This window comes from Euleptes europaea, chromosome 1 (genome assembly GCF_029931775.1).
Source record: "Euleptes europaea isolate rEulEur1 chromosome 1, rEulEur1.hap1, whole genome shotgun sequence".
Lineage (NCBI taxonomy): Eukaryota > Metazoa > Chordata > Lepidosauria > Squamata > Sphaerodactylidae > Euleptes > Euleptes europaea.
In genome coordinates this window covers 148,284,641-148,345,082 of record NC_079312.1, presented here as the reverse complement: position 1 = coordinate 148,345,082, position 60,442 = coordinate 148,284,641, and the positions used below count along the sequence as shown (strand labels likewise).

Below are 60,442 nucleotides of genomic sequence, written 5' to 3'. Positions count from 1 at the left end.
AGATAAAAGCTAAAGCTTTGCCTTCTGTGAATTTTGAATCTGGGGATGCTCTAGAATCTGGCAAGAGCTAAGGAGGCTGGATCAGTCCAGTTCGCAGTGGTCTAAGGCAAGGATTGGTGAATTGCAGGAGCACCTTCCTCAGAGGGTTGATGCAGTCACTCCACCCTGACCTCAGGGATTCCTAGTGCAAATTCCTCTGCTTGCCCTAAGTGCAAATTCCCATGGTGATCTATGGTCTGGTTCCTTGTCTTCTTTGGAGGATGGCAGTGGCAAAAATCCCACCTCTTCCTTGTTGGGACAAGTCTAGAGGCCAATCACAGATGTTCAGGGTGGTTTTGCAGGCACTTGATGAAATCAGAGACGGGTTTGCCTTCGTAGCAAATCTGATAAACAGCAGTGAAGAGTGGGAACCTGTGGAGAAGGATACCAACAGAGAGTGAGTAGCCCCCAACCTAGAAGGAGGGCTTGCCAGCCAGTCTGAAGATGAGAGTCAGTTTGAAACCTGCTATAGCATAGGGAAGTGGAGAGGAAGGCCTATAGAGCAGTCATAAAAACATGCATAAGTGTAGTGGAGCTTCAAAAAAGTTGAATCTGCAAATAGGTAGAGCTGCAAGCTTTAACCAGAAATTAATCAGTATAGGGGCAGAGGCGATGTTCTTTTTGGAGATAAAAGGCAACTTGTTTACTTTAGACAATTCTGATTGGGGAATAAAACATAAAATGAAGATAGCCTTTACTTCAAACTCATGAATGACTGCTTTCAATAAGTTCTTGCTTCAGAAGAGACCTATATGTCGAATGTTTGTCGAATTTTTGGTTTTAAAAAATAGCAATGGATAACAATTGATCAAGCAAGCAATCAGATGCCTTTTAACTGATTAATTAACTAAAAGTTCTTGCATCAGTTGCTGAAAGGAAAAACAATGGAAGAAGTTCAAAGGAAATGGAAATGTTATTTTGAGTATGCTAACTGGAAGCTATAAGAACAGATGAGGGTGTAGAGAATATATAGAGTTAAAATAAAAGATGAAGTTAGAATAAAACAGAAATATTAGATATACGTTTATAATGTTAGTAAAAAAACCTTGTAATTAAGAATTGGAAGTAATTAGAGGATGCATTAATCAGTATTAATTAGTACTAGCATTGTTAAGCATATATGTTAGGCATTGACTAATCATGGTATTATTTAAAAATGTTAACTGATTGCCCTGGAAGAAGCCCAATTTGTAAACGAATGCGCGAGAGTGTGTGTATGTGTAGCTGTAATATATATATATAAATAAATAAAAGTTCTTGCATCAATTGACAATCCTACAAATAAACCATCTATGTTTGACCATCCTAGAGGTAAACTGGGTACCAGCACAGCACAGCTACTGGCAAAGGTGCAAAAGAAGCACCGGACAAAATGGAAGAAGGAAAAAGGACTCACTTGTCCACCAGATTCTTGTGCTTGAAGATGTGTTGAAGCTCTGCTGACGTCTGAGGGCCCTGCAGCTTCTGCCCATTGAGCATCTCCTTCTCCAGCTGCTCAATAGACTGAAAGATGCAAAAGTGCCCAGTATGAATGCTACATAGCACCTTTTTCATTGTCCCCGCTCTCCAAACTAAGTGGGCCCAGAATAGGTAAGGTGACTGGTCTTTCAACAATCCAGGGGAAGATTTCTTCCTCATAGCTTTTAGCTATCCACATGCAGGGAAACCCTGAAAACTGTGCAGTGGATTGACCTGTGCCTTAAGCATCCCAAACCATGCAGTGAGCTCAGTTCTATAGCATCTTTTCGTAGGAGAGAGATGCCATTTCCCTTGGCCATACCATAGGCCCTGTGGAGAAAGGAACAGCAATAGCCTAGCATAATGAAAAGAAGGACTAACCATGATACCCCTTCCCTAGTGCCGCCCTCTTCTGGCATTACAGCAGAATTGAGAATAATTCTCTTTTTATTATAAGCCGCTTTAGGAGCAGTTATGGCTGAAAGATTGCTTGTAAATGTAGGGAATAAATAATAAAGCTCACTCCTTAAGATGGTGGAGTGGGGGGAGCACTAGAGATCTCTGACAGAGAGTTCATACATCCTCACCAATTACAGTTCCCAAAATTCCTTGAGGGAAACCATGACACTTAAATGGCATACAAACATCACAGTTTAAGCAGATTATACCACAATAAATTGGTCACTCTTGAAGGTACCTCAACTGTTAGGGCATATCTATTCAAAGTTTTACATTTTTTGCCTGGGACACAAAGTGGTGTTCATGCACTTGCCCAATAGTTCCCCCTCCGGGTACTACCAAAGCCCAGGTGGTCTGGGAAGTCTCAGGGGTCTTTCATTCACAGCTGGCATCACAGGGGGCTTAGGTGGTCCCTTGCCAACCAATGAGAGATGATGTAGGGCCAACTCAGTGGCTGCTTCTTGTTAGTGAAGGAGACAGTCTGGAGGAATCAGCTGAGGGTGGGGGGAAGGATCGCCTCTTTCCCAGCTCCCCTCTACCCCTCCCTGCCTCCCTCCTTTCTCATCTCTCCCCAGCTTTCCCCTCAGTCTGCTTTCTACGGCATTTGCTCCTGCGCACTTGGGAGGATTTGGTGTATTTGCTGTGGGATGTGCTAAAACAGGACAGGATTGCCCTTTGGGAACAATGGAAGAGGCTTGAAGGCCCATCTATATATCTAATTCCAAAGTGTGCCCCCCTGCCTGCTGATAGCTAAATCTGCAGATAGGGGGCACACTCACCCCAAACATGTTTCTGCAGACTTGGGGGACCCCCCAGGTCTGCAGAAAAATCTTAAAAGTAATAAATAAACAGGGGGTTTAAAGTCCCCCCCAAATAAAATAGCGTTATCTGGGCAAGCGCAGAGATCGCCCTTACTTCAGGCTGTTGGTGGCAGCGGCAGCTCAGCCCAGGAGTCGTGCTGGGCCTGGCGGTGGCGGCTCCCACCAAGAGAGAGTTTACTTACAGCATGTACTATACTGGGATTAAAAACTGATTAGTAAGAACCAGTTGATGATAGTGCTAGACATGGACCTTTGAGGCTGGCTTTTAAAATTTATCACTCAGCCTTAATCTAAACTCACTGTGTCACTATAGTTTTTTCCAACCTACTTTTCAAGGTTCTCTTGCGATATTTATTTGCTTCATTTGTAACCCTGTCTTTCTTCCCAATAGGGACTCAAAATGAGAAAGGGGACCTGGTTATAGTCTGTTGCCCAGGACCAACAAAAACCTAGAACTGGCCATGCTTTCATTAGAGTGTTGCAGAGGATGGCTTGACTGCACAATCTTCTGCAAAATCTGACTGCAGGGGACTCTGATGTATACTTTTTTGGATTATCTGCTTCACGGTTTTCTTGAAAAAATCCACTTGGGTTCCTTGCACAGTTAAGCTGCTCCTGATGTCAGGCTGTTTTAGGCTATACTCCCTGGCCTTACTACCTCCTTTTGTTCCTTAACCTCTGCCACGCCAAGTCTCTGCCAAACCCCCAAATTCTGTGAAATCTCCAGTGTTGCAATCAGAACAAACATTGCAAAATGTTATAGACTATTCTGAAGAAAGAAGCTGTATGCCCTTGACAAAGGATGTCTCACATTTGGTACAGTGTAAACTGAGCTGTGTAAAAATAGGCCCCTTTGAGAACTATGCCCATTTGTAGACTGCAAGGCATGGAGTACCCATTACACCCTTAGCTGGGATTGCTCCTTCAGGCAAAGCATAGGCTTCATCTGCTAGCATTTGCTCTCAGCTGCTACTTTGTGCCCTGCCCTCTTCCCATGTAAAAAATAGCTTTAATGCCAATACTTTCTTCCTAGGAACTCTGACAATTTCTCTGTGCCAAGCTGAACACATCAAACCCTTTTCACCTCTCCTTGCGTGTGCCTTAACCTACAGATAATTCCAGCTCTTCTCTGCATACATTTTAAAAAGAAGTACTGTCTTTGGAACTGAAGGGTTATAGACCATATCCTGTTTGAAGTTTAAAAACTTGTTTGGGAAGGGTCAGAGAGATTCAGTGGTGTCGAATCAAACCATTGCCACTCTAATATACTATGCCAACATAGTATCTGATTCTGCTTTCTGAAGTACGATCAGTTTCCTGATCCCTCTGACAATTCATGCCTCAGCCCCAGTTTAGCAAGTGTGCCCAGCACCTCTCCCATTTCTGTTGGTTCCTGCCACACTGTACATCCATGCAACGTGAACCCACATTTGGTTCAGATGCTCCTGCCCATTGCTCAACACTGTTGAAACCAGTTTAGAGGAAGTTGGAGAGTCAATAAAAGGAACAGACTGCTTCCCTTCAAGTACAACTTGTTACTATAGTTACCAGATTACAATTAGGGAAGTAAAAGATGCTGAAAAACTTGACAGCTAGTGCAGCATATTAGCTAAGAAACTGTTCTATTAACCAGTAAGTTTTCATTCCAAATATTGCCTCTGCCATAAATTCACGCAGATTGCTTCCATGTGAAGATTTTACTCTTGCTTGGCATCCAAATAGCCATGGGTTTTCTGTGTTGCCATATACACGGTATTCATAAAATCATAGAGTTGGAAGGGACTACCAAGGTCATCTAGTCCACCAGGGTCATCTAGTCCAACCCCCTGCACAATGAAGGAAATTCACAACTACCTCCCCCCCTCCCCCAGTGACCCCTACTAGAATCTGCATTGCTGACAGATGGCCATCTAGCCTCTGCTTAAAAACCTCCAGGGAAGGAGAGCTGACCACCTCCCGAGGAAGCCATGCTGTCTCTTAGTAATCAGATCCATCCTTTCTAAATGCTCAAGGACTGACTTTTTGATGATTTCTTTGAAAAAGTTTCCCGGTATAGACGTCAAGCTGATGGGTTGGTAGTTACCAAGATCCTCCTTTTTCCCCTTCTTGAAGATGGGGACAACATTTGCCTGCCTCCAATCTTCTGGCACCTCACCTATTTTCCAAGAATTCTCAAAAATAATGGACTGAGGCTTAGAAATTACATCTGCAAGTTCTTTACCCTTGGATGTAATTTATCTGCCCCTGAGGACTTTGTTTCATTTAAAGAAACTAGGTATTTGTGCACTACCCCAATGCCAATCCTAGGCAGCAACTCCCTTCCCTCATCATGTGTTCTGTTTATGCCATATTGAGAACCGTGTCCCTTTCAAGAAAAGACTGGTGAAAAGTAGGAATTGAGCAGTTCTGCCCTCTCTTCATCTCCTGTTACAATTTCACTTTCCAGTCCCTGCAATGGGCTTATCATGTCCTTGTTCTTATTCTTACTCTGTAAGAACCCTTTTTTGTTGTGTTTAGCATTGTCCTCTAATCGTCCACTTCCCAGATTTCCCCCTGCTTTGCTCCAATCTTTCCAAAACCCAGTTTGATAAGATCCTTCATCAAAAACTGCAACACAAATGTGTATTTTCTGCACATTTTTGAAGGCCATATCAGTGCCATTTCCTTGTCTCAGCCCCCCCCCCCATGGTTGCCATCCCCTCCCATGCCACTAGAGGGATTTAAAAAAGAAAACCTGAGAATTGCTAAATTTGTTGACACATTGGGAAAATGCGATTTAGATCCTGTTACTGTTAGGTGGATCTGTAATTGGTTGACAGATCACACCCAAAGAGTGCTTGTTAATGGTTCCTCATCCACTTGGAGAGGAGTGACTAATGGAGTGCCTCAGGGATTTGTCCTCGGCCCTGTGTTGTTCAATATCTTTATAAATAATTTGGATGAAGGAATAGATGGGATGCTTATTAAATTTGCAGATGATACTAAATTAGGAGGGGTAGCAAATATGGTAGAAGACAGAGACAGGATACAGGATGATCTTGACAGGCTGGAGAATTGGGCTAAAACCAATAAAATGCATTTCAACAGAGATAAATGTAAAGTTCTGCATTTAGGTAGGAAAAATCAAATGCATAATTATAGGATGGGAGAGACTTAGCAGTAGTGTATGTGAAAAGGATCTTGGGGTCTTAGTAGACCAAACACTTAACATGAGTCAGCAGTGTGATGTGGTAGCTAAAAAGGCAAATGCGATCTTGGGCTGTATCAACAGAAGTATAGTATCCAGATCACGTGAAGTGATGGTATGGCTTTACTCTGCTCTGGTTAGACCTCACCTAGAGTATTGTGTTCAGATTTGGGCACCACAATTTAAGAAAGATGTAGACAAGCTGGAACGCATCCTGAGGAGGCCAACAAAGATGGTGAGGGGTCTGGAGACCAAGTCCTATGAGGAAAGATTGAAGGAGCTGGGTATGTTTAGCCTGAAGAGGAGACGACTGAGAGGGGATATGATAACCATGTTCAAGTAGAAGGGCTGTCATACAGAGGATGGTGCCGAGTTGTTTTCTGTTGCCCCAGAAGGTCGGACCAGAACCAACAGGTTAGAATTAAATCAAAAGAGTTTCCATCTAGACATTAGGAAGAATTTTCTAACAGAGCAGTTCCTCAGTGGAACAGGCTTCCTTGGGAGGTGGTAAGTGCTCCTTCCCTGGAGGTTTTTAAGCAGAGGCTAGATGGCCATCTGTCAGCAATACTGATTCTATGACCTTGGGCAGTTCATGAGAGGGTGGGCATCTTGGCCATCTTCTGGGCATGGAGTAGGGGTCACTGGGGGTGAGGGGGGGAGGTGGTTGTGAGGTTCCTGCATTGTGCAGGGGGTTGGACTAGATGACTCTGGTGGTCCCTTCCAACTCTATGATTCTATGATTCTAGCAATTTTTAAAGCGCCCGAAGGCCCTCTGGTGGCTTCGGTGAGAATGGTGGCTGCAGGCAGCTCAGGCAGGGGCGGAGCACAGAAAACAGCCATGTGGACTTTCCATTACCACTTCTAATACCTCTGCATTTGGAGTGGCAATTAAAACTATGCTGAGAATCTCGGCCATGTGGAAGCAATCTAGGTAGCCTCAGGCCAGCCATTCGTTCTCTTCTGCAGTATGGGGAATACCCTTTTTTGTAAAGATATGTGAAACAATGCCCTGACTTGGATGGCTAAGGCTAGCCTAACTTTATCAGATCTAGGAAGCTAAACAGGGTTGGTCCCGGTGAGTATTTCAGTGGGAGACCACCAAAGACTACCAGGGTTGCTATGCAGAGGTAGGCAATGGAAAACCTCCTCTGAACGTCTCTCTCCTTTTTTTATGGTTTCTTTTTTGAAACATGCACAGTTTATATGCCCTTTATATCTTAACATTCTCATTCCAAATAATACGTAGACTTCACTTTACGTTTTACTCCCCCGTGATAACCGCCACCCCCCTGGAACTTCTCAAAAAACAATCTTTATACATGAGCATAGCTTTTTAAGTTGTTGCCTTGAAACCCCTACAGTGTTGCCATAAGTCTGCAGCAAGTTGAATGCGCTTTATGCACACATACATGTGAAATGTTTGCAACACTACAGTACTTTGCAAATGCTAAGTATTAACTGAGGCAGGGAAAAAGCCAATTCTGTTTTAGAGTGTTGCAATAAATCCTCTATCATAACAGTATACCTCAAGGGACCTTTGGCAACCCTTCAATATTCTTCTGCATGCTAGACTACATTGACTTACTCACCTTGCCAGTCTTGGCAAAAGCCTCCGCTACTTTGCGATTCCGGCCCCCATAGCAAGTCGTGATGAGGTCAGCAATCCCACAGCTCTCCAGGAAGGTGGCAGAAGTAACAGGGCCCTTGCAGAAGAGTTTGGCAAAAGCAATCATCTCCATCAAGCCCAGTCGGATCACAGCTGCCTTGGTATTATCACCAAAGCCCAGCCCATCACAGAAACCAGCACCAACAGCCACCACATTCTGAGGGAGAGGATGGAGATGGAGTGTTCATTGCCAGCAAGGCTTTGCCCTATTCTAGCTCTGTAGTGTTCTTAAAATAGACATGCAGTGGTGGACAGTGGTGGATAGTCTAGCTTTTGGTGTTCCAAGCAGGGCTACAAACAATGGACCTCATGGGAAGGTTGCAGAGATGGGCATCTTTCCAAAGGACTCAGTAGTGCTGGACAAGCCCATGTTTTCCCCCAGCATGCCTTGACTTCAGTAACCACCATATGAGTTTTGGGTGAATGAAAGACAAAATTATTCTGTGCAACACTAATGTAGTATGCCACCATAGGCCTTCCCTTGGTAACAGGCCACAACCATTACCTCAAGAAGCCAATCCCTCAGGACTGTGACTAGTCCCATACCTTGAGGGCCCCACAGATCTCTACAGTATCTGCCTCCTGCACCACTGTGACTCGGAAATTGGGTGTTTGCAGCAAGTCTTTGAGGATCTGTCCACGCTCTACATTCCTGCAGCCTGCAAAGATGCAAAAGACAGACATCAGTAGAAAAATTATCGCTCCTTTCACAAGGTGACATATAAAGCTGTGTTATATTCAAGTCAGGCCATTGGTCCATGTAGCCTAGTGCTTTCTACTCTGACTGGTAATGATTCTCCAAGGGATCAGGCAGAGGTCTTCCTCAGCCTTTTACTGATACTATCAGGGATTGAGGCTGGAGCCTTGTGAATGCAAGGCATGTAGTCTATTATTGAGCAATTGACCCCTAAGAAATTGACAACTTGTCCCATGTTATTACTAGTGTGAAGGTTACTTCAGTAGAAGCGGTGTAAAAGGATGAATGGAAAGTGGTTGTGGGCACTGCTTTTGGATCTCTAGGATGCAGGGTGGAAGGAGGACAGATACAGGCAGAGAAAAGGACATCTTGGTGAATGGAGACTCCATTCTGATGTAATTTGTTGGCCTCTACTCAGACATGGGTGAAACTTGCCACAGAGACAGTGAAATCCTCAGTGGGATTTACCTTCCGAACAGCTTGCCTGATTATTGAAACATCACACTACTTCTAGTCCTGCAGTCAGGGATGTATCTTTAACCAGTGGATTTGTACTGATTTTTACCCCGATAAAAGGTCCTCAGAATCAAAAAGCAAAGGTCGTCTAAAAGGAATAGGAAAAAGGCCTCTAACTGAAGACAACAGTTTTATACAGAGTGAGGCATTTGTTCTGTAAAGCTGTATGGCTCTTTGTAAAAACAACAAGTCTTTCATAAGTCTGGGAGACTCTGGAGATTTCTGTGGAGGTGAATAGAGTTTGGTGGGGTGTGCAGTAGAGGGAAAATTCTCAGTGGGCTGCTGCCCTGGAGAGCTGTTGGCAACCACGAGCAAGCCAGCAGCTCTGCCGGCACCACAGCAGCCAGATGTCTTGGACGCTTCAGCAGCAGCAGTGACTGGCAGCTCACTCAGCATTGTGGGAGGAGCCAGTGGGTGAAATGGCTCCCATCATTGGTGCCAGTGGCGGAGTCTGAGCTGAGCAGCTCCTCTGCAGTGCTGGCTGGTTGCACAACAGGGGCTGCTCAGCTTAGTGCTCAACAGTGGTGCTCCTAGAAGCCTTGGCAGCAGCACCCCCAGCTGCACAACACTGCCCAGCACCGTCAGGCTAATAGTATGCAAGCAGCGAGAGCAGTGGTGAATGCAGGTGGTGGGAAGGCTCATGAGCACAAGCAGGTGGGCAGAAAGGATATGTGTGGAAAGGGAGATGCTAGCGGGGAGGGCTGGTGTTAGGCAGAGTAGGCGATTGGGTACTCTCTGCCCTGAGGCCCCCAAAGCCTGGAACTGCTACCTCTTAGCCTTGAGATCATACCCAGACCTTTAGTTCTCCTGATGCTGCAGGAACACCTCATTCCCTCTTTGGTTCTGCCATTCACCTTTCATCTGCTGTGACACACACCTAGATTGTCATAGCAGGTAGGGAAGGAAGGTAGATGACAGGATCAGGAAGGAAAGAGGCTGTACATGGTCCAGTATAAGACATCATCCAAACATCAACAATGTATGTCCCAGTGTATCCATAGTATACACAATCACTACATGGAGCTGTTAACAGAACTGCAGTAGACCCAAAAACACATGGTGAGGGGAAGGACAGAGGAGGAACTTCTCAAGAACTTGGGGTACAGTACATATCAGAAGCCTCCATATCAGCCTTCCCCCTCTTTCAAGAACTGTTAAACTTATTACCAATTGTGGTCTCACAGAATTTCTCTTCTGCCACCTCATTGGCAATATTGGCTCCCATTAGAACACTCATCTCAATGCCCAGCTGTTCATGGATAATGTCTGATATCAGCTTCAGCCCATCTGGGCCTTCATCGACACCCTGTGAATCAACCGAGCACATGAGTCATGGTGGGTCAATAGGATATCCTAAGAGTAGTGTGGTAGCCCCTGGTCTTCAACCCTGTGGCCTGACCATGCTAAGCCCAACTTTGGCTCAAGAGGTCAATGCCAGGCCTCTCATAAGTACTCCCTGTGAAGATATCCTGTAGTCCCCCACCCAGTTCAAACTCCAAACATGTATTTACAAGTATTGGCCAACAATCCAAGAAATACTCTGTTATTAAACAAGAGACAGTGTATCTGAAATTACATTAATTTCATAACTGCTGTTTGTGTGCCCTCTGGAGACCATCTATGGAAGATTGCAAAGAAGCCATTTTCCAGTCTCCTAGCTCTCTCACCCAGAGTATTGCCTCCTTTGAAATCTTCAATATCTGTTCTGCCTCCCCTACCAGTGACACATTTACATGATCTTGTAATGTGTATAAACAATTCTAGAATAAGTATTTCCCCCATTTTCTACCACCACAGTTTAGAATGCAGAAGTCAGCCGCATGCACATGGATTAGAAAAGTGGGAAAATTTGAAACAGAACGCAGTATGGTTAAAGAGTATTAAGCTGTAACAAATCTATATTAACTAAGCTCCAGCATACAACTTCAACTATTGGCTGCCTTCTATCCCAGATCTTTTAAAATGTTCTTGGCACACCCAAACAAACCCTTTTAAACCTGGTTTAAACTAACCTTGCTTTTACAATTCTTGCAGCAGCAAAACTATATTGACAATTGCCCCTATCATTACTATCCATTTTTTCTTGTGGAATTCCCAATAAACAAAATGCAGGTTTTCTTTTAACTCTCATATTAATCAAATTATTAGTTTCTATAATAACTTTTTTCCAAAAACTTTTAATTTTTTTACATGTCCACCATGCATGCATAAATGTTCCTCTTTCTTTTCCACATTTCCAGCATAAGCCCATATCTCTTTTTTTCATTTTAGATATCATCATGGGAGTTACATACCATCTGTAAAACATTTTGTATAAATTTTCTCTAATTTCACTGGTTATTGTAAATTTAAATTCTTTCTTCCATAAATTTCCCCATGTTTCCAAATCAATATTGAATCCTAATTCCTTCATCCATTTCACCATTACTGGTTTAATTCTTTCTTATTCTAAATTTATTTCAATTAATAATCTATATATCCTTCCTATCAATCCTTTATTTCCTTTTACTAATATATCTTCCAATTTAGATTTTTATTAAATCCAACCTGAATATCTTTATTAAATATATCTTTTAATACAAAAACCAGTCCTTGATATTAAGTTCTTCTCTAGTTTTTAAAGCCCATTCTCCTTCCTTACATTCAATGATTTCATTTCTAAATTTCTAAATTTAGATATATCCCTCTCTTCATGAATGCTTCAACTGGATTGATCCATCCCGGAGCCTTATTTTCCAAAATCCTTTTGTATTTTTTCCAAATTTGTAGTAAACTGAATTTAATAATATGGATATTAAAATCTTTGTTTACCTTCTCCTTATCATACCATAAGTATGCATGCCATCCAAAACGTAGGCTAAAACCTTCTAATTCCAATAATTTGGGATTCTCTAACAAAATCCAGGTCTTTAACCAAACAAAACATGATGCTTCATAGTACATTCTTAAATCTGGTAGCCCCAAACCTCCTGTTTCTTTTAATTCAATTAAATTATTATATGCTATTCTATGTCTTTCCTTACCCCATAAATAATTTAATATATCTTTTTTCCAAATTTTAAATATTTTAGCCCCTTTTATAATTGGTAAATTTTGAAATAAAAAGAGCATTTTTGGCAATACCATCATTTTAATTACGGAAATTCTACCCCATAATGATAGTGGTATTTTTTCCCAGGTTTTCAAATCTGTAGTTATTTGCTGCCATAACTTAATATCATTGTTTTTAAATAAATTGAGATTGTTTGAAGTTAACCAAATACCCAAATATTTTATTTTATGTTCAATAGAAAAGCCTGACCGTTTTGATAGTTCTTGCTGCTGCAATAGTGTCATATTCTTAACCAATATTTTATTTTTATTTATTTTAAAAGCTGCCAGCTTTCCATAAACCTCCACCATTTTATTCCAATTTTCAATTTGACTAATAGGATTAGTTTAAAAACAAACTAAATCATCTGCATAAGCTTTGACCTTGAAATGATTTCTCCCAAGTTGACAACCTATCATATCTGTATTATTTCTGATCTTCTTCAATAAAACTTCTAACGTTAAAATAAACAATAAAGGTGAGAGAGAACAACCTTGTCTTGTGCCTTTTTGAATTTCAAATTGTGTTGTCAAACTTCCATTAATCAACAATCTAGCCATTTGATAAGTATAAATTTTTCCAATAACTGACTGAAATTTCCCCCCCAAATCCATATACTCTAATATTTTTTTCATAAATTTCCAGTTTACATTATCAAACGCTTTTTCTGCATCTAAAAATATCATAGCTATAGGTGTAGTAACTGATTCTGCATATTCTAAAAGATCCAACACTATTCTAACATTTTGACTAATCAGTCTACCTGGCAAAAATCCAGCTTGATCCTCATATATAACCTGATTCAGTACTACTTTCAATCTATTTGCTAGTATAGCTACAAAAAGTTTATAATAATTGTTCAGTAGAGAAATTGGTCTATAGTTTTTGACCTCCAATAAATCCGAATTTGGTTTTGGTATTAATACTATATTTGCTTGTTTCCAGGTATGCGGGATGGATCCATTCTGCAAGCAATGATTCATTACTCTTAATAAATGTGGAGATAATTGTTCTATAAAAATTTTATAATAAAATGCTTTAAATCCATCTTCGCCTGGAGATTTATTTAATTTACTTTTACCTATAACAATTTTTAATTCCTCCATAGTTATTTTAGAATCCAATAAATCTTTGTGTTCTTGTGAAAATCCATCCCAATCAAATTGATTTAAATATGTCTCCATTTCCCTAAAGTTTGGAAGCAAGTGAATAAACCTTCAGTTTGTGACTGGAGAAATTATGGATGTATATGAGGATGGCCAAATTAACAGAATTCCTACATGGAAATTATATGGAAGAATTCAAAAAAACTTGGGCAAAGGCCATCACATATTGGGATAAACTGGCAAAAATGGATTTTACTATTTTAGTTAGTGAGTTATAGGAACAAGTTTATTAACTTTTCTATTATTACTATCAATAACTTTCAAAACTGTTTCGACACTTCTGCGGAAGTCAGGTGATGGGTCACTTTTTAAGGTGGGTGGAGGGTCAAAAGAGTATTTTTGCTTTGTTGAATTTTGTTGAAGTTTATAACTTTGTATAATTATAATTGATACTCTTTTTGTATTTTTTAATGTTTTTTGTTATTACTGTATTTGTTTGTTTTGTTTCATATTATAAAAATAATTTTGTTATATATAAAAAAAAAAAAACGAACCTTGCTTAGTTCCTAGAATAGTTCCAGACCTAGCTATCAATACCCTGTAGCTGGCCAGAGCCCCCTGCTCATGTTCAGACTGGGACCCACCCCTTTTCCCCACTCGCACCTTGATGAGTGAAACCCCTACTGCTTCTTTCTTGACATGGCCCTTCAGCTGCTCACAGAGCTTCCCAATGAATTGATGTGGTACTATGAAGAGAAGGATGTCAGCATCAGCCGAAGCCTTCAGCACATCTGGCACTGCCACCTGCAGCAAATGGGGAGGGGAGGAAGTCAGCCCAAAGACAAAGCAAATCCTTATTAACAGAAAGAAGGGTTGGCTCGCTGCTCTGATGGATCCTTGACCACAGCCAGGCCTGTTTGTATGCCCCAAGAACCCTTCTGTCAACACAAATCCTCCAACACATGCTGGATTGTTGTCATGGATAAATTATGCAAACCAAACCTATTTTGAAAAGTTTTACAAACTTTGTATCCTTCATAGTGGCTCTCTGCTAGCCACAAGAAGGGCAAGGAAATATGCAATGGCATTGGAAGGCCCGTCTCCTGTAGACACCCACTGAACCTCAATCCAGCTATGAAGATTTAACACACTTTCATGCTAATCTTTGTATTCATGAGGGCTAGGAACTTACATTTAAAAAACAAGAGCTAAGATGAAGAAATCTGAACCCAATAGCAAAGTGCTTGCTTTATCTGCACTTGTGTAGAATATGTTCAGCACTGATCAAAATGCATCCAGATGGGATCCTAATTTCAACAACAGGCAGCAGAATGAATCAGACTGATGAACAGACAGGAAGTGATGCTTGTGGAAGGTGCTGGGTTGTGATGGGGGTAGAGTCTGTCACAGCCTCCCTTTAGGGAAGCTCTGACATAAACTTGACATCATCTCTACCGTAGGCTGTCAAGCTGGAGAGGGAATCCAGAAGAGAGTTGTTACCAAGGAAATAAAAAAGAAGTCAGGAAAGCAAACCCTCTGAGTACAGCTTGAAGGAACTGGGTACCTGTACCCTAAAGTAGGGACAGACATGACCTGGCCCTGGAAGCAGCTTAATTTGTGCTCCCCCTTTCAAAGACTCATAGAATTGTAAGGGGCCATACAGGTCATCCCTCGCTCAATGCAGGATCAACCTAAAGCATCCCTGACAAGTGTTCATCATAGAATCATAGAGCTGGAAGGGGCCATACAGGCCAACTAGTCCAATCCCCTGCTCAAAGCAGGATCAGTCTAGAGCAGTGGTTTCCAACGTGGGGCACACGCCCCACAGGAGGGCAATTTGATTTTTAAGGGGGGCAATTTGAGAATGAGTTATTAACAGTGCATGTTTTGCATTTCTTATGGTTCTAGGGGCCTCATATACCGTATATATATATTGTGACATACACATTTTTAAAATTAAAATCAGAATGTACACGGTGGTCAGCTGGTGACAATGGAGAGGGGGAAAGCCCGCTAAGAATTATATGTCACAGGGGGGAACATCAGGATTTTAGAGATGCTTAGGTGGGGCATGACCAAAAAAAGGTTGGGAACCACTGGTCTAGAGCATCCCTGACGAGTGTTTGTCCAGCCTCTGCTTAAAGACTGCCAACGAGGGGGAGCTCACCACCTCCCTAGGTAGCTGATTCCACTGACGAACAACTCTTACTGTAAACATCCCCCCTAATATCAAGCCAGTACCTTTCTGCCCCCAATTTAAACCCATTATTGCGAGTCCTATCTTCTGCTGCCAACAGGATCAGCTCCCTTCCCTCCTCTAAGTGACAGCCCTTCAAATACTTAAAGAGAGCAATCATGTCCCCCCTCAGCCTCCTCTTCTCCAGACTAAACATTCCTCAGCCTTTCCTCATAGGGCTTGGTCTCCAGGCCCCAGAATATCCTCGTTGCCCTCCTCTGCACCCGTTCGATTCTGTCCACATCTTTTTTGAATTGAGGCCTCCAGAACTGCACACAGTACTCCAGGTATGGCCTGACCAATGCAGTATATGGCAGAACTATGACATCTTGTGATTTGGATGTCATGCCTCTGATGATGCACCCCAATATCACATTAGCCTTTTTGTTGCTGCATAAACTGGCTGCTCATCTTTAACTTATGGTCCACCCATATCCCATGATCTTGTTCACACACACTGCTACCCAGAACCAGAAGTGTATCCCCCATCCAGTATGTGTGTCCCTCATTTTTGTTACCCAGATGTAGAACTTGGCACTTATCCTTGTTGAATTGCATCTTGTTCACATCCACCCACTTTTCCAGTGAGTTCAGATCTCGTTGAATTCTATCAGTATCTTCTGGTGTGTTTGCTGCTCCTCCCAATTTGGTGTCATTTGCAAATTTAATTAGTAATCCCTCCACACCCTCATCCAGATCATTTATAAAAATATTAAAAAGTACCGGACCCAGAACCGAACCCTGTGGCACCCCACTGGACACCTCTCTCCATTCAGATGAAATGCCATTGACAACCACTCTTTGAGTACGATTCTCCAACCAGTTCCCTATCCACCTAACTATCCTGGCAGGACCTGTTGGGCACAAATCCATGCTGACTTCCCCGAATCACCAAGTTGTCCTTCAGATGTTCGTAGATTGATCTCTTTAATATCTGCTCCAATATCTTCCCTGGGATAGAGGTCAAACTGACTGGCCTGTAGTTTGCTGGGTCGTCCCTCTTCCCTTTTTTGAAAATAGGGGTAACATTTGCCCTCCTCCAGTCCTGTGGCACATCTCCCGTCCTCCAAGAGGTCTGGAAGTTCTTTGAGCACTCTCGGGTGCACACTGTCAGGCCCAGGGGATTTGTACTCATCTAATGCAGCCAGGTGCTTCTCAACTACCTCTCTGTTCATGTCAACCAGCAGCCTGGACGTCGTGCCTTGCCTACTGTTATCTCTAGGTGAGCCTGTTCTCTTTTTCAGGGAAAAAACTGAGGCAAAATAGGCATCGAGCCTTTCTGCTTTCTCTCTGTCCTCTGTCAGAGTTTCTCCATTTTCACCCAACAGTGGGCCTATGGCCTCTTTTCCCTTGCGTTTGCTCCTCATATATCTAAAGAAAGTTTTCTTGTAGAGAGCCTCCCGGGCCAGCCTCAGCTCACTTTGAGCTTTGGCCTCTCTGATGTCTGACCTACAGTGCCTAGCAACCCGCAGATACTCTTCTTTAGAGTTGTCTTGAAGACTGCCAATGAGGGGGAGCTCACCACATCCCTAGGGATTCGATTCCACTGCTGAACTACTCTTACTGTAAAAAAAAAATTCCCTACTATCCAGCCGTACCTTTCCGCCCATAATTTATGCCCATTATTGTGAGTCCTCTGCTGCCAACAGGAACAGCTCCCTACCATCCTCTAAATTACAGACCTTCAAATACTTAAAGAGAGCAATCGTGTCCCCCCTCAACCTCCTCTTCTCCAGACTGAACAGTCCCAAGTCCCTCAGTCTTTCCTTGTAGGGCTTGGTCTCCAGGCCTCTGATCATCCTCATTGTTCTCCTCTGCACCTGCTCCATTCTGTCTACATTTTTTTTTTGAAGTGAAGCCTCCAGAATGGCACACAGTACTCCAAGTGTGGCCTGAACAATGCAGTATACAGCAGGACTATGTCATCTTGTGATTTGGATGTTATGCCACCCCGAGACTGCATTCGCTTTTTTTGCTGCTGCATCAAACTGATTGCTCATATTTATCTTACAGTCCACCCATACCCCAAGATCTTGTCACACACACTGCTACCTAGAAGGGTATCCCACATCCAGTATGCGTGCTTCTCATTTTTGTTGCCCAAACGTAGAACTCTGCACTTATCCTTGTAGAACTGTATCTTGTTCACATCCACCCACTTTCCCAGAGTGTTTAGATCTCGTTGGATTCTATCTGTATCTTCCAGGCTGTTCATTACTCCTCCCCAGGGCTGGTGCTACCATTAGGCGAACTAGGTGGTCACCTAGGGTGCAGACCTCAGAGATACTGTTTCATATTCAATTTTTTTGGTATTGTGATCTCACGTTCTGGAGAAACAAGAGGACTCCTGCCCATCTGCCTCTTGAAGGAGCCTTCAATAAACATATTGACTCCTCAACACTGCCTCACCACAGCTGGATGGCCTCATATTAGGGTTGTCAGGTCCCTCTTCTCCACCGGTGGGAGATTTTTGGGGCGGAGCCTGGGAGGGCGGGGTTTGGGGAGGGGAGGGACTTCAATGCCATAGAGTCCCATTGCCAAAGCAGCCATTTTCTCCAGGTGAACTGATCTCTATCGGCTGGAGATGAGTTGTAATAGCGGGAGATCTCCAGCTAGTACCTGGCAGTTGGCAACCCTACCTCGTATCATCGAGGACTGTGTTATTACTGGTTGGCGATGCTGACTTTATTATAAAGCCTGAACATTTCTGAGGAGACTGGGTTGTTCCAGTGTCTTGGGAAGAGAGTGCTGCCCCCTGGTATAAAAGTTGACTCCCCCGTCCTAAACAAAGGAAGGTGTGAAAGTGGGTGCTCTGTAGTTTCAGCATAGCTAAAGAGCTTTCTGACAAAACCCAACATGAAAGGAGGGAGAACAATTATCCAGCCAGTACGCTGAAGCCAAGACATGCTACTGGTGTTTAAACAACAGGGAACTCAGTTTAGATTTAATTATTGACATCCTCGCCACAATTACTGATCAGCACTTAAGCAGCAGACACTTCCAAGATGTTCCTGAGCATTCGTTGGGAGGTAGCCACTTTTTATTCTGGTCATGCTCCAGTGCTTTAACCACAAGAAGTTATACACAGCAATTAAGCAGGCACAGCCTCCCACCAGCCTTCATCCCCATGCCAAGAAAACTGTTGCTTTAATTCCTGAGTGTCAGGCAACTGTATTACTAAAGGAGGTCCAATGAAAAATGATGGCTACCATATTTGTCAAAGATTCTCTAAGACAGGAAATTTACAAAAAGGAGTCCAGTGGCACTTTAAAGCCTAACAGATTTTATGCCAGCATAGATTGATGCGAGTCAGTGCTCACTACATCAGATGCATTGAAGTGTACTTCTGTTTGGTCGATCCATTTATATGCACAACAGAACTGAGCAAGAAATCATTTCATGCAGTAGGCACTGGCCACTCCCAACTTTTGTTAGATATGCAAAATGGGATTTACATAAAACTGTGGAATGAAACAAGGTAAGCTAGAACAGTATGTAGTTAGAGAAATATAGCTGACTCTAGAGGGGCAATATGTGAGGTATTTGCACCTTTGAGCTAGATCCACTGGCCATCATCCATCCTTATTTATCTACCCAATAGCAGTGAAACAAAATCTCAGGGCCAGCCTTATTTTCAGAGCCCGTTTTATTATTCCAGCATAAATCTGACTGCCCCCCAGAATGTTCTTCCCAGACCTGATTCTTGTTTCAGCTGTAATCAGATGTCTAGAAAGACTTGCTCAAAGAGCTCTAAATCCAGGATCCATTTCTGGATGCAAGACAAACAAGCACAAGGGTGAGGTGGAAGTTGGAAATTGCACACAACTGCTTTCTGTATTCCAAACACAAGAATTGAAACTAAGCTTGTGTAATGTCTCATCTCACTCCTAGCATTTGTTACCCAGCTGGGCTCCCTGACACTCTGCTAGCACTAGGAAACCAGATCAGTTAGCAAGCAGAGAGAAGGTTATTTATTACTTTGGTTACCAAAGCAACTTGTTCCTTGATCTTCTTTCTGCTGGCTGATGCACAAACCAGCCCTTCTGTGTTCCAGGACAGTGAACACATAATGCTGCCTTATACTCAAGCAGACTCTTGGTTCATCAAAGTCAGTACTGCCTAATCAGACTGGCTCTCCAGGGTCTCACACCATGTTTTTTCACATCACCTACTGCCAGATTCTTTAATTGGAGATGCCAGGGATTGAACCTGGTACCTTCTGCATGTCCAACTGACGGTCTACCACTGAGCCACAGCCCCTTCCCATGGGAAGGGAAAGAAACTGGGAAATCTGCTCCAATAGACCTTACAAGCCCTTCTCCAGCTGAAGCTCTCTCAACTGTATCATCTTATCACTGTGTCCTTCTTAGGAATCTGTTGCTTGTCTTTACTTGCAAAGCCAAGTATTCCAGGAATGGGATGAGGATGTCATTAGACTATGCACATTAGTCAATGCACAGCTGGCATTTCCAAGGGAATACACTACAGGTAGAATACAGTCTCTGGCACAGATATTGGTAATTTTTTGGCCCCAAAGCAAGTTTCTATTATTGATTAAATGAAGATCTGTAGCTCTACCAACGCCTAGGGTTCAGGCAATATATTTTTTAAAAACAACAACAATACACAAAAAAGTATCTTTGAGAGGTACTGCAAGACCTCTTTATTTTCCAATTCTTCCAATGGGGTATAAAATACTGACATCTTTTGAGGGGTGGTATCTTCCAGTTTAAACTATTAGTTTTAAAATTGCAATGTTTTAACTGTAACATGAAAGCTGCTTTCAGCCTCAAGGAAAGGATGGATGCAAATGTTTTAATAAAGAAAGGCAGAAAAAATAAATAAAACTACAGCCTTTTCCAATTCAAATCTTAGCCCCAGGAAGCCAAAGTGAAAGATCTAGCTCAAACATGCAGAAACAACATGTGGTACATGTACCACACTGCAAGTTCTGGATCACTTATCCCAGGCATAAAACACTCCCTCTCCCTCCAAGCTTCTAAGGGGGAAAAGGTTTTAAGCCTAGCCTTGGAGGCTCTAACCTTTACAGATTCCAGACCCACCTTTAATCCCACCCTCCTTTTTCATTATCCCTGCCTTTCTCCTTTTTCTCTAGGAAAACCAGGGGCAAGGTAGAACAAGATTCCTGTATATTTAATAATGGTATAGAAGAAGGCATTCTGGCATGTTCAGCCACTCCTGCTGAAATGACCTTTTCACAACTGTTAAAACATAAAGGGGCCTCTAGCCTCCTTTGCACATAGCTACCCCCTTGCTGCATTTTCATCTGTTTCTCTCCCATTTCTTCTACATAGAAAATAAAAGGGTAATGAAGACTCTTGGGATGGCCTGGAGAAGAGCTGTGGCTCAGTGGCAGAGCACATGCCTTACATGCAGAAGGCCCCAGGTTCTTTCCTTGGTGTCTCTGGAGGGAGCAGATGTTGGGAAGCACTCCAGCCCTGGACAGCTGCCACCAAATACTGAGCTAGATGGACTGACTTGATATAAGGAAATTCCATATAGATGTAACCCATTTGTGGTTCCTGATCCAACAAATGAAGGCCAATGATAGTTAAAGGACCCCCTTCTCCCATACGAGCCTGCCTTTTGGCTAATATCTGGGACCTAGACCCTGGTGAACATAGTACCATTTTCTGCTGTAGGCACTAGAGGCCATGGTAGCACTCCAGTTGTGGAATGACCTCCCCCACAGTTTTCTTAGGTGCCAGGTAAGAAGAAGAATTGGTTTTTATAAGCCGACTTTCTCTACCATTTAAGGCAGAATCAAACCGGCTCACAATCACCTTCCCTTCCCTTCCCCACAACAGACACCATGTGAGGTAGGTGAGGCTGAGAGAACTCTTAAGAGAACTGTGACTAGCCCAAGGTCACCCAGCTGGCTTCATGTGTAGGACTGGGGAAACCAACCCGGTTCACCAGATTAGTGTCTCCTGCTCATGTGGAGGAGTGAGGAATCGAACCTGGTCCTCCAGATCAGAGTCCACCACTCCAACCACCACTCTTAACCACTATGATTGATTGATTGACTGACTGATTGAAGGATTGATTGAACCGCTACACATGCAGTAACAACAGTAAAACATTTGAAATACCAGAAAGCAGTTTGCAAATGATATGGATTTTGGTTGCTTCACAGAAGAATTTTGGGCCCTATGATTTTATGCAGGGCCAGTCCTACTGTTAGAAATGGTAAGATGGCTCACCTTCAAGATCAGATGTTGGATGCTATTAAAGAGCAGCAAATAGAGTTGATGCCATTTATTAGATTTACTGGTCTCCATTTGGATTTCCTGCCTCTGGCACCCAAATGTCTTGTGGTGTGTCCCCAGCAGCAGAGTAGGCAGGCAGAGAGAGGAGCCTCAGCCTGGGACATGATATGCTTTCTCCTGACCCCTTTCCTCCCTTAGCTTCCCTTCTCTACCCAGCTTAGAAACGCACCACATTGGGTGGTAGCTTGTGCCCCGGCAAATACTTGACATTCTCGTGCTGCGTATTGATGATCTCCGTGAGCTTCTTGCTTCCAATTTCCTCTTCAAACACCCACATGTTGACTGTGCTGTCGAATTTGTCCAGCTGGGCTGCATTGCTGCCCACTATCTTGGCAATAGCCGAGCCCCTGTGGGAGGAGGAGAGATATGAAATGTCAGGAATGAAAAGTCAGGAATGAAAGGTCCAACCTCTGGGGGGGTTACAGTGGATTCTTTCTTCTACTGGGGGCATCAAAACTCCAGCTCAGGGTACTGGCATAGGACTGCATGAAAAAGGCAACTGCATGCCTGCTTTCAAAAGATGAAGAGGCTTAATTTTTGTTCTAAAAGTAGCTGAGAGAGGCATGGTGCCCCCCCCCCCAATGTAAATGAATGATAACACTACAGAAAACAACTGTACCTTGAAATATCAAACATTACCAGTCACCTAAGAATAATATTAACAAACTCAAGGAGAGAATTTGGAGCATGCAATGTCTACTGGCATGGAGGAATAATCTTTTTCAGGGGGACCTGCAATTATAATGGCACTTTTGCATTTAGAATCTCTGATAGGGACTTCAAGGAATTTTCTGAGTTTCTGAATGAATGAGAATAAGAATGAAAAGATGATCAATACGTATAGTTAAAATAGTCTGAGGTGGGGGCAGACTCCCAAGCACCAGAGGTAGCAGGATTGCCATTAATCGGTAAGAGGCAGGAAGGAAACTGATTTGTAGACAAAGTCACCTCACAAGCAGGGAAACAATAGCTCCTACCAGTAGTCAGAGGATATGGGCTAAAATTGATGGCAGAGAATAGCCATTTCCCACATCATTTTACACACACCTGTTTCTACAATGTGGGGACTTCAGCTCTCTGACCTAGGAACCTTGTGCCACATATCAGGTTTTAATGTAGTTAATCAGTGGTGTGAAGAAGGCACTTTGCACATGCTCAGTACACCCTGATTGGTATGCAGCATAGCCCAACCCTGGCACTGAAAACCACTTGCAGATCTGGCAAATCCTGGATGAAGCTGAGCACGGTGTGGCTGGAAAACATTAAAGGTACACACCCAAAAAAATGAAATTGAACAAATGAGTTCCCATCAGCTACCAAACTAGAAGTGGTGCTAGAAAGGGTCCTGCCAACCACAGTATGACATGTGGGCACTGTAGCTTTGAGTGGCGGGATGTTTCTTTCACAGGGCTAGAAAGGGAACATGGGCACCCAGCATTCACACAGAGGAAAAGCTCAACCTAGTAAGAAATCACCAGGTCTGGAAGGGTTCCAAACCAGATTAGGCAAACGTCTCAGGAGAGAAAGAGTCTTGGGGCCCATTCCCACTACACTGCCTATTAGTTGTCTCCCTCGATTGATTGCATCAATTTACACTGCATAATCCACCCTGGGTCTTGGTGAGAAAGGCAGACTATAAATAACATAAACAATAAAAATTCCCACAAGCACAACTCATCCTGGGAGAAGGAAGCAACTCCTTTGTGGCAACCCCTCATAATTTTGGGTTCAGGTACAGTAGAAACCACAGGGAGACCTGTTGAGAGTCACAGCGTATCCTCTTTTGCACGCACCCCTGACACCCTTCCCCCAATTGCCAAAGACAGGGGCGCCCCCCTTGACTCCATGCTAGGAAGCTGGAGCAGTTGAGGGACGGGGGCATCGGGCCTTCGCTTTAAAGAAGAAGAAATACATGGCTTTTACGGTGACCGTTGACCAGGCTGCACCCACATTTCATTGGATTATCATTCACCTCCAGGATTCTCCTGCCCACGGCCAACGGCAAAGGACTGCTATAGCCCCCACTGCTAAATTCTGCGCCATTGCAATTAAAATACGCAAAAATAGGGTGGAAAAAAACTGTTAAACTCTTTTATACTTTTATATTTTTAGTAATCTTAAATTAGCAAGCCACTTTTGTGCCATGCACTAATTTTGTATATCTTATTAATACCAGATTTTTTAAAATCAATTTGTGTAACTTGTAACAGTTTTTTTTACAGTTTTATCAAGTTGGACAATATGATACACTAACTTCTGGCTGGTCAAATAGACCGTACTGATAAACTTGACTTAACGGCTATAGCGCACCCACGGCGCCCTATCCAACCAGCTCTGCCTGCAGGGTTGGCTACGGCAGACTGCCGCTCCCCACCCCCCACCCACCCCCAACGCACCAGTTGCCGGAGCCCACGATGCAAACTTTCTTGCCACCCATCGGGACCGGCTGTCAGGCTGCCACTCCGCCTCCCGCCGGTCTCCAGCCGCCTTTTCACTCTTCGGCTCGGCCACGCCCCCCCTCGCCCTTCCCCCCCCCCCGGTCCCTCCAGCCCTTTCCTCGCCGAGATCTCCGGAGGCGGGAGGACTCTCAGATCTATGCTGAGCAGGAGGAGCAAGGCGGTGTCCGGGGCAGTAGCTGCCCCCACCAGAAAAGGAAGGAGGCGGCGGGAGACGCACATTGAATTAAAGGCAACTTTCTTGATACCTCAAATCCCACGCACTTCGGGCTTTTCATAAATCCGAGAAAACGTCTGAAAATGGTCATCCTGCTAAAGCAGCTCCTTCCCTCGCAATCCTCTCCAACCAGGCTGGATTTGAATACAGATCCTCTGCACGTTTCTCTGTAAACGCTGGGAGTAAAGGGGGCTTAGGATCCAGACAATGATTTCCACAAACATTCAAGTTTAATTGGGTTGGGGATTTTGTAGCATTTAACCCACCCACCCCCATCACTCTCCCCCATCATATTGCAGTGTGTATGTTTAACACAGAGCAGCTGCCCAGGCTACTGTGCATCCTGGGCTCATGCCAAAGTTACTCACCTTTATAGCCTACAGGGGCCCTGGCCCAGGTAGCAAAGGTCAAGGGAGAAACTCAGGAGCAAAGTACATCTCTTAATCGCCACCTGATAACTAGTGTGTGGGACAAACTCAAGCACGAGCAGATGCCCTTTAGAACCAGAGACACTAGCAAGCCAGAGTTTTGAGAGGAAACAGGCATGAGCTGATGCCATCTAGATACAGCCCCCCTCCCCCAGCTTGTGGTATGGAACCGTGCCTGGGGAAACTCTAGATTCAATTCAAAACCACATTTAACTACCTTTAGCAAGATGCATGCTGAAAAAGACTCCCTGCATGGAGACATTGGCCTGTTTTAGTTCCATAGACCATCCGGTGACATCTGAATGATGCTTGCCAAAGGTTCATTTCCAACTCCAAACAAGGGAGTAATTGAGAAAGGGGATTGCCATTCAAAGGTTGTGCAACATGATCTGAAGCGCAGGGCTTTCTGAACTAGGACATCTCTCCAAACTGGAAGTCCAGCATCCAGGACTATGTGAAGAATGCCTTAAAAATTAGCAGAATGCATTTTCTCCATACTCATAGCACTTATATTCATGTGCTATATTTGCTTTTCTCCTCAATGGCGTCCAGATGTGGCATACATAATTCTCCCCTCCTCCATTTTACCCTCACAGCAGCCGCCCTGTAAGGTAGGTGAGGCTGGGGGAGAGTGACTGGCCCAGGGTCACCCGGTCAGCTTCTATGGCAAAGTGGGGATTTAAAGCTGGATGGCCCAGATCCTAGTCAGACATTCTTAACCACTACAACTGCACTTGCACGATGATGCTTAAGCAGACAATATGTCATCAGTTTCAATGGGTACTTTAATTGCTTGCTCGGACTGGTAACTCCACCCCACCCCCAAAACATTAACTAAAATATCACCCACTCAATCCAACAGCCTGGCTACATGCAAACAGCACCTTTCTGCTACGCGACTATATATTCCTACTTGAGCAAACTCTGCAGTGTAAGAGTCAGTACCTTTCCTGTAAAGAGAGGATATGAGCCATTCTAGCCTTCCTCCTTCCACAGCCTGCATTTGAATGTCATTGATGGTCTGTGGCTCAGTTTCCCAGAGGATAAAAAAAGGTATGAGGAAGACCTAGTTAGGTGTGTTGCCTAAGTAACAATGAGCAAATGTTTAAGCCAATTAACTTGTGTGAGAATGTTAACATTCAAAGCCCTTTATCATCCTAATTCACCTTGAGAATACTCATCTGTCTGGTAGGTAAAGGTGCAAGCACCAGATCAGTATTGACCCATGGGGTGACACATCACAACGTTTACTAAGCAGACTAAGTTTACGGGGTGGTTTGCCATTGCCTTCCTGTTTTCTACACGTTACCCCCAGCAAACTGGGTACTCATTTTACTGGCCTTGGACGAATTGAAGACTGAGTCAACCATGAGCCAGCCACTTGAACCTGACTTCCATCGGGATCAAACTCAGGTTGTGAGCAGAGCTTTGACTGCAGGACTGCAGCTTGCCACACTGTGCCATGTTACAGAGAGCAAAAGAGGTGACAGTGTCCGGTCTTGTCCTGAATTCACAGATTGGCTCTGAATCCATGTCACAGCCCCAAGTTCCCAGCCATCTGCCGGCTGCAAAGTTTCACTCTATTTAGTGCCTTTAGAGCTTGGTAACACACTAAGCATGCTACAGCCCCTGAAGTGTTATGCCATTCTAATGCAAGTCAGGCTTTCCTGACCATACACAAGTCAGCTATCTGCTTCTCCAAAAGGAACAGAGCAGAGCCAGTGTTTTAGAAGGGAAGGATACAGCAAGTGGAAGATAGAAAAATTATCTAGGACTTGAAAAGGACTTCAGCTCAGCTTATTTAGTTAAGACTACGCAGGGTAAAACATGTAGGCAAAAGGATCCCTTCTGTGCAAAAGGCATGTCACAAAATCCTTCTCAGTGAAACATCTGTGTGTGATCTTACCCAGCAAACCCACCCCCCTCCACACACACACAGCAAGTGAACCAGTATGATGGAGCACTGTGGTGTAATTGAGTCTGGGTACAAATACCTGCACGTGATCAAAGATCACTTTTGAGTACATCCTTCAGCTTAATTTACCTCCTAAACACTGTGTAAGCATAAAATAAAACAACCTCCTTATATGCATCCTTGGGAAGAGTGAGAGATAAATGTAATCACAGAACAAAGCTCTGGATCACTGATCTGAGGGAAATGAGCAGACAAGAGAACCCATCCATGAAAGTGAGAATGCACATCTATTGCTACATCAGCAACAGGAGCCTATGCAGCCTCCCTCTTGGCAGACAGTAAGTTAGTTGCATAGGAAAATAGTTTTGCTTTAGTTCATTTTCTCCCTGCCCCCAACACAAACTGCACTACAACATAGAATAGCTAGTACAGGCTACAGCTGGGGAATACTACTTGAGTGCTCCTTCATATGTCCCCCACTTCTAGAACATTAAGAACAAAGGTTGCTGCCCAACTCTTTCTGTTCAGTCATTTTAGATTTGCAGGGAGTTTTCAAGATAGGGAAGATTTTTTTAAAAATCTTCTCTGACTGCACTCTGTCTGAAGGAACAGAGAGGATCCCACTTTATTTTAAAGGTCTGGAGAGGGTGACCTCAAGCCACCTTACAAGTCTACATTCCCAGGCCCTTTAAATCCAAGAGATTCATTGGCCCTTACCCTATAGAATGATAGACCTCCAATAAGATTTAGTTTTTAAAATGCTGTGAGCCACAAGGAGAAACAAATGCAAAGGCAATCAGTTAGATTGTAGAAGAGCCCTTTTGGTGGCACAGGGAGAGCTAGCCCCATCAGCCCAGAAGGGTGCTAGATGGGGGCCTTATTATTTATTTTAAAAACAGTCAGGGTCCCCAAATAAATTAAGCCAGATAAATAGGGGAAGGGAGGCCAGCTATGATGTAAACTGTTGCTGCCTCAACCATGGGCCTGGTGGAACATCTGTCTTACAGGCCCTGCGGAACAGTCCCGCAGAGCCCGGAGTCTCACTTGACAGTGAGTTCCACCAGGCCAGGGCCAAAAACACCCTGGCCCTGTTTGAGGACAGCTGGATACTTCTCAGGCTGGGGATTAACAGCAGGTTATTTGCTGAGCATAGCACTCTTTTGGGGGGGGGCATACCAGGAGAGGCGGTCCTGCAGACATGATGGTCCCAGTTCGTTTCGGGCTTTCAAGGTTAGTACCAATGCCTTGAACCTGATCTGGTGCTCCACCTACAGCCAGTGCAGTTGCTGGAGCACAGATGTGTGCTCTCAGTGGGCTCCCCGTAAGGACCCTAGCTGCTGCATTCTGAACCAGCTGGAGCTTCTGGAATTAGTCTAGCCTGGAGGTGACCGTCACATGGATCACTGTGGCTAGGTCAGGGCAGAAGAGGTATGGCATCATATAGCCTGGTGGAGATGGTAAAAAGCTGCGTTGGCTACTGCTGTGACCTGTGCCTCCATTGACAAGGAGGCATCCAGGATCACACCCAGGCTCTTGATGGTAGATGGAGGTGTCAATTGCACACCATCAAGAGCCAGGAGCCAGCACACCACCGCTGACCCTCCCCGGCCCATTTACAAGACCTCTGTCTTTGATGGATTTAGTTTCAGTCGATTCTGTTTTAGCCATTTTGTCACAGCTTCCAAACACCTTGCCAGTGTGTCTGGGGCAGTATCTGGCTAGCCATCCATCAACAGGTAAAGCTTATTACATGTTACACACTCGTCAGGTCATACAAGAGTACACCAAGAGGCCTTTTAATCAGATGAGTGCTGCAAATTCCCCACAGAGAACTTAATTCCCCAGGCATGCAGGGACCCAATTTGGATGGAGGACCACAGTGTGGTGGGAGATGATCTAAGCCCCCCATCTCCCAAATGCGGTTTTCCCTGCCTGAAACATCCCAGGAGTACTGTTTGCCCTGTGCCGGGGTACACAATGGAGTCGTTTCAGGTGGGGTAAATGGTAGGGATGAGAAGACTTTAGCTACCCCTTCATGTGCAACATGATCTCACTCTGAACTGAGTTTGTGGAGAACCTGTAGTACATGTCTGATGGAAAGGCCTCGTGGAGGACCTGGAAACAACCCAAGGAGTGTGCAACATGTAGTCAAGCCCTCAGAACTTCATCTGCATGATAAACCCAGCTGTACCTAGCCAAGGTCCTCCTTGGCTCAGGACAGATTTTCTTGCATAGATCAGCACATGAAAAATCCACCATGTAGTCATGCCAACTATGAACAAGTCAAGCTGCTTAAGTAGGCAAAGAAGTAACTTTGTGTAGATTCTTTTTCTCCCCAAGATCACAATATTCCTTGAAGAAATCCAGTTTTTAACTGCTGTACATGTATGGGGTGAATTTTTTGGAGGGGGGAAGATGACTAAAGGATGATAAACAGAAACCATGATTCCCAACACCATTCCTACCCCACAACCTTCCCCAGAGCATGACTTTCTTGCCAAGCATCCATTTGGACACAAGTAGCTCCCCCCACAACCTCTCTACAAAGACTATGTTTGCTACTTGGACAGCAAGGACTACCTGCCCTTCCTATGGGCTAGGAAACGGCTACCATTCACCCTCCAATCTCATCAACAATGAAAGGGAAGTAGGGCCTTGTGAAGGAAGAGATGGAGACTGCTATACAGCTGCTCAGCAGAAGCTGTGCTGCCCCTTTCTGGCTTCTATTAAGGGTTACACTCCCCTCCCCTCAGTATTTTCAGTGGAATGCTCGTGCATGCGTGAAGCAATCGAAAGGGTTCTCATACAGATTCTTCTGCTAGGCAACTGATTAAAAGGTGAATCTTGTTATTGGGCAGAAAAAAATCAACCACCATAGGAAAACCTGAAGGAGAATCTAATCAAATATTTTTATTTTGCCACATATATAAGCATGCAGATCTTCCCTTTTTACCCTGACATCTAACAAAAAGTCAGTAATAAAGCACACAGGGATGGGTAACACTGTCATTTAGAGGCAGCTTTTATTTAAAACTGGGTGACATCTAAAAGGATACAGTACAAAAAAAATTTGGTCCAAGGGAAATGGGAAGGAGGGGGGAGAACCACAAACACAAAGCATAATAAGGGAGCACTTAAAACAACTACTCTTTGCCAGCCAGCCACTCTCTGAGCTTCCTTCATCTATACTTGCCCTGAGAGACTGTGGCAGCTACAGAGGGGGCACCTGGGTCCTATCCCCCAGTACCACAAAGCAGGGGAAGAAGGGGATAATAGGGCATGGTGGTCTTTCATATGGCAAAGACAAGACAGAAAGGGTTGACAGTCCCCAACTCTTAACATGGACGCACACACAGAGGCTTAGGGCCACCCGGACTCCTGAATTCACAGCAGTCCCCAGCCTCACTCCAGAGGTGGTGGAGGGGTGTGTGTGTGTGTCTGTGGGGGGGAAGGTTGTCAGTAACTGGATTTTTGCAGCTAGTGTCAGAATACAAGTAGCTGGGACCTGTCCAGCTGCATTACAGTCCCAGAAATCAGTTCAGCAGAAAGATCCTCCCCCTTCCCAACCGTGCCAAAAACCAGCAGGTGCCCAAGGCCAAGAAATACAAGCGAGAAGTGAGCCCTGTTCATTTTACAGATCGCCACCTGTGCTGTGCTTCCCTCAGGTCAAGGGCCCCTGCCTGTGCACCCCCATCCTCCACCTTAATGTTTGCCCCAGAAACCTGCTCTGTGCTAGTCAGCTGAGGAAGGCAGAACGAGAGCAAGTGCTGCTTGGAGGAGCCCTTCAACAAGCTTCGGAACTGAGGGAGAGGAAAAGATATAAGGAGATATAAGATATAAGCCACGGAACTGAGGGAGAGGAAAAGATATAAGGAGCTGGGGTGGAGGTGTGTTTTCCTTTAAAAGGCAGTGACCTGGAGTCACCAGTGCAGCCCAAGGATAGGCCCAGAGCCTTCTCTGACAACTCCACCGGCCCAGACCTCCCCCAAATAAAATCAGGCAAGACAGGTAGGCTTGCCATGACTTGCAGACTTTGTGCCATCTTTGCTGCGTTCAGGTTCCTGGCAAGAAAGCCATGTATAAAGAGGGGATTCCATCCTCTCCTAATAGAGGCACCAGCACAGCATTCCCCACCCCTTAACGACCAGAGGGCATACAAAACTCCCTGCAGTGGTGCCTGCCTGCTGCCCCCATGCTCCAGATCTGCGAGGGAACTGAACAGACCCAGACTTGTGTGCGCTCACCTGCCACATTCAGAGCTGATGTGCAGAAGAGCTGTCCAGTCGCATTGCTTTGGGGGAGGTAGGGCTGGGGAGGGATTGGTAAGGGGGTCCTGAGCTTGCAAGGCTCTGAACTGAAGCTGTCCTAAGTGCAGAAGAGCTTCAACTAGAGCCAAGGCAGGAGAGCCCTGGGGCTCTGAAGGCAACGATCTAAGGAAGGAGGCCAGCAAGACCTTTGGCCTGCCTGCTGACTACATTCCTTCCCAAGGGAGGTAAGACAGCCGCAGATGATGGTGGATGGGATGGGAATGCAGTAGTAGGTTCTGTGCTGGAGTGGGAATGGCATAGGCCTGAGCAGTGGATCCCTGCAGTGTTTGTTCAGCCACGAGACCTGCTGGCTAGGGAAAGGCAGGCTCGTCTATGTGTTGCGGATTCCCAGCGCCTGTTCTAGCTCCTGCCGTCTCTGTTGAACCTGCAAGAGAAGGCAAAATGACAGCTTTAGTGCAGATATAGTGAGAACAACGGCTCCTTGGAATCCTGGATGTCTCCCAGACAGCAGCCAGTATTAAAAAGTGCAAACCCAGCTGCAGCCGCAGCTGCACCAGGAGGTGCCTCTGATAATACAGGGCTCTCTTACTTACAAGCATTTGTTGTATTAAATATTCCTTAAGCCCTAAAGCTTCGCCTTATTTAAAGTATTTCTGTTAATCAGAACTTGCTAATATGCAAAATTTGTTTACTGAAAAAGGCAAAATACAAAATGGAGAATTATGGAAGTTCTCCGGTGGCTCCATTTTATTATAATATCTTCATACCAACAGTTCCTTCAGAAGAGACACCTCTGTGGGCAACCAGGATGGAGATGCCCTTACAGAGCCGAAGGACTGGCATTCTATGACCCCAGCTTGAGGAGAGAGTTGCCTGCACCTCCTTGACTACAGGAAAATCACAAGGGACCATGTGATTTTACCTTAGAGTAGAAGTATCTGCACACAGCCTCCTGAGCCCATGGCTGGAAATAGAATTCAGCTCGGCGCTCCTCTTCTGGGTTTCCAACAACATCTGTCATAGTCTAGAGGGAAAAGGAAAAACGTGTATTCAGTTACTCATCTGCCCAACCAGAGAAGAACCTCCCTGAAGCACTCCCGATGTAGCAGCAGATGCCGGTCTTTTGACCGTAGGCTCAACAAAAGCCAGGCGATCTGTTCCTAGGTTCTCGCTCTCAGGCTTCTCACTTTCAGATCCCGGCACTGGGACTGCAGCCAGTCGTTGATGAATCCTTGGGGGTCTCTGGCAAAGCTCAGCATGAATTCCCGCTGGGTCTTTAGCTGGTTGATGGTTTCTATGGTCTCATGGATCTGTGATGTAGAGATGCAACAAACATTAGAAAAGAGGTATACCTATACGCTACAGGAGAATTTTGAAGTCCAGAGTGCCTGGTTTTCAGACCATCTGCTAAGGGGTCTCATACAAAGAACAGGGAGCAGTCCAAATCACATCCAGGAGTTAGTGTTTTGTCCTACTGCCTTTTTCCCCTTGCAAAAATCTTCTGCCTCTTAGTCCAGGAAAAAAAAACTTTATGCCATTAGTCTGGAGTTTCGCACTGAAATGAAATTAACAGTACAATACCATGCAGAACCACTCTTGTTTAAGCCCACTAAGATCAATGGGCTTAAGAGTAGTGTAATTCTCCATAGGGTTTCACTGCAATCCAAAGAATAGGTATTAAGAGATAATTAAACTGAATACAGCAATTCTAAGTAAAAGCATGTATAGATGTAGTCAGTTTGCTACTCTGAGTGGACTTTTGTATTACAACAAAAGCAGCAAGGAGGGAACTCTTTATGGCTGACCCAGATGTGTCACAATTTCCTCCGAGTGTCTTCCCTCCAAGTCCATTCCGTCCTGTATAAAGTGGTGGATCCTTCAACTGTTGCCCCAGAGTCTGAATCTTGCTAACTAAGAATCTGTTTTGTTTGAAGCTCTTTAGGACTATGACTCGGCAACATTCCCAGTCTTTAAAGCCTGTTGGCAGGCCAGGAGTCTTGGAAATTCAGATTAAGTTTTCAGGACTGCCATAGACACCCTGAATGGCTGTGGGGAGGGGAATGAAGTCTCCCTGGTTATCACTTGCTAACCCTTTAGTAGCCAACATCAAAGTTCTGCCACTTAGAGACCTCATACTCATGAACGCCTAAAGCTGCCTTATATTGAACTGTAGAAAAGGGCAAGAGTCCAGTAGCACCTTAAAGACTAACAAAAATATTTTCTGGCAGGGTATGAGCTGTGGCTCACGAAAGCTCATACCCTGCCAGAAAATATTTTTGTTAGTCTTTAAGGTGCTACTGGACTCTTGCCCTTTTCTACTACTGCAGACAGACTAACACGGCTATCCACTGTGAATTATATTGAACTGGTCCATTGGTCCATCAACTGGGCCGGGTGGGTAAAGCACTTTACTATTACAGGGTGCAATGGAAAAACAATTGACCCCTTTGAAGACTGATGGGCTCTTCATTACATGAAAGCAGAGCTCTGGAAGCATCCAGAACTCCCAGTTCTCTAAATCACTAAACATTACAGTTAGTTTGCCATGACCAGGGAAAACAGGATGACAGAATTCCCCCCTCCCTTCCCCCCTCCTCATGTTTCATCTGGTTCAGTGATGTTTTTCCCATCAGGAATAACGCAGTTAGTGTTTTTTAGCTGCAGTTGTCTTTCCAAAACAGGTCTCTTTTCAGGTTTTATTTTTCCTCCATTCACAACTACCTCTGGATAATTTAAATTTCATTCTCTTAAACATGGAGTTGCTGCTGTTGCTGCTGTACTGGTTACAAAGTTTTATTATTCTAACAGGTTCTGTCTGGGGTTTTTTCCCTCTGGAACTGACAAATTGTACACTATAGATAATTTAATTTGAGTTGACTTTTAAAAATTGTGCTATTAAAAAGGGATAAAAGCTAAAAAAAATAAATAAACATTATAGTTAGAACCTAGGTTTCTCCTCTTCTTGAAATTGGCTTGCCTGATGGTGTAATGTGCTGTTTTAATGGCTTGTTATTACCGTATATACCCGTGTATAAGCCGACCCGCGTATAAGCCGAGGTGCCTAATTTCTCCCCAAAAATGGGGAAAAATTAGGCACCCGCGTATAAGCCGAGGGTCGGCTTATAACTCCTCCCCCCCCCCCGCAGGCTTACCTGACCGGCTCCTGGCGGCGAAAAGCGGCGCGGGCCCGGTGGGGGCGGCTTTCCTGCAGCCGCTGGAGGCCGCCCCCAGGCCGCTCCGGGCGGCGGAAAGCGGCACGGGCCCGGCAGCCTCCCAGGTAGGCCCCGCTGGCCGCTCCCAGGCCGCTCCCAGGCGAGCGGGCCGGCGGCGGGGGGGGGGCGGGGGCGAGGCCTGCCTGCTCCCAGGCAGGCCCCGCTGGCCGCTCCCAGACGAGCGGGCCGGCGGCGGGGGCGGCGGCGGGGAGGCCTGCCTGCTCCCAGGCAGGCCCCTCTGGCCGCTCCCAGACGAGAGGGCTGGCGGCGGGTGGGGGCGGCGGCGAGGCCTGCCTGCTCCCAGGCAGGCCCCGCTGGCCGCTCCCAGGCGAGCGGGCCGGCGGCGGGGGCGGCGGCGAGGCCTGCCTGGGAGCAGGCAGGCCCCGCTGGCCGCTCCCAGGCGAGCGGGCCAGCGGCGGGAGGGGCGGCGGCGAGGCCTGCCTGGGAGCAGGCAGGCACCGCTGGCCGCTCCCAAGCGAGCGGGCCGCCGCCGCCGGCGGGGGGGGGGGGGGGTTGCGGCGGCGGCGAGGCCTGCCTGCTCCCAGGCAGGCCCCGCTAGCCGCTCCCAGGCCGCAGGAAGGCGAGCGGGGAGGCGGCGGGGGCGGCGGCGAGGCCTGCCTGGGAGCAGGCAGGCCCCGCTGGCCGCTCCCACGCGAGTGGGCCGGCGGCGGGGGGGGGGGGCAGCGGAAGCGGCGGGGTGTGTGGGGGGGCGGCCGCGAGGCCTGCCTGCTCCCAGGCCACGGGAAGGCGAGCCGGCCGGCAGCAAAGGATGGCTGCAGTGGTAAGTTTCCCTCTTCCCTCCTCCCCTACCCTACCGTATTGACCCGCGTATAAGCCGAGTTGGATTTTTCAGCCCTTTTTTTGGGCTGAAAAACTCGGCTTATACGCGAGTATATACGGTACCTAAGGCCCTGACAAATTTTGACTGGAATGACTTGCTACAGAGTCCTTGGTAGAAGACATGATGGGCTCCTTCCTCTCAGATTCCTCCCAAGTATCTTGAGATCCTGTTTGCCACACAACTCCAAGAGAGTTCAAGGTATAAAAGATCATCTCCAGGAGCTCTCTCACCTTGTTGTCTAGAGCAGCAATCTCCTGCTGGCTGGCCGTGGAGAGCAGGAAAGAATTCATCTGGGTTTTCAAAGTATCATCCACTTCCACGTCAATGTCATAGCAGGCAGTTTTCTTCTGATCGTTTGGATCGACGCTGGGGGGAACAGGGAAGCAAGATGTACACCACAGCCAGAGCTTGGTTCAGCACAGCCATCCTGGCCACCACCGGCAATTGAGGGGAGAACCACTTTGGCTGCTGGCAAGGATTGCTCCTCCCCTTCCCAAAGGCCAACCTGCCAAAGTTCTTTAATTTTTTTTCTTCCCTCCCTGAAAGTGGTCTAGAGTATGTCCGCAGATGCAGCTTTCCAAAATAAATCCATTCACATCTCTGCTGTTTTGGACATGTCATAATGAAATAGATCCTAAAAAAAGATTCTCAGTACAACCTGAAGCAAGGAGGTGTACTGAAAGAAGACCATAAGTTCTACTCTGTTCTACAAGAAAAGAAGTTCATTTTTGTGCTGTGTTAGCATTCCAGTGTTCACAGTGTTTCACATACCTTAATCTTAACACTAATCCCCATGAGACAAAGTCAGTACCATTATACCCATTTTGCAGGTAGACGGGAGACAAGCTTGCCTGAGATTATGACAGATGAAAGACTGGCATCAGGGACTTTCCAATTCACGGTTCAGTCTCTGTTCTACAATTGTTTTTATGGGCCAGGCAAGCTCCACTCCCATTTCCTGCCACCAAATGCCCCAGCCTCACCTGATGACGTGGTTGATGATGATTGGCTCTGGAGGCATAAGCAAAGCATGCAGCCGTTGGGGGATCTCAGAGAACTTCATTCGCTGAGACTCAAATATCTGCAGGTTGAAAGGGAAGAGGTCAAGCAGCTCATAAGAGCCCAGCTCAGAGCATTCCTGGAAGAGCTGCTGCTTCCTGCCCCGCTGCCGTTACCTGCTGAAGGTACTTGTCACAAATGACATACTCCCGCTCATGGGGGTCCTGCAGCTTATGAGTCTTGATGTATTGCCACAGCGCCTGGATGATCACTGGGCGCGTCTGGGTGTGGATCCCCAAGAGGCGAGCCAAACGAGGGTCCAGTTTGAACTGTGGAGGCTGCAAAGGGAAGGGGGGGGGAATCCCATAACTAGAAATGTATGCAATTGAAGAGTTTCCTTACTTCATTAGCTGTTTTCATGGGGGGGGGGGAACATACATAAGGAACCCAAACCAAGGAAAAAACAAAGAGGAGAAAATTATTTTGAGCATGCTGGGGGGTGGGGTGGGGACCAAACCACTTTAATCATCACTTTTTAAAATGCATTAGCAAAGGAGGAGGAAGTTATCTCTTAATAAATAGGAAGAGTTTGTCTCAGCTGCAAACTCTGCCTGGTCCAAAGCATGGACTAGTCTCAGTCACGTGGCAGCCACTGATCTACAGACACCCACTCTCCTCACCCCATTGTGTATAAAGTATCGTCAAGCCACAGCCGACTTATAACAACCTCTGGTGGGGTTTTCAAGGCAAGTGATTAAGCAGAGGTGATTGCTGTTGCCTTCCTCTGCAGAGCCTCCCTTCCAAGTACTGACACAGACATAAGGCCCGCGGGACAGATCCAGCCTCTTGAGAGCTCTTACCTGGCCCGTGAGCCTGCTGAGGCAGCCCCCTCCGCCCCACTCTCATCTGAGCTGGTGAGGCATGGCCTGGCCCGACCAAGTGACAGTTATGTCATATCTGGCCCTCGTAACAATTGAGTTCAACACCCCTGGGCTATACTATACCATTCCACATCCCCTCACCCCACTCCTTCTCAAATGGCCCTCATGGAAGCAGTCCTGCTTACCTGGTAGTCCAGCATCAGCAGGACAGTGCAACGCACATTCACATCCCCAGGTCTTTTCACCTGGAAACCATCTGTCTCTTGGGTAGTTGCAGTCCTATGCCACTAAACAGTAAAAGGTTGGAGGAAGGAAGGAAAAGAGAAGAGGCAAGCACTGAGAAACTGAACAAAATGCCAGCGACAAGTAGCACAAGCAAGATTGAACATTTCTGGTGAAACCTGGGTTCAAATACCCAATGTGAAGCTTAGTGGGCAACCACTGGCCATTCTCTCAGCTAACTGTGGGCCAGTGTCTCAGCTAATTCATCTCACCTGGTTTTTGGGGTGGGGTATAAACGAAACCAGGCTCATGGCCCAGAACCCCTTGAAGAAATGGCAGCAGTACATTTCATGTGTCTGTTTGGCAGACTATTAATTTTAGTGATAAAAAATGAATTGTCTCACCTCTACCAAGTGATTGTCTGGGCCATACAGGTCCTTGTCCAGCTCAATCACCAGAGACTTAAAAAAGGATGAAAACTTCCTCTTCTGTTTAGTAGCATCATACTTGGAAAGAGCAGACTGCAAAATATAAGAGAGAGGGTGAAGCCACTGGGGCCCAGTCTGGCACAATGGTAACAACAGCAACCAACCCTAGGAACAAAAGGCAGTGCTGGCTCTCTCTCCTAGGACAGAGACTGCCTTTTGCTAGGAGGGGCGGGGGAAGATGCTGCTGTTAGCAACACAGACTTGCTGTCTCTTCTCTCTGAGCCAGAAACTATGCACTGACTAGGACAATGACACCCTCTCCACCACATGCAATACAAACCAACTTCACATTGTCATGTAACTAAGGGCTTCTTCAGGTAGGGATGGCACGTTATTCAACTGACTGGTCAAATATGGTCAGTTAACTGGTATATTGATCACAGTTTAATACAGCCAAATATTACATGGAGCCAGGTTCTTCTTTTTTTTAAAAATAATTATCGTAACATTCACCAGCAAGGACAAAACCGAGGGCTGTTTACCCACTAGCCCGACAGCAATCAGAGGAAAAATCAGCTGCCCACCAAAGCTTCTTTTACTGGCCATCTGCTACAACTGCAGATATCTCCAAATGGACTTAAAAAAAAGAGCAGGAACTATCCAATGAATCATTCACATTTAAGAATTCTAGGTAAGGTTTCTATAAAAGTTAATCATGAGTATCAAATCTGTTGATGACTATAGCATTTCCTTCTTGTTTTAATAAAGCTAATACTTTAAAAATACTTGACCAATATTTGACCTAAGTTTCTTTAACCAGTCAAATTCACTGTCCTACCTTCAAGAATCATTAGATCATAAGTCACTTGGAAAGAAAGGTTAGGCACCTGTCAACTTATGAACAGCTTCAGAAAAATCTAGATACTCTCTGCCGGGAAAACCAATGTGATATTCACACATTTGACTATTCAGTGACACTGACAGGATCTGATCTTTAGTGTTGCAAGACCAAGGCTGATTAAAAGCTTGAAGGAGCCTCAAGTTAAAGGTCAAAGGGTGAGTTTTTACCTGTTTAACCAGGACTGGAGGAGCCAGGGTAAAGAGCGTAGCCAGATTTAATATATTATTCCAGGATGGAGAAAATTCACATGGCAATTCTGGCATGATAAATAAACAAACTCATGTGGACCCCACATTTAAAGAGCACTGCCATAAGCCAACTTTGGGTATACAGCCTAGCTTAAGGGAGACATCTCTGCCCATACAGCCACTCTCCATCACTGTAACATGTGGAAACTCACATCCTCTAACAGCCGCCCCTCGACTCTGAGCTCCCAGGAAGCCACTGTGCCTTCACCATCCTCTGCATCTGACTTGGCTGGATTGAAGGTATTAGAGATAAAAATGCGCAGCTTTCGTTTTTGCTGAAAGGGAGCACACAATAGCTGTGAAACAGAAAACCAACCGTCCTAATCCTTCCCATGCAAACACCACTCCTTGCCTGCTCACCACCCAAAAGAACAATCTCCTCATTATTGTTTAACACTGCATTGGAGGAAATCCCCCAGTCCTTTCTTAGGCATTTCGAAAGCACCAGAAGGCACCATGTCAAACATTCCACTACATTTCAAATGTGCTTGCAACCAGGAAAAAATTGTGAGACTTAAAAATAAAATGAACCGTAACAACAGCTGCTATAGGTTATTTGTCCATAAAATATAAATTAGGGGGTTGTGACAGACAGGAGGCTGCCCCGCCCCGAAGGGAAAATCAGCCATTCAGATGGGCCCCTAGGAGTGCTGCTCCAGCATCCAATCACCTTCAAGAAGGGGGATGAGATGTTGGGAGGGAACACAGGAGAAGAGGGAGGAGCTCTGCCTCGGGGGGGGGGGGGAGCAGTGACAGCTCAGGTCTGGCTCAGGAAAAAAGGAGCAGACAGAGTGAAGGGTAGAGGTGCCTAGTAGTATAGCAGAGCGGTTTAGCTCTGCCTCTGGGAGAGAAGAGAATGCTCAGTTGTTAGGACTGTCTCTGGTGATGAGCAGACCTTGTGCAATTTAGTTTGACTCTGGGGCAAGGACAGGGTGGTGTGGGTGGAATCCTGTGTGAGGGAGGATCCAACCTAGTGGCTAGTCAATAACACTCTGTGTCTGAAAGCATTGCAGAAAAGTCTAACTACTCTCTGAAGTTATAACCCCTTTAATTTTTTGTGCCTTAGCCAGGTTTCTACTTTGTGAACCTGTTGACCTGTGCAGCGGGTTTGCTCATTTAAAACCAACCTGTACATAAATGAATCTTCTTAGTTGTTTATATATGAATCCAGCCTCAGTGACCTCGATAATCTCCTTGTGCACCACAAAATTTACCTCACAGCAGCAAACCCCAAGCCTATATACTTGCTACCTGTAGAACATCTGGAAACTGAGGGGAAGGTTTATAGTTCAACATGAGGCGTTTATCTGGCAACTTGTAGCTACTCCAAAACTTTACAAAATAGTAGCGACAAAGGTTCAAAGAAATGGCAAGACATGTATTACAGTATGCATATAATGAGTAAAAGCAAAAAACAAAAGTGTTGATAATATAACAAAGAACCACAGCAGCAACAGGCCTGCCAGCTAGTATCCCGTTCCGATATCCTTCTTCAGACTGTAACCTTGGAATTCAACAACAAACAGAAGTATATCTAATACAAATATCACACAATAATTACATATAACCTGTTTACACCCAGGTTACATGGGACTTACTGTAGCTATCATCGGAACTGACGCAATACTCCTTTATGAAACATAGAACTGTAATGAGTAAAATAAAGTACATAACAATTAGTAAACAAAGACACATGAAAATAAAATGGAGCGTTTCTCAAACCCAATTTAAATATGAGACATTAAAGCAGTGGTTCTCAACCTGTGGGTCGGGACCCCCAAGGGGGTCGCAACATGTTTTCTGGGGGGTTGCCGCCACTGTCCTGGGACAGCCCTCATCCTGGCGAGGAACCAGCCAACTGACAGCCGGAAGGAGAGAGGCGAGGAACCGGCCGACCAACAGCCTGAAGGAGCCGGGCTGCAGAGACGCGGTGGCACGCTGCCGCACAGCAGCTGAAGCCTCGCAGCCCAGGGCGGGCCCACCAGCCTCTCATTTGGGCAATGGGGCTACAGCTGGTGTGTGGCGGCGTGCCCCCGTGTCTCTACAGCCCGGCTCCTTCCAGCTGTTGGTCGGCCGGTTCCTTGCCTCTCTCTCTGGTTCCTCGCCTCTCTGTTGGTCAGATGACGCGGCGGGATGTGTGGGAGGCCGAGGAAGCTCCCCTGGCTCGGCTCGTTCAGGTCTTGGAGGAGAAGAGGGCGGTCCCCCTTGAGGCCGCCGGAGGGTGCCCCCCCGCCCTCCTTGTGCTCCATTTCCTGGCCGCAGCGCTTGCTGCGCTGCGGCCGGAGGGTGTCCCCCAGCCCTCCCCGTGTGCGTGTGATCGAGATCCCCGGGCCGCTGGCGAGTGCGTGTGTGGGGGGAGCCTCACTCCCTCTCTTTCCTTCCTTTTTTAATTTTTTTCCTTTCCTTCCCTTCTTCCCTTTTCTTCTTTCCTTTCCTTCCTTCCTTCTCTCCCTCCCCTGCATAGCCTCTGCTAGGTTTGCAAACCTCCAGGTGGTGGCTGGAGACCTGGCAACCCTAGCCTCTTTTCCTCCCCCCACCCCTGCCCTAATGTAATCAGGTAAAACCAGCCCAAAGCATAAAAATGTCACCATGCTCGCCTTTCGAGTTTTAATTCCATTTGCCTCTCCATATCTCTGCGAGTGGATTTTCAACGCTTCTTCATATCAAAACACTCTTCTATACCATCTCTGCCTGCTTCTCTCCTGCTCTGAACTTGCCTTTTTCTTTCCATACCCTGATCCCTAGGGTTGCCAATTCCAGGTTGAGGAATTCTTGCATATTTTGGGGGGTGGAGCCTAGGGAGGGGAAGGAGCCCAGTGGGGTATAATACCATAGAGTACACTCTCCAGGGGAGCTGATCTATGGCATCTGGAAATCAGTTGTAATTCTGGAAGATCTCCCCACCAGGAGGTTGGCAATACTAAAAGACAAGAAACAGACTAAATGTTGAGGATGACATGAGGCTGGCTTTAACAAACACTCAGTCACAAATTTTTAAGCTGGTTACCCAGATGCAAGCACAACCATCACATTAAATATTAATTAATTATTTAATGAAATTAGTTAATTAAATATTACGTTGGAATTATATTTTGAAAAATCTATTTGTATTGTGTTTTCTTTATCCTATTGAAAATGTCATTTATAGCTTTATTATGCAAATGTGGTGGGGGTCGCAGGTTACTTGGCAATTGTAAAAGGGGGTCACGACTCGAAAAAGGTTGAGAACCACTGGATTAAAGCGATGAATTCAATTAGAATGTGCTGTGTAGATGGCTATGGGCTGAAGTGGAGCACACTGCATCACCCAAGCCTAGATGCATGTAGGGAAACACATTCTTAAAGGTACTGAGAGCAAACAGAGAGATATTCCATGTACATATAAGATAAACTTCAAACATGAACAAAGGCGATAGGTCCAACCGATCATTAAGACCATACGGAGCTAACGTATTTAAAGTGAAAATCCAATGGGCCTCCCTTTGTAACTGTAATTTTTCCATGTTGTAAGATTGGTAAGGTTCGGGTAATATCCTATCAATACCTAAAAACTTGAAATCAGATGGTAAATGGTGTTTTTCTATGAAATGAGCTATCAAAGGAGCTTGTAGATTACAATTTCTGATTTTGCTGCAATGTTCAGTCTGTATCTCAGGGAAAGTGTGGTAGCGCCCACGTATAAAAGATCATGTGGTTTACATTCTTATTTGCCCTTGTAAGGATGTATTTCCCTAAATGCATAATAGCTTGGGTGATGGAGCAGCAGGAGGTGGGAGATTGTTGACACGAGCCTCCGGGGGAGGAGACTGGAATGGGGGTGGCCGTATGACAGCAGTCCCCACCCCCTCAGGGGAAACTCCTGCAGGAAAAGGGGTGGGGCCGGGCCTGGGGGCGGGGGCCATACGGGAGAACTCCTGGTAGTGGCCAGGAGTCTATGTGGAGAGGGGTAGGGGGTACCTTGGCAGCGTCCCCCACCCAGGTGGGCCCAACATGTCAAGTCGGCCGATCTGTCTCTCCAGAGCTCTCAGTCTACCCACCCCCGCTGTCCATGAGCAACATGTTGCCTCTGGGGCTGTTGCCGCCGGACCTGGGGGCACTGGGGGGGAGACGCTCTCTTATGGCAGGGGTGCTGTCCCCGGGCAGATTGACGTGTTGCTGGGCGGTGAGGGGTGACGGGCCAGTGAGGAGGCTGTCACTGCACACATTAGGGTCCCTGTCACCCTTCCCAATCACCCCTGCCCCTCTGCGACGGTTGTGATCACACCAAGCATCGTTGACAGATGGCCCCTAGCAGGGGTCACCACGGCTGCCATAGTTGCCTTCCACCTCTCAGTCCAATCGGTAGACCCCCACCACTTGTGCCTGGCCTGATGCCTCACCTGGTCCCGCCACCCCCCTTTCCAAGCTCGCAGCCCCTCAAAGGGGTACAGATGATCTCATGACTGGGTGCCTCCCTGCTGTATCCAGGGTGCGCTCCAGCCGCCTTAAAAGGCGGAGAAGGTGGAAGATGCCCCAGGGTGGTGGCTCCCACCTCCCGTAGGCCAGCAGCTGCCTCCACTGAACACCCCATCCATCCAGCCACCCTCCAGGCAGGTGATCGCTGCTTGCCTCCCTCCCGCCACAGGTGGCGGCGCGGCGTCAGGCTGGGAAATACCTATAGCCAGGAAAACATTGGCCAGTGCCAGGCACCGTGCTGAGGCAACTCCCTGCATACAGCTGGATGGAGGGACCGTTAAATGCATCTGATGTCTCCCGGTCCAGCCAGGGCCACGGGCACAGTCCTTCTGCCACTCCCCCTGCCGGCCAGGGCCAGAGTGGGATACCTATGTCCTTGCAGGGGCCGCCGCTGCTAAATCCCCACGAGGGGATGCTCTGTCCTTTGACCATCAACAGAAAGGTCCCCCTGAAGAGGGGACCGGGGTCGGTTAGTGTCCAAGCTTGGAGGTGCCACGTTCTGGCGAGTGCAGCCAGGCTGGACAGGACAGTGGCTGGCTGCAGGCGCCATCGGCCCCAAACTGACAGGGGAATGGTTAAAAGCATCCCGGCGCCAGGGTGGGACCTGGGAACAACTTATCAGATCAGATGGCTGTTCCTATGTCTGTGCAGGCCCTGGAAATACCTGCCTCGATGGTGTGGGACGTCCAAGCTTGGATGGCGGCCAGACCCCATGAGGGATGGGAGAGTGGCAATGCTTCCGCCTGCCCTGACAGCCATGGCCAGGAGGTGATGGTGGACGGGGTGGGGGTGAGGGCCCCTGTATGAAGGGGCCAAAATATGATTGGGGGAACGGTTGACAGGGGCTCAGGGACCTCTGGGGGCCCCATTTGGGCTGGCTCTGGCGACATGCAAATGCGCAGAGGGCCAGGAAATGTCAGGGGGACGGCGATGAGCAATTCCCTCATGACCTCTTCTCCCCGCCCATTGCCCGCTGCAGATTGTCCAGCTGCTATTACCCCGGGTCGCCTGCCCATACCAGAAAGTAGCCTGGGCTGCTGTCTAACACCTCGGTCCTGGTTCCCTTGCCAGGGCCACCACATCCTCCAGTGCATCTTTGCAAGCTGGGTGTCAGCCGGCACAGGAGTGGCCTCCCCTTGCCCCCACTGCCCACAAGGAAGCGTAGATGGGGGCAGTGGCAAGGAATATTTTAAGGAGAGCGAGGAGGGTGGTTTGACGGATGCACTGCATGTGGCAAGGCCCTTCCAGTGCTGCCTCCTGGGGGGACGGGTGGCTGTGCCCAGCCTCCAACCCAGCCAGGTGATACTCTATTTTTGGTACAAGAGAGCCCCCCCTAGGAAGAGGGGGGGAGAGATTTAATAGGAGAAATGAGCTTTGCAGTGTTACACCAGTCGACAGCAGATATTCAGGTTCCATTGTCCTGCACACTGGGCACGCTCCACATAATGGCCCCACGTTTTGCTTCATGGCTGCACTTGAAAATAAGTGGCCTGGGCCTTGTGATCCCTCACCAAGGGCAAAGGCCCTCTGATCAGATGAGTATTCCCGCGGCCGTGCAATGCCCTGAGCCAGGTGGTGGCAGGAAAGAGGAAGCCGCGGTGGCAAAAGTTGCAGCAGATTGCCTCCACCTCAGGACCAGCAGCCAGGCAGAATGGAGGCCACGCCCCCTCCAGACAGCATGGCCCAGGGAGTGACTTCACCAATGGGGCGGATGCCTGCAGGACCTCCCCCGGCCATCCTGGGCCAGGAGGGCAGCTGTGAGCAGGCGGGGCTGGCCAAGCCAATGATCCAAAAGCCGTCCATCTTGGCATGCAAATAAGGGGGCAGCACCTGGAATGACAGTTGGGTTGAGCCATCTGAGAGTGCCTATAGTAGGTTCCCAGCATGGGCCCACCTCATTGGTGGAAGAGGGAGGACTCCTCGGGGCAAGCCGCCACTCTGTCCGGGTGGCTGCATCCTGGCACCGAGTCCAGGGCGTCCTCTGATACACCTGGTGAGATGGCAGGGTGGCTTGCTACCGGGGACAGGCAAAGGTTGGTCTCTGGAATGACAAAGGAGGGTGTCACTGTGGCCCCACCAGGCAGGGGCCCAGCCTCAGGACCTTCCAGGGCTCCTGCCTGAGGAAGACAGTAGGGGGCAGCTTTGGCAGCACCTCCGGGAAAACTGGAAGCCCCCGAGAAGAGCGTCCTCAGAATGCCCATGGTGGCTGGAGCGCCAGCCAGGGCAGCCACTGGATTGGCACCACCATCGAACCCTGAGAGTTCCATGAGGGACTGGGTCGGGCACGGGCAGGGATCTCTGCCATCATCACCTCTGCCCCGATGGCACTGCTGCCTCGACAGCCAGACCTAGCTATTTGAAAAATCACAAACATATTGCACTGGGCGGTGATACCGACTAGCTCTGTTGTCGCTCACATTCTCCCGAGGGCTCGTCAGAGTGCCCCCTTAATCCGTGGAGACAGTCACCTCGCCCATGGATCCCGTCATCAGTGTGAGCTCACCCAACCACACACCAAGTCTGTCAGGGAGACTTGTGCATGAGACTGTTCTCCCCTGGTATCCAGGGGAAGCCCAAGCAGAGTTCACCTTGAGGAGGGGTTGAGAGGGGAAAAACCCGCAAAGTCTTCACCTTGGGGAGCTGTCCGGCAGCATGCTGCCCCACCCTAGGCTTACCTATCAGATGAAGGTCTGGCTCGAAGTGCTGCTTTTGAAGGATTTCCCATCCAACCAGGCCACTCCACCCCGGGGGCGCATCCACTTCCTGTCTTCCACCATTGGCCGGCCACCTAGTCGAATTCCACAGCCGCCAGGGCTAGGTAGACGGGGCGCTCACTGGCCAACTCACCGGACCAACTGGTCCAGTCGTGAGGGAGACTGCATGGAGCTCAATGGGTTGCGCCAGGTTAATACCTGGCATAATTTTGCGCCATCAAAAGTGGGCATTCCCTGGCCGAAAGCACTTTGGAATGCTCCTAGTGCTCAGAGCACCCCCAGGAACGTTCCTTCAGGGGACGCCGAGTGCCTCTGTGGCGCACAGCTTCTGCCGCCTCAATCAGGCTGTCGTTGGCAGCCGACTCCCTCTGCTGGCCTAACTCCACATACGCCGCTGCCTGGCCCTTTCTGGACAGCGCAAGTGCCCTTAATGCAGGCGTAAGCTCCTGTGTGCCTCCAAAGCCTATTTGGCCCCCAACCTCAGGAATAAGTTGATAGCCTTCTACACAGTACGTTAATTGAATTCATGGCTTCATCGTCTCATATTGTAAGTTTTAAAATTAGATTTGTGAGATTTTCCATTTTAGTTTCATGTGTCTTTGTTTACTAATTGTTATGTACTTTATTTTACTCATTACAGGCCTATGTTTCATAAAGGAGTATTGTTTCAGTTCCGTTGAAGTAAGTCCCATGTAACCTGGGTGTAAACAGGTTATATGTAATTATTGTGTGATATTTGTATTAGATATACTTCTGCTTGTTGTTGAATTCCAAGGTTACAGTCTGAAGGAGGATATCGGAACGGGATACTAGCTGGCAGGCCTGTTGCTGCTGTGGTTCTTCGTTATATTATCAACACTTTTGTTTTTTGCTTTTACTCAATATATGCATACTGTAATACATGTCTTGCCATTTCTTTGAACCTTTGTTACTACTATTTTGTAGTTTTGGAGTAGCTACAAGTTGCTAGATAAATGCCTTGTAACCTCTGTTGCTTTGCACATTTTTTTCTCTTCTATCAGAGGTTTCTCCCTTCTTTTTTTGCTATAGTTCAAAAAGAACCTATATCCAAAAAATCTTAGGAGGTGGTGTGGGTCCCCTCAGCAGGAAAAACGCTTGCCACAGGTGTATATATAAATCTATTCCTTATGGGGATCCTGACCAATTTTCTGTGAAAAACTGGGTGTTTTCAATAGGTCTGATAGTAAGGCCTCATTCATACATTCCCACAGAAGTCCAAAAGCGGCTACCATATGACTGCTTCACATACTACTCTGACAGGATCTAGAGTGTGGAACCACTAGGAAGGAAAACAATGACATGGAAGGAACCACATCATTCACCTCAGCTATGTGGTACCTCCTACTAGATATTATTAGATGGAAATCTGGATGCTGGGTTTGCGTGAAAAAGTGGAAGAACAGGGAAAACAAGACTAGAAAGTCTGCCAGTAACAGCAGGAAGGGGGGAAAATAAAAGCCATTCAGAGTAAGAAGTAGCAAAGCTGAACAGCACCACTAGGAATAAGTGCAATGCTTTCATGTACAGACAAGGTTTGTGTGTTGGCCATTCGGAGAGTGCAGAAGGAATGTGAAGTTGTGATTTAGTTGGTGCAGGAAGGGTAATCCACTGAAGGGAGCTCCGCAGCCTCCTATTGACTTTGCAGAATCTCACCTGTTTAATTCCTCCTAGCACCTGAACAGTGAGTTGGTCTTTGATTTGACTACAAGACTCACCAGTTTAGCAGCATCAGAGTGTCAATGGCAGTAAAGCATCTTATTTCCAATCCCCACCAGTGTGCCCATCCATAAAAGTCCACTGCCCATATTTAGGCCACAGATATTTGAAGTCATATAGCACTGTCAACTGTTATACCCATTCTATTTTATAGTGCTGTGGGAAAGATGCACACATATGCCTCAAGTTTACAGACCGTTTTCTTCTGTTACCTTAATAGGCCGTTTCAAGGCCTCCTGGATATCCAAGCGCTTCCTCATGATGGTCTGGTCCAGTTTCCTTTCAAAAGCCAACAAATCCATATATGCCTGAGACTCCGGTACTAACTCCCGGATCTGAAACAGATACAGTCAGTGAAGCCACTGCTTTCCCCAACCACAACAGACTACAAATATCAGAAGCTCCACTCACCCGCTGAGGTAGAATTTTATCTGCCATCTTCTTCTTCTTGGCACTGCGTGGAGACAAATTAGAATGATGAGATAAACCCCTGACAAAGAACTAAGTATTACCTTGTAAATTTCATATTGAATCAAATTTACAACTTGACAACTTTAACATAAGACACTAGGGGGAACTTTCCCTGCATTGGGACGGTGGGTGGGGGAGGAGGAAAAAAGATGGTTACGTGGTGCTATCAGTTTAAACTGGCAAAACTGCATGGCGGGGGGCAGAGTGAGAGATAACCCCTCTCTTCCATCCTTTTAATGGCCCTTATTCAAATTAGGGCCTTGCACATATACTATTCACCTTTTACAATTTTTAGGAGGATCTAATCATGGCTATTTTGATCCTTGGATCTGCATTTGAACAGCGCCAACCATACAGATTGCATCCACTGCTCCAAACTCATATGTGGACCTGTGGCAGATGTGGGGATATCACACACTGTGTACAGGCAAACCAATCAAAGCAGTGAGGTTAGTATGCAAACATCCACATCACAATGGAGCTTCTTTTGGTGCTACTTCCCATAGTGATGAGGAATTCTGAATCAGAAGGGCACAAATGGCCCATCGAGACATGCCCCAAAGTTGAGTCACGTCTGTAGCTGATTGAAGCTCCTTCTAAGTTTATAAAAGGTCATTTCACAATTTAAACAATCTTCCTGAGCCTCATCCCTCTTTATCAGCATTTTTTTCAGGTAAGCCTCTGGTGGAAATAAACTAGGGGTGGCTCCTCAAATGGAGGATGAGGTTTCCTGATCCAAGGAAGTGGCAGTTTATAATCCAGGCTGCAGAGAGGCCTGCAAGAGAAGTGGAACCTCTTACTTGTGGTTGCGGTTCTGAACTGCCTGTTGCTGAACCTGCTGGATCTGCTGAGGGGCCGGCCTTTTCCGAGACTGGTCCATTCCTGACTGGGCCATCCCAGGCCGAACTGAAGGACTGCCGCCATAACCTGGAGGGGCCATTGCAGGTCCCTGAGGGGTCATGCGGCTGCCAGGCAGCATGCCAGGGCGCTGGGAAAATGAACACGGAGGAAAATTAGTTCAGAAGAACCTTAGGACACCCTCCACCTCTCTTACAGGAATGTCCTCCCATTTCCTTACAGAGATTTTATTCTTAACTGCTTAAGACTTCTGTCAGGGCCAGTTTATAAAGATGAACAGAATCATAAGGTATATTTTTTTCCCTTAGGCTGTAGCACTTTAGCCCGTGTAGCCTGAACGTTGGCGCTTTTTTTTGCTGTCAAGTCACAGCAGACTTGTGGCGACCCCATAAGGTTTCCAGGAGATGTTCAGAGGTGGTTTGCCTTTTTTTCTACTGTCACATCACAGCTGACTTATGGCGACTCCACAGAGTTTTCAAAGAAAGAGACATTGGGAGGGTACTTGCCATTGCCTGCCTCCTGTTCATGACCCTGGTATTCCTCGGAGGTCTCCCGTCCAAATACTAGCCAGGGTCAGGGCTGAAAGTGTGTGACTGGCCCAAGATCACCCAGCAAGCTTCCATGGCATGAGTTGGGATCTCAACCTGGGTTTCCCAGGTCCTAGTCGGACACCTTAACCACTACACCACACTGGCTCTCTATTGTCCACCTACTCCTCCATAAATAAACTTTCTCACACAAAATACTCCTACTTTGTCACAGAAGATAATTCTGCCTCTCATTCCCTTGTAGTTTTCTATGTAAAAAGGGTTATCCTCCCTGTTAAGGCAACATTCAAATGTGCCATTTCCAAAGCTGGTGCAATGTACAAAAAAGCATTATCATTTCAAACCTGCCAACTGCATAAAGCTGGACTACTTGACCTCTCCTCTGCTCTCACGCCAATATGCTTCAGAATCTTGGATCCACAGTAAATGGTAAACTGTTTTAATTCCTTGCTGTATTTGGTTTGTTATGGAGAAGCACCTTCTAAACTTTACAAATAAATAAGCACATACCTATTACTACCTGTTATCCTGCCCTTCTCACAAGCAGCTGAGTAGCAGACATAGCAACCTCCTCTTCCATTTGAACTCAACAACAACCCTGAAAGCTATCGCAGGTTGAAGAGTACAAACTGAGCAATAATTCACACTCCCCGAGCAAAGTTCCATTGCACCACGCTGACAACCCCCACCCCCGATGCTGCCCCATAGACAGGCTGTCAAATCCAGGCCCACCCTGGATCCTCCCCTCCCTTGACCATTCCCTGGCGTATAAACTCACTAGGCAGTCTCAGTCCAGTCACTCTCTCTCAGCCTCACCCACCTCTGAGTCGTTGTGAGGATAAAACAGAGTGGGGGGGGGAAACCCACCTCTGCCACCCTAAGGCTCTTCAAGGTAGGGTAAGCTTTCAAAAACGGGTACAAACAAACCTCCTTTCCGTACCCTTAACCCTATACACACGGTGCGTTTTTACTCTCAAAACCAAACCCCATGCTCAGCCCCCCTCTCCAGGCCTTACCCCCATATTCCCCTTTATCGTTTAATCAATGTTATCCTATGGATGACCCTTCAGCAGCGGCCGCCGCCGCCGCCGCCCTTCTCCTCCATCTTTCTGGAGGGATTTTCCCATCAGCCCCTTCCCCCGCCCACTGCGGTCTCACCTCCTCCCCCCCCCTCTCGCGCTCACACGCCTTCGCCCTGGAGGCCCCGCCCCCTCCTCCTAGCCGGGCCGAACCGGTACCGGGTATGCGGCGCCGGGCAGGGGCGAGCGGTACATTCCTTGCCCGGGCGCCGGGCCCATTCGAACAGGAGGTCCAGCCGTGCCCGGCCCCAGCGCTCCCGCCCCGGGGCCGGCGCCGCCGCCGCCGCCGCTCGGAGCCACAGCCTGGAAACCCGCCCGCGCCGCCATCTTCCCTCCCTCAGCAGCACAAAGCGGCCGGGAGCCGGGGGGGGGTGGAGAAGGAGGAGGCGGATGTGGGGTTAGGATGATTTAGTTGGCCTTTACCATAGAGGCGTCGCCTATCGAGGGCTAGAAAACCTTCGGAGGGATCATAGAGCAGAAGCCGGAGAGAAGGAGGGAAAGGGCGCGCGACTAGAGCGCCACCTGCTGCTCACGGGCGGTTGATACGGTTTGGAGGCTGGGGTGTCCTACACAATACGAAATGGGGCTGCGAGACGGTTCAGGGTAGCAGAGGCACGTGCATCGGGAGCCTGAGACTTAAAGAAAAAACAACCAATCAGAATACTCCCTCCCCCCCCAAAATAAATAAATCACCCTTTCGACAACCTTAGAAAGTCTCCATCAGGCTGGCTGTTTTAGTAGAAGTAAAAATGCGCTGGGGAGAAAAAGATGTTTCAGGGCATGATGAAAAAAGTCTTTAGTCTGCAATTTATAAAAATAGAACACAGGGTGGTTTTGCAGACTTGGCTGGATGAGGTGTTGCAGGATAAAGTACCAGGGTAGTGTTGCATATAAGGTCATGCATACAAACAAGAACAAGGTAAAAGGAAATGATCATAAGAGGAGAGGTCCCGCAGAAGGCTCCAGAGAGTATTCACAGGAAAGAAACTCAGACCCGCCTTCTTGTTGAGTTAGCAAATCTCAGCCTCTGTTGTAGATAGATGAGCACATATTTGAAATGGAAAAACACATGTACATTAGGTGAATAGGATACAAATATAGTAGTGAATGAGCCAAATTAACACCAGAATTCCTGAAGACTGGAGGTATGCCTTGTCAAAGAACTATTAAAATAGTATTTTACAAATATATGTTGTCATTACAGTCAAAGGACATAATCACATTTAGATGTCAATGGGATTTTAATATATATTTTTCACAGGAAATCTTGGAGACTAGTTCTGTGATAGGACTAGGGATCCCTCACAGAATATTCACATTTGACTCACTGTTCTGTCACTCCCAGGATTCTTTGTGGAAAGCTATGCATAGTGTGAGAGGTGGTCCCACAAATAAGAGAGGCCAAGGCTATGAAGGGCTTTGTATGTGATAGTACCTTAAACTGAGCCTGGTAACAGATGGGCAGCCAGTGGAGTGTCTAAAGAATGGGAGTAATATGCATGTAATGTCTAGCTCCTGTTAATGCCAAGGTGTGGCATTGTGAACCAGCTGAAGTTTCCAACTTGGTTTTGAGGGGAGACCAATGTACAGTACATTACAGTAGTCTAGTCTTGATGTTACTGTGGCATGGATCCAGACGACCACATCAGGCGTATCAAGCTATGAGGCCATTTTACTGGTTAGGCTGAGTTGGAAGAAAGTCTTTTTTGCTGCATTAAGTTGCTTCTCCAGTAATAAAGCTGGATCCAGTATCACACCAAGGCATTTAACTGAGTCAGCAAGGGTCAGTTGTACTCCATCAAAAGTGGGAAGAACAATGTCCTTCAAGATTTGTATAATGTTTCTTTGTGCACTGTACTTTTCAGACACACAGAGCTAGTCTCAACACGTAAGAATTTCAAAATTCATATCCAGAATAGAGGGCAGGACCCAATATATGCTAGCTGGCTAGCTGTGTTCATGGCAAGAATCCAGGTACTGAATGTATCAAAGTGATATGACTGAAGGACACATCAGTGCTACATGAATGAATGTGAGCAGCTTAGTTCTAAGATAGAGTGGAGTAACTCTGCACTAAGTTCTAAGTGCAGCGTTACTCCAGTCTAAGCCATTGAAATCAATGGGCGTATACTGGAATAACAGGGTGTCAAGCCATGCCAGGTCTTAAAGTTCTGAGTCTTCAATGTGCTGCATGTCGACCATAAATGTGCCACTGTTCTCCTCGGAAGAAATGTCCTGATGTGAGAAGACCTTAATCTTCCCTATTGAATTATCTAGAATGGCTTCACAACAGTAAGCTTCACAACAGGTTTTTCACTGTCATCCTCTCATCCTGGCGTGGTACTTGCTGACAGCTGAGATCTAGGACTGGAATATACAAAGGCTAATTATATTTCTCCTGAAGGCTGCCGATGTCTCTTAATAGACACTGATAGTCTAGAAGACCCAAAGAAGATGGGCCTGCCTTGGATTACCTGATAGACAGATGATGGAAGAATACAGAAATAGAAACGTGTGGCTTTCCTAAGCATTGTGCTTCGTTCCAAATTTGTTAAATGGGCAGAGGAAGGAAAGATGGAACAGGATATGCCTGGGATTGCATGTTGCCCTCACTCCCAGATCTTTCCATTTGATTACCGTTACCAAAGAGTTGATTTTAAACACCATTAGCCAGATTTTTTTTTAATTGGAGGTCACCACACTGCATGTTATGTTGATTAGTAATATTCTGCATTGTACGTGTAAACATACACATTTTCAGTGATTGAGTCTGATTTCTGTGGCACCGGCTAGGAATCTAATTTTCCTGCCTAGGGCTGTTTGTCTGGGAACCTCCCTCCTTCCCCTTCTGGAGGTTGGACATATAGCACTTGCTACAAACAAAACCTTTATCCCTCTTTCACAGTTCTACAGTGCAGTCCTTCGCCAAGTTACACCCTTCTCAACCAATAGTTTGTACCACATTGATTCAAGTGCCAGTTTTTATTTAATTTTTTAACAGAATCTTAGGAATAGATGCAGCCTGCTGCCAGTCAGGACCATTCCCACATTAGTTATCCCGCAGATAAACCCATACATTCCAGATCTCTGTATATTTTAGGTTTGTGCACATTGAGAGTGGCCAATCTGAAAGTAGCCCATCAGCAGAGTACAATGGTCTACTGATTCCTTGACAACTCACCTCCATTTTTAAAGTCCCAGAGAATCAAAAGAATGGGGTTTTCAGGTCTCTGATGGGCCACCATTCGTTATTATATTTATGGTCATCTTTAGCCTGGTCAGCTCCCACTAACATTACCCTTCCATAATACAATACTGCTCAAATTAGTCATCCTTACGATGCTTTAACATATGAGGGACAATTAATTCCCAGCACTGCTTGTCTCAGTTAATAGAGATTCAGGGGACAAAGTAAAGAAATGAACTGATAACAGATGATGCCGAAAGTGATAGTCACTACCCAGTAATCTGTGGCTGTTCTGGGGATGTGCATTACATGATCAATGTCAGATATATGTAATAATGGCTCTATATTTGGCACAGTAACATAATGTGGTGGGTAGACTACTTCCTTCTCCATTTCTAAAGGTACACTAGAAGTCCTCTTTGGGATGTTTTCAGATTAAAGAATTTTCAATACTTGCACTACCACTTATCTAGAACCAATATGGAAAAGTAGTATGTAGCCTTACTGTGAAATTAAGCAAATCAAGAAGGATGTATCTGCACCTGTGGAGAAGAGGGGTATGCAACCTCTGAAGAACAAAATTAAAACTTCAAAAATGTCTACACAATGGCTGGTTACTGCCACAGGAAGAAAAGGGTTAATTTATCTGATTTGTTTTTTAGGCAAAGTCTCAAAGCAATTTGCAATATAATATCTTAATTAGTGTCCTGTTTTTATGGGAGGGGGGCCTGTAAGCATTGCTGTATTTTGCCAAAGAAGAATTTAGCATCTAAAAAAGTTTTTAGACACAACTGTAAACCTTTTTTTTGGGGGGGGGGTGTAGAGGGGCCTCTCATATATTTTCAGTAGAGGACCTTACCTTTGAAATGTCCTTGCCCCCTGAGGCTTACCTGATGCCTACTTTACTCTCCTTAAGGAGGAGAAAAAGAGTTGGTTTTTATATGCCAATTTTCTCTACCTTTTAAGGAGAATCAAACCAGATTACAATCACCTTCCCTTCCCCACAGCAGACACCTTGTGAAGTAGGTGGAGCTGAGAGAGTTCAGAGAGAACTGTGACTTGCCCAAGGTCACCCAGCAGGCTTCAATTGTAGGAGTGGGGAAACCAACCTGATTCATCAGATTAGAGTCCGCCACTCATGTGGGGGAGTAGGGAATCAAACCTGGTTCCTCAGATTAGAGTCAGCCGCTCCTAGCCACTACACCACACTGGCATCAGGCTAAAACATTTTACTTCACCCAGGCTTTAAACCAGGGGTGGGGAACCTTTTTTCCAGCAAGGGCTATTTGGATATTTATAATATAATTGGCAGACTATACAAAATTATCAACTTAAAAATTAGCTGACCAAGCCCCAAGCAGGCAGCTGCCCCAGATGATCCCCCCGTGTGGCAAGCAGGCAGGCATCCAACCAGTGGTGCACTCGCCCACCTGGTGGCACAGGATGGTCTGTTGCACCAGCCGGGTGTAGCCATCCAGCCGCATGCCAGAGTTGCTCCTGCTCCACATGGTTGGGGCCAGATTCTACAGCCGGCTCCTGCTACCTCCGCCTGCAGGGATGAAATGAGGACACACTGGCAGTAATCATGTGACTCTTGTGTTTGATGGTAATTGAGAAAGTGGCTGTTCATAAGCCACAGAGTGAGTATCACTGAACCAAGTGGTTACACCTTTTACAGCTGTTTAATATACTGTGCCTAGCCTGCTGTTTTGTGAAAATTTTATACTGCTATTTTATGTGCTTTTATGCATTGGCTTGCTTTTATGTCTTGGCCTCTCACAATTTGAGTCATTCACTATAAGCCATAAGAGCTAAAATGGAACTTCCATGTTCAGAACCAGTATACCACTGAGTATCAGATGTCTGGGACAGAAAACAGAGTAAAGCACTTGCATTCATGACCACTTAAGTTATTTCCAGAAGCACCAGGCTGCCCAGTGCTGAAAACAAAGCACAAGGATTAGAGGGGTTTTTTTGGTCTGACTCCAGGAAGGCAATTGATATGGCCTTCTGTTAGTAACTGCCTTCTTCAGTAAAGATAAGATGCCCTGTTCCTCTGGTTCTGCCATGTATTTACTGAGTGAGAAGGAAGGATCTCTTGTTCAGATTGACTTGGGGGGAAGGGATTGGGATATGAGGAGAATTAGGAGTGCAGGCGATCTTCTCTTTGTGGCCAGGAGTGCCCACTATTCAGTGATAGTATATTTTATACCCTACTTCCTAATGGTGATCCAAAGCAACTCACGTTGTTCTCCACTTCTCCATTTTTATCATCAAAGCAACCCTTTGAGGTCGGTTAGACTGAGAGTGTGGAACTGGTCCAAGGCCACCCGGCAAGCTTTCGCTGCAAAGTGGGGATTTGAACCTGAGTCTCCCAGATCCTAGTCTGACACTTTAACCACTATACCATGCTGGCTCTCATGGACACCCCTAGATCAGGATTCTCATGCAGCTCTCTCATTTCTCCCGTAACAAGGCTGGGAAAAGACATTTTCTAGAAATCAGGAAGTTTTATGTCAGTCAGGCTCTAAATACCTAGCACTGAACATTAGAGGGACCCTGTTCTCCATTACAGTACAAGATAAATGTTCTTCAGAAGATCCTTTCATCTTCTTGCCAGTTCTTGTGATCAACTAGGCTGATGATGGCTGTCGATGGTTCATGAGCAGATCCGCTGTGGTCAAGCACAGGGGTTGGTGACCCAGCCTTTTCTTTGCCTGAGTAAAAGATTGGCAAGCTGCCACCATTATGTTGTTCCCAGAACAGTGGGCACACAAAAGCCCAGTTAACATTGCCTCCCACAGCACCATTCTTCCCTTTGCCCAGTCGATCAAAGGGATGGGACCATGATGCTGCTAGGATTCTCGTAAGCATGTCAGTGGCTGCAAAAATTGGTCACTTCCTGCCCCCCCGATGATGTCACTCTCCATGTATTACTGGACTGAGGGGAGAATGGGAGAATTAATGCTAAATGAGGCCTCCCTACACTAACAGCCCCTTCCTGAAAACTGGGCTGAAACTAAATAGGAGGCGGCATGACCTCGCCGCCAGCGTAAGTACGTGTAATCCCGTGATTACACGTACTTACGCTGGTGGCGAGGCCAGTCCCGCCAGCGGGCGAACGTCATGGGACTGCTCCTCGCCCCTCTGCTGGCGCTGCCTCTCTGTGGTGCTGGCAACAGCGTGGAGAGGCCGCGCCGGCACAGGGGGGCATTCCGGGGGCGTTCCAGAGGGAGGAGCCACTAGGTAGGCGGCTTCCTATCCCCTTTCGGCCACTTGTGCCGGCGGCCGGAAAGACGGTGCTGCACCTGCTATTTAGCAGGCGCAGCCTCGCTGTTTTCAATGGGGCTTTTGGCCCTGTTGAAAACAAAAAATGCCGCGAAACGGCTTTTTTTGTTTTCTCAACCTGCATGAATCGGCTTAGGAAGATGCTCCGCTGCGCCTCTTCCCCGCCGACTCCGCATGCCGCAGTTTCAGGAGTGGGCTGTAATGGACTTTGAGAGGAGGAAGCATGTAATATGTTGGCTTAATTTTTCAAGGCATACTTCATTCTCTCATGGCACTCGTGTGCCCCAGAACATCTTTTTTGAATCATATTTTTAGAGAGGGTCCCTTTCTGAGCAGTGCCATCTTTTCCAAGAATGAACGGAAAACCAGCATGATGCCAACATGATGGCAAAAGGGGAGGTCATACATCTGAGAAGGTGATGATTGGCAGGCTTCTTCAAGTGGTGCCTTGTGGTTAAGAGCGGTGGTTTGGAGCGGTGGACTCTGATCTGGAGAACCGGGTTTGATTCTCCACTCTCCACATGAGCGGTGGAGGCTAATCTGGTGAACTGGATTTGTTTTCCCACTCCTACACATGAAGCCAGCTGGGTGACCTTGGGCTAGTCACACTCTCTCGTGCCCACCTACCTCACAGGCTATCTGTTGTGGGGAGGGGAAGGGAAGGTGTTTTTAAGACGGCTTGATTCTTCCTTAAGTGGTAGAGAAAGCATATAAAAAGCAAATCTTCTTCCTCAGTTGCAGCATATTAGAAAAGTTGGCACAAGCAGGCCACACTCAGAAGTTTTTCCAACACTATTCTTCTGCTTTTCTGCTATGGACTGATTAAAGGTGGCATATTTTAGACAAGCATCACTGCCTGTAAAATTTTCTATCTGAGGCAGTGGCTGTAGCCTGTCTGTGCTGTGCATGGTTCTGGGCAGGAATAGGAAATGCCACCCCAAATCTTCACAGGAAACATCTGAGGTATTTGCTGCTGAACACTACAGGGGTCATGTATCAACTTTTTCTGGCAGTTGAGAAGCAAAGAGAATAATTTCTTTCCAATTCAGGAAAAAATCTAAATCATCTCTCTCTCTCTCTCTCTCTCTCTCTCTCTCTCTCTCTCTCTCTCTCTCTCTCTCTCGCTCTCTTTTTTTTGCATTTTGGGAAATCATACAGAAACAAGCATTTCTACTGGCCCCAAGTTTTACTGGCACTATGCTCTTCACAGTCAGCAGTTACATCATTGAATCACATCATTTTCCTCAGTCATACCAGAAATGCCTTGGTCTGAGATGTGTCACTTGTGAAGGCCATTAATTTGGGATGGAAACATAAGATAACTTTTTAAAAAATCAATTGCACATAATAGCCAAGGCAGACAACATTGTGTTTTACACTCAAATTACAGACATGAGAAACAATGAAGACTGTATAAACATTACTTGTGAACTTGGCCTGTGTGAAGTAAGAAAATGCCTCTGAGCATACCCAAAGTGCCTTTTTATTACAACCAGCCTCCACAAATATGAGGTTAAGATTATACATTTGTAGTACAGAGTGTGACTGCCACGTGAGCGTTCAGCCACAATCTCATTCACAACTGGTGGGGTGTCCCAAACTTGGTCAAAGTGAGAAATCAGGTAGCATTTCCCTTGCTGGAGAAAGTTAATCTGTAATATCCATTACCAATCTGGCATCGTATAGCTTCACTCTACTTTCCTAGATTAGATCGCTATTCCTATTTTACAGGTGGAAAGCTGATAAAATAGTATTTGACTCTGGCTACTCAGCATGTCTGTGGCAGAGCATGAAGCATAATATCTCAGGTCTGAGGCCACAGATGCTCATTGTACATGGGTGTAGGATCCAGCTTGAATCCAATATGAATGTTTAAAAGATTACAGTCTGTGAAATTTCTGGGCAAAACCTTTGGTTTTGATCTGTGTTTGAACAGGATAATATATCTCTAGTTCAGGTTTGTTCATAATGACACCAATGTGTATCTCAGTACAGTCATGTGCCTGCCAATCTCATGGAGGCCGTTCATTTCTAATTAACCCTCCACAATATAGTTGCATGTACAATTTTATGCAATCACAAGCACATCTTAAAGAATTTTTCTGATTGTGGATGTAGCTTGCATTTGAATCTGGGTGTCCCAGATCTTAGTCCAATACACTAACCATCACACCATGCCTAGAGATCTGGAAAATAAAAGCCATGGGCCTATCAAGAAGACCAGATGAAGTGAGGATGGTTGTTTGCTGGGGCCCTACGTTTGTCAAAGGACCTATTATTCCAACAGTGGTACCATGCTCCCTTTGCACAGAGTATCTTAGAAAATCAGAAGCTGCACAGAAAATTTTGTTTGCCTTGCATGGGCTCTTTCAGATTAAGGGAGATTTCATTGTTCAGATTACAAGGCTGATTTCAGTGTTTACTTTTATGAAGGGGATGGCAGGGGGATGAATTAATGAAAACCACAATCTCTACTCCCCGGCTGCCACTTTTGTAGTAGAGCTGGGAAAGCCAAGTCATGGGTTCAGAATTAGCATTCTACAAAGCACAGCTCTAAGGTATACCATATAAAATATGGGCAGTCCCCCCCACCCCAAGCCTCTCTAATCTGAACACTAAATGTCTTGCTTAGGGGCCTAGGGTTGCCAACCACCAGGTAGTAGCTGGAGATCTCCTGCTATTATAACTGATCTCCAGCTGATAGAGATTAGTTCACCTGGAGATCCCGGCCACTTTGGCAATAGGACTCTATGGCCATTTATGCTTGGTAATTAGCAGCATGTTCCAGGCTGAAGTGCCCTGCAGCTTTTTTTGAGTTTTGCAAGCTGAACTGTCATTCAGGAAGTGATTGCGAAGCCGGCGCATACCTACTTCACATTTCTTAAGAGCCCCATTAACGCGACCTTATGTGTTGCTCCGCCCTCGCCGCTAAGAATCCCCTCAAGAATGCAAAATTCACAGCCGAGGGTTAGCTATGCAAACGGAGGTTGCTAATGGAAGGAGAAAGGAGCAGGCGAGTGAGGGGTGGGTGGAATTTCTCCTTTTGCTTTGGGACCGTGAATAAGCATTTTAAAGGTCGCATTTAAAAAAAATAGCTTTGAGCGAGCATCAATATTGACCCTGCATAAATGGCCTAAGGCATTGAAGTCCCTCCCCTCCCCAAACCCCGCCTTCCTCAGGCTCCACCCCAAAAACCTCCTGTCAGTAGCGAAGATGGGCCTGGCAACCCTATAGGATCCCCTTCAAATCCTGGAGCTGCCACTGTGGTCATGTCTGGGCATTGTATAAGTGAATATAAATGATTGCTGCCAACTGCAGGAACCAGCTCCATAGTAGTGTCACAATAAAACAAAATAAAAGAAGAATAATTCTAACAGTGATGAATTTCTGCAGTCTAGCTAAGGAGGAACAGGCTGAGTCTCCATGGTTGATATCATTTATATCATTGTTAAGAGGAGCAAGTTTTGATATACAATGCATTTTGTCATCTTCTTGTGCTTCCTATGAAAATGTGTACATAGTA

At 46.3% G+C, this 60,442-nt stretch overlaps 2 protein-coding genes across 2 annotated transcripts; both read right to left on the bottom strand.

Annotated features, from left to right (window-relative positions):
• Positions 1-243: 243 nt before the first annotated feature.
• Positions 244-24,026, bottom strand: GPD1 (glycerol-3-phosphate dehydrogenase 1). Its single transcript, XM_056863231.1, has 8 exons — positions 23,963-24,026; positions 21,736-21,913; positions 13,704-13,844; positions 10,011-10,149; positions 8,177-8,289; positions 7,554-7,787; positions 1,436-1,542; positions 244-411 (listed from the first exon to the last, which is right to left on the bottom strand). The coding sequence occupies exons 1-8, from the start codon at positions 24,001-24,003 to the stop codon at positions 315-317; spliced, it is 1,050 nt and encodes a 349-aa protein (XP_056719209.1). The 5' UTR covers positions 24,004-24,026; the 3' UTR covers positions 244-314.
• A 7,067-nt stretch (positions 24,027-31,093) lies between these two features.
• Positions 31,094-50,813, bottom strand: SMARCD1 (SWI/SNF related, matrix associated, actin dependent regulator of chromatin, subfamily d, member 1). The gene is made up of 13 exons (XM_056861840.1): positions 50,604-50,813; positions 48,760-48,947; positions 47,900-47,942; positions 47,701-47,823; positions 38,735-38,857; positions 37,410-37,526; positions 36,969-37,070; positions 36,079-36,240; positions 35,887-35,984; positions 35,134-35,269; positions 32,038-32,160; positions 31,773-31,874; positions 31,094-31,274 (listed from the first exon to the last, which is right to left on the bottom strand). Exons 1-13 carry the CDS (start codon positions 50,769-50,771, stop codon positions 31,221-31,223), a joined length of 1,539 nt encoding a protein of 512 aa, XP_056717818.1. The 5' UTR covers positions 50,772-50,813; the 3' UTR covers positions 31,094-31,220.
• Positions 50,814-60,442: the final 9,629 nt, after the last annotated feature.

Excerpts from the sequence above, each read along its gene's own strand:
- SMARCD1 (XM_056861840.1), bottom strand. The coding sequence starts at position 50,771 with ATGGCGGCGCGGGCGGGTTTCCAGGCTGTGGCTCCGAGCGGCGGCGGC. Across the intron at positions 47,824-47,899 it reads ATAAAATTCTACCTCAGCGG|ATCCGGGAGTTAGTACCGGA; the intron begins GTGAGTGGAGCT and ends TATCTGTTTCAG. Across the intron at positions 35,985-36,078 it reads GTGACAAGTACCTTCAGCAG|ATATTTGAGTCTCAGCGAAT; the intron begins GTAACGGCAGCG and ends TTCAACCTGCAG.
- GPD1 (XM_056863231.1), bottom strand. The coding sequence starts at position 24,003 with ATGGGTGGCAAGAAAGTTTGCATCGTGGGCTCCGGCAACTG. Across the intron at positions 7,788-8,176 it reads AGATCTGTGGGGCCCTCAAG|AATGTGGTGGCTGTTGGTGC; the intron begins GTATGGGACTAG and ends CCTCTCCCTCAG. Across the intron at positions 1,543-7,553 it reads CTTTTGCCAAGACTGGCAAG|TCTATTGAGCAGCTGGAGAA; the intron begins GTGAGTAAGTCA and ends TGCATCTTTCAG.